We start from the raw sequence: 71,109 nt of genomic DNA, 5'->3' as shown, positions 1-71,109 counted from the left end.
CAGGAGTCTGGCGGCTCAGGCCTCCCTCCCCCACTCCACGTCCAGGCGGCTGGGCTGGAGCCAGCCTTGGCCTAATGTCCAACCTCCTGCCTGAGGTCCAACCGGGCTCCAGCCAGGGGCGCCCTCTCCTCAGCTCAGCAGACGCTCCCCGGGGAATTTTATTGGCGGCAGTGGAGGGAATCAGAGCAGCAGCCTGAACTGTGTAAATGTAACCATCCCATCGTGGTTATCCCCACGTTCCAGGGGAGGAAACTGAGGCTCGGAGAGGCCGCAACACTTTCCCTGGACACACAACAGAACTGGCAGCCTGGGGATGCGGTGCTGGAGGTGGTGGTGCCCAGTTGGCACGTCCAGGGCAGCAGGCTAGGGGTCAGGGGCAGGTCTTCCTCACTGTAGACAGACCACACGCTTCCCCAGGCACCTCCCAGGCAGGAGGGACACCAGGCTGTACACCTGGCCTTGCATCCTAACACCCTCCAGCCCCAGAGCTGGGGTCTCCCTTCTCTCACTGACTCCCAACACCTACATACTCACCAAGTGCTATGGGTCAAATGTGTCCCCCAAGAGTTTATGTATTGAAAACCTAATCCCACTGTAACAGAGCTAAGAGGGTGGGAGATCCGATTATGGTATTTGAAAGTTGGGGATTTTAAGAGGTAATTAGATTGTGAAGACTGTGCCCTTGTAAATGGGTTGATCCATTCATGGAGTAAGGGACATGGTTCTGATGGCTTTATAAGGAGGGCACGTGAGGAGGTTAGCTCTCTTGCTCAGCCCATTCTCACCATGTGACACTCTGGTTGCCATGGGATCCTGTAAGGAGTTCCCACCAAGAAGAAGGCCCTCACCAGATGCGTTCCCTGGATATTGAACCAGTGCCCCAAACTGGAAGAAATAAATTTCATTCCTGTATAAATTACCCAGTTTCAGGTATTCAGAAAACAGACTAATACACCAAGAAAGAACCAGGCTAAGAGTCCAGAAAGGAAATATCCAGCAAAAGGGGACATGGGATGCTTCCCGGGGTACCCGTACCCTCCCTCTCCCTGTTTCCTCCATCAGCAACTCTTTTCCCACAGCTCCACCCACCCAACAGCCAGTGACCTCAGCTGGTCACAGTCACTTAATTCTGCAGAACACTAAACAACGTTTTGCTGATCTTCCTTGAAGAAGGCACACAGCGGTTCCCAGTGTGGGCACCATCTGGATCTTGTCTGGGTTCAAGCCCCAGCTCAGCCACTTAGCTGTTCAACCCTGGGCAAGTGTCTCCACCTCACTGGGGCTTGGTTTCCCCATTTGTGCAGCAGGGCTTATAATAGTGCAGCCTTCCGGGGTTGTTCTGCGTGCTGATTGAGTCAGCGTGCAAATCTCAGCACCCCGCTTGGCACACAACAAGGGCTCAGAAAATGTTCCTGTTCTCCACAAGCCCTGAGTTTGCACCAAGTCCCAGCAAAGAGGCTTGGGAACTGCCACTCCCATGCCCACACTGAAAGTTTGCCTGTGGAACTTCTTGGTCACCATGTCCCTCCCATAAAGGAGGTACATATCCAGGTTAGATTTTCATTCTCTGGTGCCCATTTAACAGGCCACGATTATTATTTCTGGCCTAAAATGTAGTGTAGTTCTGGTGGATGAATGGGCCCAGGCTACTTTCCATTCTGATGAGGTGGTGTCCAAGCACTCCTGGAAGACTATGCACTGTTTTCTGACCCAAAACGTCCAGTTGCCACATGGACACGGGACTTTGGAGGTGGAGGCCACTTTACCCCTGGGCCGCCCACCCTTTCCAACCCTGTGGTCTGTGCTCCCCAAGCCTCTCTGGAGAGGAGATGATTCTGGGGATCCCTGACTCCCTTCAGCCCTCCAGCCCTACCTAAACCAAGAGCCTGGGATCCCAGGGCTGAGCACCTTGTGTCAGGAAAACATAACAACGCTGACCTGATAGCCACAGGGCAGCCTTCTTTTCTATCCTTTTATTTTTTTCATTTTTATTTTTGTGACTGGTAAGGGGATCAGAACCCTTGGCTTGGTGTCGTCCACACCACGCTCAGCCAGTGAGTGCACCGGCCATCCCTATATAGGATCCGAACCTGTGGCTTCAGCGCTCCCAGCGCCACACTCTCCCGAGTGAGCCATGGGTTCGGCCCTTTTTTATCCTTTTAACAACCACTTGAGAGCTTCCTCAGCACCAATTAATGAGAAATGGAGGCCCAGAGAGGTCAACCAGCTTGCCCAGGGTCACGCAGCCAGAAAGGGGCAGAAGAGGGACTGGAAGCCAAACAAGTCTGATACAGAATCACTGGCTCTTACCTCTCCCTCAGCTTCCTCCACAGACGGCAGCTCGAGAGGCCGAGCATGGACTGAAGCCCCCTTGTTCTCTCTCTCCCTTTCCAGCTTGGTTTCTAGGTCGCTTGGAATCCAACAGACCGAGCATCATCATTTCTTCCCAGTGTGACCTTGGCTCATGAATCCTACTTTCTGAGCCTCAGTTGCCTCATCTGCAGAATGGGAGCAATGCAGACCCTCCCTCACTAGCTTGTTGTGAGAATCCCGCAAGATCATGGATGCTGTACAAAGTGCTCAGCCGACGATTCCTCAATAAGTTAAACAGAATTACCATACGATCCACTCCTAGGTATATACCCAAAAGAACTGAAAACAGACGTTCAGACAAATGCTTGTACACGAAAGTTCACAGCACCATTATTGACAATAGCCCAAAAGGAGAAACAACCCAAATGTTCATCAGCTGATGAATGAATAATCAAAATGTGGTACAGCCATACAATGGAATATTACTCACGAATAATAAAGAATTCCAGACACCTGCATACCACATACATACTATGGCATGGATGAACATGTGAATGAAGCCAGACACAAAAGGCCACAGATTACAGGATTCCATTAATATGAAATATCCAGAAAAGGCAAATTCACAGAGACAGAAAGTAGGTTTGTGGTCGCCAGAGGCTGGAGGGAGGGAGCAGTGGGGAGTGACTGCTTAATGGGTAAGGGTTTCCTTCTGCATGATGGAAATGTTCTGGAACTAGATAGTGGTGATGGTTGCGTAACACTGTGAATGTACTAAATGCCACTGAATTGCACACTTTAAGTCAGTTAAAATGGTAAATTTTATGTGTGTTTTACCACAATAGGAAAAAAGTGCTTGCGTAGTGCCTGGCACACAGCAAGCATCCTTGAAAGCTGGCCATAATTATTATCATTATTACAGGGGAATTTGTCATACTCAGGGTCCAGAGTTGGCTTGTGAGGTTTAAGTCGAGTCAAAGCTGCAGTCCACAATATACAGCACCTATCTTCCTTGCCATCCCCCCATGGCACCCATGCTTCAGTCCTTGGGGCTATACTTTCCACGCCACATGAGAGTCAGGAGGTAGCTCTTGGTAGCTCCCCTGGGCTGACATTGCAATTGTGGGGTAAGAAAGACAATATATTCCCACACCCCCAGTGCACAGAGACTCTGATGCCAGGTAGCAGTGAGTGTTAAAAGGTAGAGTAAAGCAGGAGCTGGTTTAGCCAGGGTCATCAGGGATGGCTCGGAGGAGGAGGTGACGCAGAATGGGAAGAGAGGGAGCGAGGAGCCTAGTAGACCTCTAACTGTGACCCATGCAGCCCTGCATGATGCACCCCTGCCCACCTCTGCCCCCTCAGCTCCACCGGGCTGCCCCTTGTCACTACCTTCTAACAACACCTTCTTGCCCAGGCACCAGCTGGCTCTGCCCCAGGGCCTTTGCACTTGCTGTTCACGTTGCCAGGAACACTTTCCCCACATCTCCTCTGGATCAGCTTCTTCCCACCATTTGGGTCTCTGCTCAAACATCACCTCCTCAGGGAGGCCCTCCCAGACTGCCCTGTCTCAAGGGGCCCCCATGTAGTCATACTATGTCACCTCCCCTGGCTTTATTTCCATGTTAGTACTTTTCCCACCCAAAATTATCTTCCTTGTATGTCTATTATCTTTCTCCTCCATTAGGCCATCAGCTCCATGGGAGCAAGACTTTTAGCCTGTCTTGTCTCTGGTGTATCCCCTGTGCCCCATGCCTAGAACAGTACCTGGCAAATAGTAGGTGCTCAAGAAATAATGTAGAAATAAAGCACAAATAAATTGAGTGAATGTATGAGTAAGTGAATGAATGAACACTTCTTTGTAGAGAGGAGGGGGTTCAGGCCCAGAGAGGGGCCAAAATGTCCCCAAGGGCACACAGGTGGGGAGAGGGGAGACTCCAGGGCCCTCCTCTCCATCCAGGCCTCACCCTGGGGTGTCAGCGAGCCCTGCATGTTGATGAGGGGCTATGGGGCAGGCAGGAAGCCACATGGGTAAGACCACCGGCCCACCCATCTCCCTTCCTCTTGATGCTGCTCCATCCGCCCACCTCCCCAGACCGCATCCTGCCTGGGCCTCCAGCCCAGCCTACAGCCCTGGGTGACCCACAGGGACTTTCCCCGACAGGTGAGGGTGAGGGCACGGGGAAAGTGCCAGGTGGCTGCCAGGATGGCCCTGTGTTCCCGAAATTGCCATCCAGGAAGTGAGCAGAGGTGACAGAGCACCCATGTCACCTGGCACTTAAGCCCCGGCCCTCAGTCAGGGCACCTGCCTGAGTGATCCTGGGCAGGTGGACCCACATCTGTGAGCCCCCGTTCCCTCCTGGGCCATCATTCTCGCCTCACGGGGCTGTGTGAGAAGAAGATGGGGCAGCGCGAGCAACACACATCATACAGCGCTGCCATAGGGTCGCACGGGTGTGCTTGCACTCACAGATACGGCATGGGACACACTTATACTAGAAAGGAATGTTATTTGTCTGAAATGAAAATTTTACTGGGCATTCTGGTGTTTTTCATTGTTGATGTTGTTGTTTTTGTTTTTGCTAAATCTGGCAATCGTACTCTGGCGTGAAATAAATGTTCAGTAAAGTCTGCTATATGAATGAATGAAACTAAAAAGCATTAGCTGAAGGAATAAACAAATGAATGAGTGACTGAAAACCCTTTTGTGTAGGCATTATTATTACGGTTATTGTTGTCTTCTCACTTATGGTTCAAAAGTTCCTGCTTCCGAGAACATTCTTTGTCCTATCTCAGGCTCACAACTGCCCGCTGGGGGAAGCCAAGGCTTGCCAAGGGAAGTGACTCACCCAAGGCCCTCCAGGCCTGTCTGCACCTTTCAGGCAGCTCCTGCCCTCTGCACAACAAAACCTGCCCCAGCTTTGCACACATGCCCCCTTTAAATCCCAGAACAGACCCACAAAGCTGGGGCAGCTGCCAATGAAGAAACTGAGGCTCAGAGAGGCGATGTGACTCGTCCAAGCTGATGGAGGCACCTCTGGGACACTGCCCCTTGTCCTGGGGCCCAAGTGCTGCAGCTGGCAGAGCTCCAGGCTCAGCTAACAACTGCTGAGTCCCCCAGCCCCACACCTGCCCACCACAGCCACCGCTAGAGCAGGACCCAGTGAGGAATTACTCAGCTTGGGCTTAACTTCATAAAGGAAATTCCTCCCCTGGCAGCGTCCCCGTGAGTCCGGGCCCCACAGCCGGGAACTACCTCCCCCAAGGCCCCTTCACCTCCTGGCAGTGCCAGTAGATGTGGAAACCCAGGCTTGGCTCTGAGCTGGCAGACGGTGGGTGGTGGGCGGGGCTTCTGCCAGATGCACCCCGTCAACGCAGCCAGCACTGTGTTTCATTCAGTCATTCAACAAACATTTGTGGAGGGTCTGCTGGGCCAGGCACTGGGCCCCTTCCTTGTTGATTGTTGGAAGAAGTAGATCAGATGACATGTGTTTTAAAAGAGCCCAGCACACATCAAGTGCTCCTGTATCCATCCTTCTCCCCTGAGCCTACTCTGTATACTTGGCACCACAGGTGACCCCGTTTGTCTTGTGAGGGAGACAGGATCATGCCAGGAAACCAGAGTGAAGAAGAGACTAGAAAGTTGATCAAACCAGCTAACACTTATGGCACACAACCTGTGGTGCCAGGTGTTGTCTCAGGTTTCTCTCACTTAATGCTCATAGCAACACTAAGTGTAGGACCATTACTCCTGTTACACAGAGCAGGGAGAGAAGGCCAAGGCTCTACCATGAGCATTAGCATTGGCTTTAACATCTCCCATATTTAGAGGAAATGAGCAATTATGTAACACCTACTAATTGAGTCAGCTCCCTTCAATGCACAGTCATTTCATTCATCCATTCATTCATTCATTCCACAAATCTTTATTAAGACCTACACAGGCCAGGCACTGAGGACGCAGCAGTGAATAAAACAAAGCTAAAAGTTTACAGTACTGGTAAGAAGAACACAGGGTCTGGAGCCTGGTGCCTGAGTTAAAGTCCCAGCTCTGCCACCTACCAGCTGTGTGGCCTAGGCAAGTACCTTGATCACTCTGAGCCTCAGATTTACCTTCTTTTTTTTCTCTCAGTTTTATCCGCTGAAAAATTAACAATAATAACAGTACCCACCTTGTGGGGTTGTGAGGATTCAATACATTTCTCCAAGCAAAGTGTTGAGCACAGAGCCTAGTAGACACTAAGAGCTCAACACCTGTAGGGCATTTTTCTTTTTAAGCTCCATTTCTCAGATAAGTAAACCGAGCTTCAGATAAGTTATGGCACCTGCCCAGTGACTTGAATCTAAATGTCTAAGTGACTGAGAGGTCCCCTCCTTCAGGGCTTCCATCCTCAGTCCCTTCCAGCTCAGAGGGGCTCAGGACCCCCAACTCCCTCCACTTGGGCACAACTTCTAACCTTAGTCGAAGCCCTACAAGACCCTAGACACCCTCACGCAGTGTTCCAAGGACCACCTGCATCCAAATTTCCACTGGGTGTTCATCTCCACTAGCTCTGAGTGCATCTGTCGGTGCAGGGCCCTGGGATATGCACTTTAGTAGGTGTCACTGGTGATTGCTCTACTGGGGCCCAGCACAGCCAACTAAGCCTGGAATGGGGGGCTGAGATGCAGGGCACCTGGGCTGGGTAACAGCAGGACGCAGGATGTGAGGTGGACTAGAGTAAGCTCTGTTTTATTTCAGACAGGAAGTGCAGGGGTGTAGGAGGAAGGAAGGAGGGAGGGAGAAGGGAAGAGGAGGAAGGAAAGGAGGGAGAAAGGAAAGAAAGAAGAAAGGGGAGAAGGGAGAAAGAAAAGGAGAGAGAGAAGGGGGGAATGAAAAGAGGGGGAAAGAGAGAGAAAAAGAAAGGAAGGAAGGAAGGAAAAGAAAGTTAATTTAAAGTGTAGTGCTGATAACACCAAGGTCCAGGGTTGGATCCTTATACCGGACAGCAAAAAATATACATATACATACAAATATATATATAAATATACACACATATAAATATATATATATATAGAGAGAGAGAGAGAGAGGAAAAAGGAAAAAATTCTCATCTGTCCCAACATTGCCCAAACAGTTCAGAGCCAGACCACAGAGCTCTCATTTTCTCCCCTGATTTTTCTGCCAGAGGCAGGAAACCTTCTCCCTTGGGAAGCTCAGAAATAGCTGAGCTCAAAAACTAGGCTGGGAGAGGAGGATTCCAGGCTAGAGGGAGGGATTTACACCAAAGGGCTCTGTAGTGTCTAGAGGTTAAGGGCACAGCCACTGGCGCCAGTCGGCCTGGGTTCAAATCCCAATTCTGCCCCTTCCTGGCTCTGTGACCTTGGATTTGGCCTCAATTTCTCACCCACAAAGCTGGAATCAATAACAGTAGCAGGGATGGCTGCATCTAGGTATTCACATTTCTTCATCAGGATTCTCTCTCTCTCCATCTTTGCTGGCTCCACTCAGTCAGACTCCCCCTCATCCAGGCAAGATGAACACCACAGTCCAGGTTTCCAGCAGCCTGCTTAGCAACCCCAATAGAAAGAAAGTGCCTCATTCCCCATTGGTCCAGCTAAAATCCCAGGCCTGGCTCTCATTGGCTGAGAGGATGCAGTGCTCTCTCTGATTGGTCAGTCCTGGGTCATATGCCCCACCCCTAAGATGGAGTTGGCCCCACCCAAAACCTTTGGACCAAGGCCTAGAGAAGTGTGGGGGTATGCTGGGTAGGAGCCAACAAGAGACGTCCCCTGCAGGTGCCCACAAGGGACAAGAATAGGAAGGAGGGTTGACAGCATTTGTTGAGCACCTAGCATGCACCAAACACTTTATTTACATGATCCTGTTAAGCCTCCTGACAACCTTGCCCAGCAATGTTCTTTTGGGAAACAGGAACGGGAGCCTTGGAGGAGGTGAACAGACTAGGCCAAGGCCACCCAGAGCCGGCCTCTGCCCCTGCCCTTGTCTGATCCCAACCTCCAAGAGCAGAGAAACCGCAGGGATGGACACTTGCTGTGGGAAGGACAGTTGCCTCCATTTCCTCATCCCGAGGCCTTGCTGAACCTGTCCCTCTGAGCCCCTGGGAAAAGAGGTCCAGGCACGTGCCCAGGCCCACACAGCAGGGACAGGAGAGCCAGGGTCTGGATCTGGAGCTGCCTGAGTCCAGCCAGAACCTGGAAGGCAGGTCCAGCTCCCACTGACAGGGCCAAGGAAAGGGTGGGGGGAGCTGGATCCCTGGCCAGGCCATCTTCCAGGTGACCTCTGGGACCTTGTCTCAGCGTAACATGGACCCAGGACAAAGCCCCAGCCTCTACTTTCACCCAGATGTGACAAGAAACAGCCCAACAGCTCACCCCAAACAGGGCAGGGGCAAGGTTGTGGGCAGGGTGCTCCAGCTGTGCCCACAAAAGGTGTCAAGGAGAGTGGGCTCTAGGGTCAGGAGGCCTCAGTTGGAACCAAGCTCTGTCCCTTAATCCTGTATGAAGCCAGCGAGGGTGAGTGCCTGGCCTCTCTCTGTGTCATCTGCCAAGTAAGCTCACGAGCTACCTACCGGTTGGGTTGCCGAGAGGCTCCTAGGAGCTAACACTGGTAGCTGACACCTATTGAGCAGACATGCCTCAACTCTGGGGCCTCAAACCTGGCTCTACAACCAGATGGCCACCAGTGAGCATCTTCCCCAGATGAACTCACTTAACCACCTCCTGCAGGCAGGAAGGTGCTGTTCTTATTACCTCCATTTTACCAGAAGAAACTGAGGCAGAGAGAAGTGACTTACCCAACATCACACAGTCAGGAAGTGGCAGAGCAGGGACTAGAACCCAGGCCAGTCTGGTTCCAGAGCCCGCCTCCTGTGCCCTGCAGGCAATCGAGGTTAGCTGCCACCACCGCTATTGATCCCGTTGCCAGCTGCCAGGCTTTCTGGAGGCGGGGTCCTACCCTGAGTCTGGAAACAGGGTGGGCCCCAACTTCCCAGTGTTCCACCTGAAACAGCCATCCCGTTGTGACCCTACTGGGAAACTGAGGCCCAGAGTGGACTGGGCGGTGCCCAAAGTTGCACAACCCTGGGTCAGCTGCGGCTTCTCAGGGCAGCGTCCCGCCCAGCTGGCATCTCCTGGACGCCCCCCTGCCCCCAACACACACACACTCCCGGGTGGGGCAGGGGCTGCCTTCCCGGCGGCTCCACGCTGGCTGCGAGACATTTGTTACTGTGTCAGTTCCAGCTCCCACCCTGACGGGGGGCCGGCAGGCAGGGGGCTTCCTGCCGCTCCGGGAGGGAGGAATGCGCCCCGCCCCCGGCTCCATATGGCCTCCATCCCGGCCCATCTGCTTCCCATTGCCCGCCGCGGCCGCTGCGGGGCCGCCCGGGCCCGCCCGCAGGGGTGTGAAGTTTATGTGGCCGGGCCTGGAGCCTGCGGTGACAGGGCCACACACGCACACACAGACACACACCAGACACCCCCACCAGCCCTGGTGCCTGTGCACACACGCGCACATGCATACACGCAAACACGCACATCACTCCACCCCCCATGGGCCCCAAAATACACCTATATTCTCACATTGTCACCAGACTGAATAACACCAGAGACCTTCAACTTGAGCACAGACATACCTCCAGAGACCCAACTCAGACACACACCGGTAAACACATCAAACCCTCACACACACACACTCGCTGCCCTCCTCACAGATACCCCCCACATTCACACCTGCACACACACACACATCTCTGCCCCAACACACAAATACACACAAGCTCACCCAGATGATACAAACACAAAATGGTGACTTACACACAGGCCCGGGTCTCAGATAGGCCACCAGTTGGAGAAGGGGCCTCCTCCTCCTGGGCCCAGGACAGCCACTCCCCCTCTCTCCCCGCTACTTGCCCTGTTCTGGCCCCTGCATCTCCCAAACCTGGGTGCTGCTATCAGGGGCCCAGACTCCTGTGCCAACAACCCACCACACAGGCCTTCCTGCCTCCTCCTCATCCCGTCCTAGAGGCCAAAAACAGAAGGCCAGGAGACCAGCAGCCACCGCTCAAGGTTGCCTAGGGAGTGCAGGCAGGGTCATATTCGAACCCAGGCCCCCTGGACTCTGCATCCAGTGCTCTCCCTAAACCCGTGAGGGAATCTCCATCTGACTCGCCTCCCCTCCTGGAAACCTGGACCATTCCAGAGAGACCCTGTCACTCACCATCACCTCCAGGGGCCTAGGGTGGACTTCAGAGATCTATGAACTTGGACTAGTACATCTTACATTTCACTAACCTCTGACTGGAATTTGGCATTTCCTTTTCTTACCGTCAGACGTGGAAAACGAACCACGGCGGCAGTCACTGGACTGTGGCTTTGTCACTCAGATCCCAGCCACTTTCATGTCTCTCTACAGTGTTGCAGAAAGAGCGTTTATCCTCTTCCCAACTTCAAAATTACCGTGGTTATCAGACCCCCTGCTAGACGTTGTTATCAAGTGTGTTAAAGGAGCACAGTTGTCACCATTAGGCTACTCAGTAACTCTAGCTCAATATAATTGGTTTTCCTTTAATCCTATAAACTCTCACTTACAAGTTTAAATCTAAATCTATAAACAGAAAAGGGGTCCATGACACAAAAGCAGATAAGAGCCCCTGATCTAGGCCCAAGTGCTATATTCTTAAACACTTTTACTGTTATTATACCTTTGACAGTGAGGACCACAGTGAGGTGGGATAGCTTGCCCAGGGTCGCACAGCTCTAAATGGCTGAGCCAAAACCAGAACCCACGCAGCTGGCTCACCCTTGAGCTCTAGACTACCCTGTCTGTGGGAACCCAGTGCCTGTGCCTGCCTCCAGAAAGAGGATCCCAGGGTCTAGGAGGCCCTACCACATACACCATCCAGCCTGGGGACCTGGGAACCTCCTGGCTGGTGTAGGGCGGATCCTGCCGGCTGCCCCGCCAGAAGGGAGCCAGAGCTGGTTTACAATGTGTGAGAATTCTCACCAGTGGCAACGGCAGGCAGAGCAGGCTCCCACTCCCAGGCCCCCTGCCCCACTGGGGGCTCTGCACAAAGTTGAAAATGAGCTTCCCTCTGTGGGGCCCCAGGAGGCGAGAACAGCTGGTGGGCCCTGGAGTCCTCTGTCCCCTGTCCCTCTATTCACCTGACCCTCTCTGTCTGCTTGTCTGTAGCTCAGGAAACCTGTTCCCTACTAGCCAGAAACCAAGTCACAAGAAAGAAAGTGGAGGCTTTCTTTGTTCTCCACTGCCTGGCTTCGTCCATTCATCCCTTCATTCCTTGATCATTTATTGAGCGCCTACTGTGCGCCGGGTTGAGAGCAGGACTTTAGCTATGAACAAGGTCCCTGACCTCACTGAGTTCACAGGCAGGTGGAGGAGGCAGACGGGAAACAAGCAGACCCAAGGTATATAATATCATAAAGAGAAATGCCAGGGCCAGGGGCAAAGAGAAAGGCCAGCGGCAGGGGGTGTTCAGACAAGTGGTCTGAGAGGGCCTGCCTAAGAAGGGGGCCTCTGGGTAGAGGCCTGGCAGAAGTGAGGGAAACAGCTGCATAAGGAATGGTATTCCAGGTAGAGGGAAGAGCAAATATGAACTCCGCCACGTGGCTGCCTTGAACTCTACTACTTTCTGCCTTCTTTGAAATTGGGCCTGTGGGGGCCTGTCCCCTCCCCAAGTCTCTCATCCTGGGGATCACCTGCCTTCTTTCCTCCAATCATCCTCCCTTTCCTCCCTCCTTCTCCTTCCAACCAGGGGCCCAGGGTGCTAGTTACATGCTATTTTCCTCCCTCAACAGAATCCCTCTGGAATTCCCTCTGGAATCCCCACTGGAATGGAGAGGCCTGGGGAGTCGAGGGGCTGGTGGGTCCTGCTCTCTGTTCTTTCCTCAGCGCCTGGCAGAGTGCCTGGCCCATCCCCATTTGACAGATGAGAAGACTGAGGTTCAGAGAGGCGCCTTGGGTGGCTCGAGCCTCACCGTGGCAGCGCTGGGGCTGGGCACTCAGCTGTGCCCCACTTCAGGTCCTGGCCCATAACTCCGATCTGATGGCCTCCATCTTCTGGTGAACAGCCCTGAAATCCGAATGGGCCCCGTCTCCTGAATTTCTCAGCCTCAACCTGCGGCCGAGTTAATAACATCCACAGCTGCCCAGGCTTCCCGCGTGCCCATCTGAACTCGCTTCATCCCCACCCGCCCCGGGAGCGGAGCGGCGGGCGCATGTGGCGGAGCAGCAGCGGCGTCCGCGGCGTCCCGGGAGGGCCGGGGAATGCGCGGGGGCGGCGGCGCCCCCAGCCGGCTCACGTTTCCGGCCGGGCCCCCGCAGCCGCGCCGCCCCCTGTTAAGGCGCCTCTCCCTCCACCTCCGGATTTTCCACGCAGAGTTAGGTTGGCGACGCGCTGTCTGCGGGCCCCGCGAAGGCGGCCGTGCGCTGCGCTCCTCTCGCCGGGGCGGCGGCTGGGGGGCGTCCGCGCACGCAGGGTCCCCTCCGCGGGCCACACGCGTCCACGTCCCCAAGCAGCCATCGAAAACCAGCGGCAGAAAACGCGCCCATCCTTGACTGGGCCCTCCTGAAAGTGCGTCCCGTGGGACCCTCCTAGCAAACCCGAGGTGGGAAAGGCTTCTCTTACAGGAGAGAGGAGGAGGCTCGGGGGTTGAGAAAAGGTCACACGGGAGCGGGTGGCATCATTATAATGCTTTTGATCCCTGTTCAGGCTTCACTGTGAAGTACCTACTACGTGCCAGGCACTGTTCTAGGGATGGGGATTTTGCAGTGAACAGAACACAAAACTCCCTGCGCTCTCATGGCTGACATTCCAGTGGGGGAGCCAGACATTGGCAAATAAACACCTAAAATAAAGTGTCAGGTGACAGACAGCGAGTGCTGTGGGGAAAATAAAGCAGGGGAGGGGGTTGGGGAGTGAAGGTGGCGGGAGGCACCAGCCGGGTAGGGAGGACATGAAATGGTTCATAGGATGGTCACAAAAAGGTTACTCTGAAGGTTGGAGCCATGTGGACAACTAAAGAACGTGTGTTCCGTGGTGCAGAAACAGCATGCGCAAAGGGCCTGAGGCACAAGCATACGTAGCTACCATTTCTCAATCGTTTACTATAGGTACCTTTCATGCATTCCTTCTTTCCATTCCTTTCAACCACTCTGACACTCCAGGAATCTGTATAATTCCCTTTTTCCAGCTGAGGAAACTGAGGCTCAGGGAGGCCTTTCCCCCAAGGTGGGGAAACTGGGGAAGTCCCTCGCCCAAGGTCACGTGGCCAAGGAATGGCAGAGCTAGAATTTGCACCCAGACACTTGCAGTCCAAACCACATTTAGACAGCTACAGTGATGAAAATGATAGCAATAGAACGGCCAGCTAGTGTTAACAGCATGTTACATGTGAAAACTCTCTGAAGCCTAAGAGGAGGGTACTTTGAGGAAACAGGCTGTGCAGCTGCAGTAAAGGACAGAAGTAGAATCTGCCCCTTAATTAAACAGTATTTCTTTTTCCACACCCCCAGCTCAATCACCTAAACTAAGGCAGGCAGGGTCTGTGGCCCGAAATTGATTAGAAGGAATGCAAAGCCTCCTTAAACATCAATAAGACCACCGAATGGCCCAATAGAAAATCAGACAGAGGATATGATCAGAAAAGAAATCCCCACGGATTAGGGAAAAAAACTATCTGCAAAACACATATCTGGTTAAAAACCTTGTATCCAGAATATATAAAGAACTCTCAAAACTGAATAATAAGTCAATTAAAAAATGGGCAAAAAGGCCAGCCCTTGGCTCACATGAGAGAATGTAGTGCTGCTAACACCAAGGCCACGGGTTTGGATCCCTATATAGGGATGGCCGGTTAGCTCACTTCAGAGAGCGTGGTGCTGACGACACCAAGTCAAGGGTTAAGATACCCTTACCGGTCATCTTTAAAAAAAAAAAAAAAAAAATGGACAAACGATGTGAATATTGTTTATCTTCACTCAGAGATACAGATTGTAAATAAATTCATGGAAAGATGTTCAACATCATTAGTCATTAGGGAAATACAAATTAAAACCATAATGAGATGCCATTACACACCCGATAGGATGGCTGTAGTTTAAGAGATTGGCCATACCAAGTGTTGACGAGAATGCAGAGCAACTGCAGCTCATGTCCTGCTGGTTGGGATGCAAAATGGTGCAGCCACTTTGGAAAACAATTTAAGTTTTTTATAAAGTTAAGCACGCACTTATACAATCCAGCAATTGCTCTCCTCTGTATTTACCTAAGAGAAATAAAAACATATGCCGACCCAAAGACTTGTTCGTGAAACTTTATAGCTGTTTTATTTGTAATGGCCCCAAACTGGAAACTTTAAAATGTCCATTCAAAGGTGAGTGGTATATCCATACAGTGGTACATCCGTGTAGTGGAATACCACTCAGCAACAAAAAAGAAATGAACTATTGATAGACAGTGCAATGTGGATGAATCTCAAAATAATTATGCTGAAAGAAGCCAAACTGAAAAAGAGAACAAACTGTGTGATTCCATTTATATAATTTCTAGAAAATGCACACTGATGAGTGAGGGGGGAAGAGTTACAAAGAAGGGGCATAAGAAAACTTTGGGGGATGATAGATGTTATGTCACTATCATAATTGTGGTGATAGTTTTACAGGTGCTTACATGTGTCAAAACTTACCAAATTTTGGACTTAATATATGGCAGTTTATTGTATGTCCATTACATCTTGAGAAAGCTGTTACACACACACACACACACACACACACACACCCCCACACTGACCTACAGGTATGTGTGATCTACACACACATACTACTCATCTATTAGAGTGACTAAAATAAAAGCTGATGACACCGAGTGCTGCCAGGGATGTGGAGCGCCTGGAACTCCCTCTCTCTGTCTACATTGCTGGTGGGAATGCAGAACCCTCTGGAAAACCATTCGGCAGTTTCTTATCAAGTTAAACACATACTTAATATACAACCCAATAATCCCATTCTTATATATTTACCCAAAAGAAGTGAAAATTTATGTTCACAAAAAATCTCCACGTGAATGATTAGAGTGGCTTTATTCACGATTGCAAATAACTGAAAACAACCCAAGTTGTTGAATGAATAAACAAACTACGGTACATGCGTATGGTGGAATACTACTCAGCACTAAAAAGGAATAAAAATGTTTTTCTTCCTTTTTGGCACCTGGCCGGTACCAGGATCTGAACCTTGACCTTGGTGTTATAGCACTGTGCTGTAACCAACCGAGCTAACTGGCCAGTCAGGAACACATTTTTTGTACACTCAGCAATGCGATGGATCTCACAGACGTGCTGAGTAGAAGGATCTGGCTTCTGTGGGACTGGACTGCTCTGTTTCTTGATCTGGGTGCCAGTCACACAAGTGGGTTCACTTTGAAAAAGACATTGAGATGAACACTTCTGATATGTGTATCTCTCTATACAATTGTTACATTTCATTGAAGATTAAAAAACAATCCAGACAGTCCAAGAAAAAAAAAATGTGACAAATCAGTCTCCCTCCTTCCCTGAACCCAAACCTCAGGTCTCCTCCACAGAGGGCACCAGATGCAGATGCTAACACACATCTGTATTTATGCTTAAAAGTATTCCAGAAGGGCCTCTACCTAGAGGAATTCCTTCCTGCCCCTTCCCTTGCGCCCCTGTGTGTCTATTTTATTTTTCTAACAAGCCTTTCTTAGGACAAAAGGTTAGATAAGGACCTATGCGGTTGGATGGGTCTGGGTTTCAATCCCTGCTCAGCCATTATCACCTGGGGGGGACCTTGGGCAAATCCCTCCTCCCTCTGGAACTCAAATCTCTATAAAATGGGGCTGTGAGAGCCACAGTGCTATGCTTCTCCCAAGGGTTGTTATGATCACCTCCATTCCTGGACCCCACCGTGGCCAAGATCTCAGACAGACCCGTGCCCTTCCACATGCTGGGGTGAAGAGCGAGATAGTCCAGCCAGCTGCACAAAAAAAAAAAACAAAAACGAGATAGTGGGAGAACTTAGCCCACCCTTCCTCCAAGCTCCTCTGTGGCTCCCTAGTACCATATTCTTTACCAAGATCATCTGCAACCTTTTTATTAATTCAACAAATATTTATTGCATGCCTACTATGTGCAAGGCACTGTATCAGTACTGTTCCTGCCTCTCAGAGTGCACTCTCTGGTGGGGGAGGGGGCTCGCTGAGGAGGAGACGACAGGAGCAGATTGGTGGGGCCGGGGAGGGGGTGGTGGGGAGAGTTATGCAGAGTCCAGGGCTCTGTCCATTCAGTTGCTAGTGGGAGGCGTCGGAGGCCAGAGCTGAACATGGAGGAGTGGCTGTGTGTGGTGGGCCCGGTAGAGACAGTTGGAGGAGTCCATCAGGGGCCAGTGAGAAGACAATTATAAAGAAATGTCTTTCACCATTTTCCTCCCTGTCTCCTCTCCCAAGGGCCCAGTTTTGTCAATTGGCACCACTGCCTGCCCCCACCCTTTCATGCTCAAACCCACAGCCAAGAGCTGGAAGGTTCCCTCGGCCTGGTGACCCCAGCCAATCACTCCCCAACCCACCAGCCATCCACAGAGATATCTCCCACCCGTTCTTCCGCTTGCTGACTCGGCGTAGAAGGCATGGGCCGCAGGTGCCTCCTGTCTTGTCTCCCACTTCCTTTTGGTCCCCTCAGTCTATTTCCCACAGGCAGCCAGAGAGAAGTCAGACCTTGTCACCCCTTGGCATAAAATCCCCTGGTGGCTTCCCATAGCCTAGAATAAAATCTAATCACCTGGACTGGCCAGTTAACTCAGTAGAGCCTGGTGCTAATAACACCAGGGTCAAGGGCTCCGATCACTGCACCAGCCAGCCACAAAAAAAAAGAGAGAGAGAAAATCCAATCACCTGGTCCTTGGCTGCGGCCCACTGCCCACCTCTCCCACCCCATCTCCCACCTCTCTCCCCTCCAGGCACACTGACCTCCCGCCATTTCTTAAACACACCAAGGACATCCCCACCTCAGGGTTTTTGCACTCGCTGTTCTCTCAGCTTGTAAGGTCCTCCGTCTACTCAAGTTCTCTTTGCCTGGCTAGCTCGTACTCCTCCCACTTCTGGGAAGGCTCCCCTAATGTACCCACACCCCTGACTAAGCTAGTGCCTCCCTGCGGCTCTGCCACGGCACCCTGAACTCTTCCCAGGCAACATCACTCCCCTCTGTGACAGACAGGCTCAAATCCCTGCTCAACCATTATCACCAGGGGTGAGGGGTGACCTTTGGCAAATCCCTCCTTCTTCTGGGACTCAGGTCTCCTCATCTGTAAAATGGGGGTGTGAGAGCCACAGCGCTATGCTTCCCCTGAGGGCTGTTGTGATAACTTTCATTGCTGTACTCCAGAACCAGCAGCTTTGCTTCGGCCAAGATCCCTGGCAGACTGTGTCCTTCCCAAGCCAAGGTGAACCATCAGCTTCCTGAGAACAGGGACTTATCTGCTCACAGCTGCATCACTCATGCCTGGAACAGCCTGGGCCATACTAGGTGTCAGTCAGTTTTCTGTCGCTTATAACACAATACCTGAAACTGGGTAATTCATAAGGAAAATAAGTTATTTTCTTACAATTTTGGAGACTGTGAAGTCCAAGTTCCAGGAGGCACATCTGGTGAGGCTCTTCTTCCTGGTGAGACTCTCTGCAGAGTCCTGAGGTGGCCAGTGTATCACATGGCTAGAGGTCTGATTGTGCTGACATACTCTCTTCTCCATATGAAGCCACCAGTCTTCTCCCAGGATAACCAATTAATCCATTAACCTATTAATCCTTCCATGAGAGCACAGCCCTTATGATCCAGTTACTTCTTAAAAGGTCCACCTTTCAAATGCCATATTGGGGATTAAGATTCAACATGAGCTCTGGAGGGGACAAACATTCAAACCATATCCATAGGGCTCAGGGAACATGTGCTGAATGCAGGAAGGACAGAGCTACAGTCATGGGAGCTCAGAGCTGGAGCCTCAGACCTTCTGCAGACCTGCCCTCTGCCCAGAGAAGAGACCCGGATGGGAGTCAGGGCTGAGCCCCATCAGGGAACCCCCGCCTCTCTTTCCCAAGGCAGCGGGCCTTACCAGCAGGCCCGGGGTTCAAATCCTGGTGCCTAACCAGAATTACCACATGACCCCGAAATGCCACTTCTTTATGTACCAAGAGAAATAAAAACTTACCAACTTTTATACTTTATATATGGTAGTTAATTGTATGTCAGTTACATCTTGAGAAAGCTGTTACACACAAGCACACACACACTTACCTACTAAAATGACTAAAGTAGAAAATAAAACTTACAATAACAAGTGCTGACAAGGAAGTAGAACAACTTGAACTCTTTCATACATTGCTTGTAGTCCACACAGAAACCTGTACAGGAATGCTCCTAGCAGCATTCTTTTTTTTTTTTTTTTTTTTTTTTTTTGGGTAACTGGCCGGTACGGGGATCTGAACCCTTGACCTTGGTGTTATCAGCACCACGCTCTAACCAGCTGAGCTAACCGGCCAGCCAGCATTCTTCATAAGAGCCAAAACATAGAAACAACCCAAATGTCCATCAACCGATGAATGGATAAATAGAACGTGGTCTATCCACACAATGGAATATTATCCAGCCATAAAAAGAATGAAATTCTGATACACGCTACAGCATGGACGAACCTTGAAAGCATTATGCTGAGTGAAAGAAGCCAGATTCAAAAGGCCATATGGTATATGACTCCATTTATATGAAATGTGTGGAGCAGGCAAATCTGTAGAGACAGAAAGCAGATTAGTGGTTGCCAGGGGCTGAGAAGAGGAGGAAATGGGGACTGACTGCTAATGGGTGATGAAATGTTCTAGAATTAGATACCAGTGATGGTTGCACAACTTTGTGAATATACTAAAACCCACTGAATAATACCTTTTAAATGAATGAATTGTATGGTAGGTGAGTTATATCTCAGTAAAGCCATTTTTTTTTTTTTTTTAAAGATGACCGTTAAGGGGATCTTAACCCTTGACTTGGTGTTGTCAGCACCAGGCTCTCCCAAGTGAGCTAACCAGCCATCCCTATATGGGATCCGAACCCGTGGCCTTGGTGTTATCAGCACCACACTCTCCCAAGTGAGCCATGGGCCAGCCCTCAGTAAAGTCATTTTTAAAAATCCAGGTGCCAGCACTCACCTAATGGCTGTGTGTCTTTGGACAAGTCCTTTGTCCTTTCTGAGCTCAGTCCCTGCCTCTCTCAAACGAGTTGTCACCCTACCCACCTCATTCCCTGGAATGACTGATTCACAGCCAGTAAACAGCCCCACAAGGTGAATTTTCATGGTCTCAGTGACTAATGGGCCCACCCGGGTCGGAGAATGGTCTGCCCATAGACACAAAGGCCAAGGACAAATTCAGTCCACTGGCAGTGCCCAGGGTGGCCACCGAATGGCACCCAGACATCACCCCACAGTCTTTGTGAGTGATAGAGTGGCTGTGACTGCTGAGCCCTGGGCTCCGTACATCCCAGGACATTGCCACGCTTGGAACATGGCTGTTCTGTATGTGTGTGTGTGTGCATGCATGTATGCAGACGTGTTCTTGTTTAGAAAGAAAAATACATGTCAATTATAAAAATTTCAGAGATTGATGAAAAAGAAAACCCCCACACCCCTCCATCCAGTCAAAAACACTGTTGACCCTCAGGGCATGTGCTTCCCTCTCTGTGAGGGCGGAGACGGAGGTAAAATTTGGCAGAAATGGGACCATATCATTTCTTCAGGCTGCTCTGTGAGCTGCTTCTTTCACCTTTTGGCACATGTTGGCACCTTTTCAAGGTAGCACATGAAAATATCATTTATCTGTGAAAATACTGATGGCTTGATTGCAATCAAGTTCACTAAGAGATGCTCCCGGGGGAAGACGAAGTGATAACACAGACATGGAAAAGGTAAAAATTATATAAAATGAAATACCCTCTTCCTCACCAGCGCCTCAACCTACCCTTACAGAAAATCACTGCGAACAGTGGGTACGTATCTTCCAGATCCTTCCTTTTTTCTTTTCTTTCTCTCCCTTGCTGTCAACAAGTATTCATTGAGTACTGACCACTCATTCATTCATTCATTCATTTAATCATTCAAGAAACAGTTTGAAATGCTAATCATGTGCCAGGCTTTTTCTTTCCCTGTTCATATGATATATACACAATATATATTTTAAAGATTGTATCATCATTGATAACAGCTGCAAAGTTCTCAGAACACACAACGATTCCAGTTAAAGCCCCAGTCCCCTTGTGCTGGGCTTAAGGTTGCTGATGGCGTTCTGCTTTTCTGAAAGTGCTGGGTGGAATGTGTTTATGTACTTTTTATTTTGTTATTGGGTCAGAGGTTGAACACGTTTTCTTAACCTGCAAAGTGAAGCCTAGAGACTCATCCAGGGTCACTAGGTGAGGTGTCAGTGGTACTCAGACCTGCAAGGAAAGGATTGAGGGCTTGGAAAGCCCCTTGCCCAGCCCCAGGTCATTTCCCTGGGGTAAAGATGGGTTTCCTTGGGGGATCCCCATCCCAAGCACTCCCATGAGTGACACAGGGGTTTCATTTCTCCTTGTGGCTGCTCTTTCAGCCCCAATACGGCTTTTATTTCAGGCCATAACACCAGCTAAGTAGAATTGTGTTTGGGAGCACTGGGTCCCCTAACCTGAGGGCCTTCTATCTTATACCCTAAGAAAGTTCGTGAAAGACTCCAATGGAGAGTCTTCTGGCTCCTCCAGACCCCAGATGCCCAGGCCTGGCACTGGAGGTTCCAGGGGACAACACAGGATGCCAGACCCCAGGAGTCTGCAGGCCAGCTCAGGCCCCAAGTCTTTGTTAAGAGACACAAAGAGCTTGACACATTAGGATTATCCTCTGTGTCCTCGGGAAAACTCTCTACTCTCTGTATCTGTAAAATGGGCATAATAGCCACTGTTTACTGAAGCTTTACTCTGTGCCAGGCCTGAGGGTAAGCAATTTATAGGTATTTACTCACTTAATCTGTACAATCCCAGGAAGAAGAGGTTGTTCGTCAGAAAAGGAAATGGACACTCAGAGAGGTCGAGCAACTTACTCTAGGTCACACAGCAGGCAAGCAATGGAGCAGAGATGTGAACCCAGGCAGTCTGGCTGCAGAACGCGAGCTCTTAACCATTGCAGGGCTGCCTCTTATGCCCATATTGCCTAGTGCTGTTGTGAGGATTAAATCAGATAATTTGTGCAGAACAGGTAGTAAACTGTCATGAAATGTTTTTTTATTATTATTTTTATTATTATTATTGTTATTTGCCTGACAGGTTGCTCTTTGCCTCACTGAGTCTTTGCTTCTCTCACCTGCTGAAGAATCCAGACCAGGTATCATCCTTGTCCCCACCACCCTTTGTGTCTATGTGTCACCAAACCCCACCCTCGCCTCATTCACCATGAGGGCAGGTGCCTCCTCCTCAACTGTTCTCCCTACTGCCGGGCTTGGTCCCCACACAGCCACCCAAAGGATCTTTCCAAAGGACACATCCACTCAGGTCCCTCCCCTGTTCAGACCATCCCATGGATCCCCATGGATCTGTAGTTTTCCCCCAGGCCTGCATGGCCCTGACCCTAATCCCAGCTGACCTCTCCCATCCGTTCTCTTGTGCCTACTCACGCTGTAACTGCTGAGATCAAGGGTTGGTGGAGCTTTTGCCCGAGGCCCTCTCTCTTGCAGGAGCCACAGAAGGAAAATCTGACTCACTGCCGAAGTCTCTCCCTAAGGGTCCCCTCCTCCAGGCCAGCCTCCTTACCCTCCTGCAGGATTGGGTGGGTGAACAATAAAAAGCTCCTGGATCCATTCCAGGCTCTGAGAAACACTTGCCAAACCTTTGGCTGTAGCCACCTGTAGGAGATTGAATTGTGTCCCCAGAAAAGATATGTTCAAGCCCCAATCCCTGGAACCCGTGAATGTGACCTTATTTGCAAATAGGATCTTCATAGATGTAATCAATTTAAGATGAGATCGTACTGGATTAGGATGGACCCTAAAGCCAATGACCAGTGTCAAAAGAAGAGTGGACCCACACAGAGAAACAGACACAGAAGATGGGAGGAAGGATTCTCCCCCTAGAGCCTTTGGAGAGAGCACAGTCCTGATAACATCTTGATTTCAGACTTCGGGCCTCCAGAACTGTGAGAGAATAAACTTCTGTTGCTTTAAGCCACCCAGTTCATGGTAATCTTTTACAGCAGCTCTAGGAAACTAATTTATCACCCAAGTGTGGGCACCCAGAGTGAGTCTGAGGCCCAGGGACATGGAGAGGGCATCAGAGGGATCTCTAGCCAAACAAACTCTTGCCAGGTGGGTAGTCCTGCCCTCACGGAGCTCCAAGTCTACAAGCCTCCCTCGTCTGCAGGGGCCACTCAAAAATGTCCTAGGGACTGAGCTCTCTCTCTCCTCCTGGTCCGCCCCCACACCCCCACAGCTACCACGGCTTTGGCTGCCTACCTGGGTGGAGAAGGATGTTTGAATTACACCCCCACCTCAAAGTTAGAAAGAACTAAATGACAGTAATAAAAGAACTCAGGGTTTCAGTCCCAGCTCTGCCACTTACTCGCTGCACTTACTCACTGTGTAACTCTTGACAAGTTACTTAATCTCTCTGTGACTAGGTCTCCTCCTTCCTAGGTCAGACGTGAAAGTTTAATGAGTTAACCTATGTGAGATGCTCAGCACAGTGCCGGGCACATAGTTAGTGCTCCAGGCTGGCTAGTTCAGTTGGTTAGAGCATGGTACTGATAACACCGAGGTCCTGGGTTTGATCCCTGTACCAGCCAACAGCAAAAAAAAAAAAAAAAAAGTGTGTACACACACACACACACACACACACACACAGAGGAAGTGCTCTGTAAGAGTGGTGACCAGACTTGTAACACCAAGGTCATGGGTTTGGATCCCCGTACTGGCCAGCTGCCAAAAAAAAAAAAAAAAAGAAGAGTGGTGACCCCCACGATATTTCCCATGGGTATATGTATATTCGTCCATCATTCATTCAATAATGTTTTACTGAGTGTGTGCACGAGGGATTGAACAGGGAACAAAGAGACAAAATATCCACCCATGTGGAGCTGACAATCTGATGGAGGAGACAGTCAACAGAGAAACTGTGACCAGTGAAATGTAGGGTTTGTCAGATGGTGACAAGTGCTATGGAGTGAGAACAACAGGGGACGGGTCTGGAATGTAAAGGGGAGAGGGATGGTGCGGGAAGTCAACCGTGCGACTCTCTGGGGCAGAGTGTTTCTGGCAAAGGGAACCAGCAAGTGCAAAGGCCCTGAGGTAGCAGCAAGCCTGGTGTGGCTGGAGGGAACGAGGGAAGGCAGAGGTGATAGGGGCCAGATCCTAAAGGCCCTTGGGGGATGAGGTGAGTGAGATGGAGCCATGTGTGCATGTACATACAGTTTTGTTTTTTTTTTTAAGATGACCAGTAAGCGGATCTTAACCCTGATTTGGTGTTGTCAGCACCACGCTCTCCCAAGTGAGCTAACCGGCCATTCCTATATAGGGATCTGAACCCGTGGCCTTGGTGTTATCAGCACCACACTCTCCCAAGTGAGCCATGGGCCGGCCTCTCAGTTGTTCGGTTTTTAAATCAAGAAAGATGTAAACCAAGCTCTTCACAGCATCACACTGGGGACAGAAAGGCATCAGGAGAGAATGTGTTGATTACATGTCACTTAAGCCTCAGATCCCATCTTTTCATTTTTTTTAATGAAGGAATAAATTCCCATAACATTTGTGATATGGACAATCTGAAAACAAAGAGCAAGGACACCCTAGATCCCTGCCTGCCAGGATACTTCCCGTCCCAGCTCAGGGGACACCCACGAGTAGCCGCTGGGTCACTAACAGGACCCAGATGTACCCAGAGTTGGCCTTGGCCCCAGATCTCCCTGCCTGGACAGTTGCACAGAGATCAGCTTTACAGCTGATTTATTTCCTGGACTCGTTTTAATGAAAATCCCACAGGGAGGAGCTAATGGCCTGGCCAGATCCCAATGCTGCCCGCCCAATCTCTCCCCACCCCAGAGCTCTGAGCTCCCACCCAGACAGAGGGAAAGTTCTTCAGTAAAAAGCCAACTGGAAAAAGTAGAAGAAATGATGGAGTCAGAAAATCACCATTTGGTAACCACCATGGTTTGATCCAGGCGAAAACAACCAGTGAAGGCTGACACGCACGGGTGGACATTTGAAGAGTAACAGGATATTCATCTCACGTGGTCTCCCAGTAGTTCCCCACCAGATACAGATTAAGTACAAAGGGGAGAAAGAGGAACTGCAGCAAGGAGAGACCTGGTGGACACCACCTTCATCAAGTGGTCAAAGTTGACATCAGGGACAGGACAGGCTGACCTCATGGGCCTCATGACACCTTGCACTATGAAAGACACATGCCGCTTCTGTGGTTCTGCCAAAAGTCCATGACCCAAATTTAACTGTGAGGAAACATCAGGAAAACTCAAACTGGGGAACATTCTACAAAACATCTGGCCTGGACTCTTCAAAACTGTCAAAGTCGGGGAAGACAAAGAAAGGCTGAAGAGCTGCTCTGGAGTAAAAGAGACTGAAGAGACAGGACAAGTAGATGCGTGCGACATGTGATCCTGGATCTCCCCCACCCCACCCTGCAAAGTGCCATGGAGGACATCATCGGGACAGTTGGAGAAATTGGATTATGACTGTGGATTACAGAACAGCATCATTGCACCAATGTGAAATTTCCAGGTTTTGAGCATGGAACCGTGGTTACGTCAGACAACGTTCCTATCCTTAGGAAATGCATGCTTAAATATTTAGCAGTAAAGTGGTGTCATGTCTACAATTTACTCCCAAATGGTTCAGAAATAAATAGTGTGTGTGTGTGTTTACGAAGACAGAGAAGATGCAAACATGATAAAATGATAACATATGGAAGAATCTGGATGAAGGATTCCAGTTCGCTGTACTTTTCTCACAACTTTCGTCAGGTTGAAATGATTTCAAAATAGAAAGTTTTAAAAATCTTTTAAGAGCGTCTCCTCGGGCCGGCCCGTGGCTCACTTGGGAGAGCGTGGTGCTGACAACACCCAATCAAGGGTTAAGATCCCCTTACCAGTCATCTTTTAAAAAATAATAAAATAAAATAAAAATAAACAAATAAATAAATAAATAAAAGCGTCTCCTTGCTCCTCCTGTCTCCATCTACCCTAATCCCACCTCCTGCAACCCCCTAGAGAAACACTTTTATTAGTTTATTGTCCTAAACTTTCAGAGTTTCTGTGTGCAAATACAAACAAGAACGAATACCATGCTTATGAGTTCCACCCCTCCGCTTCCCACAAAAGGGAGCTCGCTCTGCCTGTTATTTCTTTCACTTAGCAATGGCTAAGTGGGGGTTGTTCTGGATCAGAACGTAGGGACTGTCGTTCTTTTCTCAGCTTTGTAGTATCCACCCCCACGGTGTCCGACATCCCCTTTTAATAACCCCAAATAACTGTCACCCACTAGTGCTCATGTATGCCAGGCACTGGGCACACCTGCCACAATGTTTCTTAAATCCACCCTTCATCCCCGAGGCCACCACCACCCTGGGCCAGGCCAGGTCACCTGTGGTCTCTCACCTCCCCTTACTCCATTCTCTCCAGCGGCCAGGAGGATCTTTGGATAAAGACAGAGCTGGCCTCAGCACTCCCCTGCTTAAATGCCCCAGTGGCTGTCCTCTGGGCTCGTCAGCACCCTGTGAGCTCACAGGGCCTGGGGCAGCCCTATCCCTCCTGCCGTATCTCCCCACTCCCTTCCCCACCACCCTGCGTCTTTCTCAGGGAGAAAAGCTCATTCCAGCCTCGCAGCTGTGCTGTCCCTGTCCCCACATCCTCCCAGGCCGGCATCTTTCTCCTCCTTCAGAACTCAGCTGGAATGACCCCTCTTCCTAGGGCTCTGGGGACTGCCTTCCCTCAGAGAGCCCCACCCCACCCCGTCACTCTCTAGCACCCTAGGAAAGCAGCTTGTGTATTTAATCACTTATTTGTTTTCTGTCTCTCCCACTGATTTTTTTTGTGTGTGTGTGTGTCTGGCCAGTACGGGGATCCAAACCCTTGACCTTGGTGTTACAACACCACGCTCTAACCAGCTGAGCTAACCTGCCAGCCCTATCTCCCCCATTAGAACATAAATTCTACAGAGGCAGAAACCGGGGGCCAAGATGGGAACAGCTTCGCCCCAGGCACCCTGAGATGATCAGAGCCAGGATGATCAGAGCTAGGGAGCTCTGACGAAGCTTCATGACCTCAGGGAAGTCCCTCATCTCTGAGCCTCATTTCCCAAAGCCCATCCCTCAGGGATTGTGTGAAGTCATCCATTCACCCATGTTAGCACCTACTGTGGGTGGTAACCTACAGGGACTACTGGGACCTAGGACACAGTAGGCTTTCAGCAAATTGGTACCCACCCCACCCCCATCCTCCCAGCTCCCTAACTTCCCTTCAGGGAGGCCGGCCACAATTTGGTGATTGTTAGAGAACGTTTTTTTCTTTTGGGAGGAAAGCTGCAAGTCATTAAGGGCTGCTCCCGGCCTGCGGGTCACCATTTCCTGTTTAGAAGAAAGAATCATCTCTCCTTTGGAACACGAAGCTCCCCCCACCCCCAGCCTGACTCTGGGGCTCTGAGGCTCCGGGATGCCTGCTCAGCTCCCCGCAGGAAACTGGCACCTTCAGCACCTTTTGTGCTCAAAAAGGATACTCATTTACTCCTGGCCCCAGGAGGCCCCCAGAGGTGAGGTCACCACCGCCAGCCAGCGGGAGTGAATTACCCCAGCCCAGGACGCAGGCTGACCATCCTCCCGTCCTCGGAGCAGGAAGCTGAATGACCCCTACCCTTTGGCCTGGCTTCTCACCCTCCTGGCTCCAGCCAGCCAATTTCCTTGCATCAAAGGCCATTTGGTACCCAGCGGCCAGACGGAGGTGTGGGCCTGACAGGGAGTCCAGAATGGGGCCCCGGCCCTTGGAAACAGGAAGGACATCCTCTGTCTCCTTCACTGCATTCCATGTGCATCTGGGAGAAGCAGCCAATCTGTCCCAAAAGAGCTGCAGTGCTGGGGCAGAGCTGCATAGCCTGCCTAGTTGAGAATATCCTAGAAGCCAACTTTGTGCCTTCTGGGCCTGCTCAGCCTCAAAATGCAAGAGTGAGAGAATAAACAACAGCCACAGTGTAAACAGTACAGGGAGCTTGCACACATACCCCTACTCCTCACCTGGCCACAGAGGTGTCTCCAATCCTCCATCAGAACCCAGGCCCAGGGGGCAACCCATTCACACAAAGTCCCTAACAGTCAAACCCAGAACTCCAAAGGCACGTGATATCTCCAAGGGCAAGATTTAAGGCTGTGTCAGAAATACCTAAGCTCCAGGAATTTCTGCCCCCTTCTCCCTTCCTAAAGAACTTTTAAAATACTCACGCCTCTATAAGAACAAGTAGAGACTTTTTAATATATAAATTAGTCCCTTTATTGAATATCAATAAACTGTACATATAACTATACAAAATGTTTCCTTAATACAAAATGTTGCTTGCAATATAAATACCAGTGTACCTTTAAAAATGTAAACATCTTCCTCCCAGGCCCACCTGTCAGACCCCCAAAATAGTTCTGGGAGACACATAGGTCAGGCCAAAGCGCCCCACTTGGGCTGCTGACAAGTGATGGCCATTACTCACAGTCCCTTTTGAGACACTGTTAAATTGCCCGTCAAACAGGTGCCACCATGACAAACAGGAGGCCGAAATAGCTGCCCAGGGGCATCTCGGGGTCTAGACTTGTCCTCTGTTGGGGTCCACCCCCGCAGGCCGATGTATGCACCTGGGGGCGGATTATTGCATAGTCAGTCACACCTCGTGGAGGGTGGCCTGAGGACTCTTTGGGTGGGGGGTAGGAGAGTGGGGTCCCCTGAGTGGGCTGGGAGCTTCCCAGTCTCTGTTGGCTTTTGTCCTGTAGCTCAAAGCAGCTGTATCCAAACAGCTCTGGATACACAAGCCCACACAGAAAGGCCAACTCAGGAATGCTCCAGAGCAGTGGCTGCCAGGAAGGGTCTCCATGGCAAGCTGCCCTCCCATCAGCCGTCCACAGAAATGGCCACGGAAAGGCCTCTTTCAGAGCTCACTGAATCAGGAAACAATCTTCATCAAAGTCCTGTGGGGCTGACGCAGCCACAAGTGGGGAGCTCAGAAGGGAATTCCGTGGCAGTGAGGACATGGGGTCCTCCCGTGTGGAGTCGGAAGGGGCAGCGGGGGGGAAGGGTAGGTATAGAGAGGCAGAAGGAGCCTCTAGGGTCAGCGAGGACCTCCAGAGCAGCCCGACTCCTGGTGCTTATGGAGCAAAGACATGCGGGAGAAGGTCCGGGAGCAGGTCTGGCACTGGTACTTCTTGACGTCCGAGTGGGTCTGGAGGTGGGCCCGCAGGTTGGAGCGGTCAGCGAAGGCGCGGCTGCAGTGGGGGCAGGAGAAGGGCTTCTCGCCTGGGGAGAGAAAGCCGGAGGGAGTTGATGGAGACATGGGCTGACAGCTGGCATTGACTAAAATCCCTCCAGACACCCCCAGCCCTGAAAGAATCCCAGGACCCCAGAAAAACCAGGCCTCAGTTAAGCACACAGATCCAGTGTCCAGCAGCCTGGATTTGACTGGGAGCTCTGCGGCCTCCCACTGTGCCACCGTGGGCAAGTTGGCTGGCTTCTCTCATCTCTACAATGGGGCTGTTCATCCCCCACTCACAGGGGTTGGTAGCTGAGAGAAGGCAGGATAAAGTACTTATCCACATCATGCAGGGATGTGGGAAGTGCTGGACACGCAATGATGACCGAACACTTTTACTGATTAATCCTACTGTCCTTTGATCCTACTGTGATCCTCATTTTAGAGTTGGTGAAACTAAGGCACAGAAGTAGCACATTCAGGGTCATCCAGCAGGACTCCAAAGCTCTTGATTTTAACAACTATACACACTGCCTCTCAGTCAAGGGAGGCTGTGATTGGTGTTCCTTATTATCAATCCTGGAGTCATTCCTTGATTTATTTTGGGGACAAAACTTAAGAGTCAGCCTTCAGAGGGCTCCCCACCCCCATCCCCGAGCTGGTTAGGCCACTCCTGGGGCCCTGCCAGCAGCCTACTTTCCTCATCACAGCACCTACTGCACGGTAATCCCAAATCCTTGTCTGTCCCTCAGTCGGACTGAGAGTCCCGTTAGGGCAGGGGTCTCCCTTGAGTCCATTCCAAACTCCAGCTCCGAGACTACCTAAAAGGCTACAGAAACCTGTGGTCCTGGCACACCATCTGCCTGGCTAAGGCTGTTAAGGAAAAGTCTTGCACATGGGGCTGGGTACACAGTAAGTGCTTGTAGAATAAGTCTTTAAAAAGAAAAAAAGTCTCAGAGGAGCCTGACCCCTCAATCACCAGATAAGCCCTTTTCATAATCCCTGCCCCAACCAAGAGAATATAGTTCCAAAAACACTGATAATGCCGTGTTTTGCTTTTTCTTGGGGGTGCAGCATTATCCAAATAAAAAGTAATAAAACAAATAGCTATTGAGCTCCTACTGTGTGCCAGGCACTATTCTGCAACACTGAATATATCCTTTTTCAAAAAAAATACAATCTATCCTCTCACTCCCAGCCTGCTATGTCCCCGGGCTATGACCCACCTGTTAAATCCCAGGGCTGGAATTCAAGAAAAACTGGGAATAAATTAATTCCATCACCTACTGGCTGCCTAGGGCACTGTGCTGAGCCACTGGAGTGGGAGGAAGTCCAGAAGATGAGTTCCAGTAGGACCCATTCACTCAAGAGGTACGTATCGATCCCCTGAGCTGGGCTCACTCTCACAGGGCAGTTATACAAGAAAATACCCACATTGCAGGGTGAAGACCTAGTCAGAGGACTGGGGAAGGGATGACTGAGAACTTCACTCTGCCATTATTGAGCACTCTCTGCATGCCAGACCTGAAGGGTTTGATGCCTACAATCTACAAAGTCTGAATCAAGTTCTTCCTCATTCACATACTCCCTTGTGAACTAAGAGCTGATCCCTTAGTTACACAGATCTGGAAAGGGGGACGGAGTCCATCATGCAGTTGGGGGTTATGATTGCAACCCTTCCTAGGGCTGAGCATTGCCTCCACACAGTAAGGGCTCAAAGTATGATTAGACATAAACTTGAACAAAGGGGGAAGGAAACGTGATGGGGGGTGGTCTGTGTGCACACGCAGGAGGCACAGACCCCCAACCCTCATAGATCCCCCACCCCCCAGACGCCTTGATGGTGCTCCTGGCAAGTGTGAAATCGGCACCAGGCCGGCAGAGACAAAGGCTGCCAAGGGGGGCACTGTACATGTGATACCACCGGATTAAAAGGGCCTGCCACGCCGTGGGCCAGCAGCTGCGGCCAGAACAGGTGCTGGGCACCGCTGCCCCATGCACCTGCTCTGTCCCTCCCAGCCCCCTCCCACTGGGCCCACCATTAAGGCACACAATGGGAGTCAATGAGTATGGCGATGGTACATTTCAACGGTTTTTGTGTCTGAGCCATGCCTTTACATCAAAACAATGTCCAGATGGGAGGGGAGAGAGGCTGGGGGCCCGTGAGAGCACCCTGAGGCTTCAGCCCTCCCAAAATAGAGCCCCTATTAGCTGGGCAGTCACCGTGAGGCCAGGCAGTTGGACCTTTATGTTACAATCAAGACTATTTGTGCACAATGTAAGAGAAATGGGTAGCCTTGGTCATTAATAGCGATGCCAACAAAGCCTGCAAAATGCCAGGCCTCCCAAACCACCTCCCTGACCCTCACCACTCGAGGATCAGCCATCGGGCCAGGAAATGACAGCACTCAGTCTCCAACCCAGCCTGCCTGACCCCAAGGCCGAAAGTCATGACTCTGAACCTTCTCCCTCAACAGTCACTCTGCAAAGAGCAGCCCCAAACACGGTGGCCTCCACCATTCAAGTTCTGAAAAGATGGGTGGCTACCCTTTCCCCATTTCCAGAAAGTTTTTTTACAGATCTATTATGTTTTGTACCACCAGGACGAGATTGCATTTTCTGCCAGCAAAGCTAATGTTCCCTGGTCTACATGATAGGATTGAGTAGCGGGTAGGGAGAGCAGATCTAAGAACCATTAAAGGTAATAATAAATTACTATAAAATGATTAACAACCTGCACAGCCACCCTATAAAGCACGTGCTATTATAATCCTTTCTGAGGCTCAGAGAGGTTAAATTGCTTGCCCAAGGTCACACAACATGGAAGCAGAGCAAATATCAACTACCACTTTTGTGAGAGCTTATTATGTAGCAAGCATTTTGCCAGATGCTTTCTGTACATAGTCTTTCATATAACCTGCACAGAAACTCTGCCAGGTGTCCTTATGCCCAGTTTACAGCTGAGGAAACTGAGGCTCAGAGAGGTGAAACATCAGCCTGAGGTTTGAGGAAGTTCTTAAAACAAGATTCAGAGCCAAGTGGGGGGTCTGACAACATCCTGTCTGGCGAGGGTGGAGGTGGGCTGGGGGAGGGTGGAGCAGGGTGGGCCCCTTCACACCTGGCAGTAACAGCAAGGTGTTGGCTGCACCTTTCTGATATCCAGCTCTAACCCATTTGGCTGAGAAAGAGACGGCAGAGGGGCCTGTAAAGGTTTTGACTTTCCCCATCTGCTTAGCTGATGAATGAGTGTTTCTGCCAAACATTTGCAGAGAGCCAGGCCTCTGAACTTGAAACAGAAGTTAGGAGATTTAGGGCCGCAGTTTCCACAACTTTGAAAACTAGAACGGCAAGCCCAGACTCACAAAAGCTGGTAGGGAAAGCAGTGGGGAAGGGGAGAAGGGCGGCCAGACTACAGGGGTACGCACCGGTGTGGGTTCGGACATGTCCCTGCAGCAGCCAGGGCCTGGAGAAGGCCTTCCCACAAGTTCCACAGACGCAAGGCAACGTGTGGCTTCGGATGTGCATCTTGAGGGCGCCCAGGCTGAGGTATTCCTTGTTGCAGTATTTGCAGTTGAAGGCCTTGCGAGACTGGGGGTCCTTGGCCTCGGAGAGCTGGGCCAGCTGCTTGGGCACTTGGCCCAAGCCTGGGAAGGCAGCATAGGCCTCAGCCTCCAGAGAGGAGGCTGAAGTGGAGGAGAAGGAAGAAGGAGCTGGCGAGGCGGGGCTGGGGGGCTGGGAGCCTTTCCCACTGTCCTCATCCGACAGGGAGGTCAGCTCTGCCACCTTGGGGTTTTCCTGGGGCCGAAGGGAGGCCCAGCCAATGGGCTGGGCTTGGGGTGCCAGGAGGGAGTCCCAGATGAGTGTGGGCAGTGAGGCCGTGGGGTTGAGGACCTCAGGAGGTGGGATGGCTGCCAGCAGGTGGGCCTGGTCATAAGGCTGCTGGAAGGTAAACTCTGAGGGGAGACAGAGAAAAGGGCAAGGTCAGGCATTAATTAGATCATTCGTTCAGTCAACAAACAGTAGACCACTGCAGGCCATGGGCTAAGTGGGGCTGGCACTCGATATTTACTAGACGAATAAAAGAATTAGGAACCAGACTAGGTTCCTGCCCCTGCACAGCCCCCTCCTCACCCGGGTCAGCCAACTCGAGTCTCTCATAGGAAGGACCCCCCCTACACTTCCCAGCCCCAGCTCAAGGGGGTCATTCCCAGGTCTCCTTCCCTCTGAGTCCCCCAAGTACCCAGCCTGAGGGAAGATTCCAGCTACACCAGCCCCCAATCTCCCCAGCTCAAGAGCCAGCACCCTGCCCCAATCCCCCTCCTCATACACATCTCTTCTCCCAACCCTTCCCCCAAGTCCTCTGGACTCCGGACTCATCCCAGCCACTGGCCGGCGGGCTCCTCCTCTCGTTTCCATACTTGCGGAGCTTCTCTGCCTCTCGCCGGCTACCAAGTCCCCTCAGCCCGAGACCACTGCCCGCTACACGGCCCTCCCCACAACCGCCCAGATCTGAGACTCTGGATCCACCTGCCCCAGGTCTCCCGAACCCTCTCCCCACCCTTCTCCACGAAACATTTTTTCATTCGACTTTGGTCCAGGCTCCCTTCCCCAGGTGCTCCACCCCCAGCCTTCGCTTGTCTCCCCCAAACCTCTCCCCGGGGTCCGGCACCCCACTACTCACCTAGAGAAGAGTCTTGCAGCTCGCTGTAGTTGGGCTTCCGGCGCGAGCCGGAGGACTTCCTGACGAGGAAAGAGCGCGGCATGGTGGCTGAAGCAGCCAGGGATCGCCGGGTCGCGCAGGGGTCGCAGAACGCTCCACCCGCAAAGCTGTGCCGCGAGGATGTGAGTGTAGACGCGCCGCCAACTCAAAGCTTTAAGTACTCCAGCCGCGGCGGGGGCGGGGCCGCGGAGACCACGCCCCTTTGTCACAGCGCGCCAATCAAGGCGTGCCCCTGCCAGAGGCCACTCCCCGAGCAGGTGCGCCGGGGGCTGGCGGGGCTCGCGCCGCGTGGCGCTGCGGTCCCGGGTTGGGGCTCCTCCCAGGCCTGGCCGCAAGCTCAGCACGGGTCGCCCCCGCGGCGGGCTGCTGAGGGCGGGACGCAGGGCGCAAGGAACCCCCGTAAGCCGGGACCCCAGCGGGACGCCGCACGCCCGCCAGCTCAGCGCCCTGCGGTCTGATCGCCTCTGGCGCCCTCTGGTGCTGCGCGCTGCTGATCCGGACACTTGACCTTCTGAAACTCGCCTTTAGCTTAGGCTTGGGGAGGGGGCGGAAATTTCCTCTTGCCCCGCTGGCGTCTCACAAAGAGCGTGGCATTGACGAGGGACAATACAAACTGGGGACTACGCGAGGAAGTGGACACCCTCACGTGGCTGCTGGACGTGTGAAATGCCACAGCCTTTTTGCAAAGCAATCTGGCCTGATCTAGCAAAATGCATTCGTTCCTTCACTTCGCAAATGTTTACCAAGCGCCCACCAAGTGCCAGGCGCTGTTCCTGGAGTCGGGGATACAGCCCTAAACAAAACACTCAGAGTCTCTCCGAATGGTAGCTCCCCGTCCGGTGGGGGAGGCAGACGGAGTAAACAGACAATTCTAATGCAAAGGGAAGTGTGCTTTGATGCGGGGTGGGAGGAGAGACAGGACGCTGTGACAGTCTGGAGGCGGGTCACCTGACAGGGGGTCGGGGGCGACTTCCCAGAGGAAGTGAAGAAATATCAAGGGGGAAAGCCCAAGGTAAGAATCAGTAACTGCTTCAGAGCCTTTGAGAGCAGCTTCCAGGGAGGGGGTGGGGTGGTCAGGCCTCCAGGGCCTCAGAGGAGTTTGGACTTTGCCTCAGGGCACTGGGGAGCCACGAAAGGATTTTCAGCAGAGGAGAGACCCGTTGGAGTTTCGTTGAGAAAGATTACCCTAGGCAGGCAGGAGAGCGAAACAGAGAAGGGCAAGGAGGCCTGCGGCGAGTCTCCTCACCTCTCTGAGGATCATCTACCCTATGTTTAAAGGCTCTAACTTGGCTCCACAGAGGACACTGACTGATCACATGTGGGATGGGCCCAGGGGAGGGACAGCTGTACACTCACTCCAGCTCCCCTGGGAGGCATGCCAGGCCTGAGGGGTGGGCACAGAAATAAATCCCACAGGTTCCGCTGTACTGGTTTCACCTGTGAAGCAAGGACTATAAAACCTAAGTCCCCCCACTCACCAGCAAGAACGAGGGCAGGGACTACTGTGTGTTTTGGTCACTAGGTGCAGGGGATAACAGGTGTGAACAAAATCATCCTCCCCCTGTGCTAGTTGGTGAGTGGGGGATGAGATGGGGGAGACAGGCAATAGGCAATTAATAGGCTGAACACACCCGCCTCCCACCTCCCACGTAATTTAGTTCCCGTCATGATTTTCCACAAGAAGCCAGAGGGAACAGTCAGACCTCCCTCTGCTCAAAACCCTCTCTGTCTCATTCAGAGTAAAAGCCAAAGTCTTCACCAGGGCCAACTCAGCCCTGCTGATCTGACCCCTGCTGACCTTGTCTTGAGCCCCTCTCCCTACCCAATGCACAATCATCTCCACCCTAATCTCTCACTGTTCCTCTAACATCCCAGCCCTTTCCCACCACAGGACCTAGGCACCTGCCATTCATTCTCCTTTCCCCCAAAATCTCTGTTCTAGATTTTTACCTGTCTGGCTTTTCATTCTTTGTTTCAGTAGCAACTTCACCAACTGCTCAGCCTCATTGGTAATGAGAAAAATGCAAATTAAAACCACAGTGAGATACCATTTCACACCCATCAGGACAAAAAGAAAAAATTTGGTCAATATCAAGTGTTGGTGAGGACGTGAGGACTGGTGAGAGTGTCAATGGGCATAGCCTCTTTGGAACAGTTTGACATCGGCTAGTAACAGGTGACTCCTCTCGCAGCAAGTCTCTTCCAAAGCCAACTGGATCCCAGGGGTTCTCAGCCCTGGCTACACATTAAATTCCCAAAGGTAATGTTTAAAAACATTAAAAACACCTGGGCTCCACTCCCAGCCCCACCCCTGCAGACATCCTGATTTAATTAGTCTGGGGTGGGGCCTCTGACATTAGCATTTTTTAAAACTCCCCTAATGATTCTAAAGAGCAGCCAAAATTAAGAACTGCTTAGCCCCAAACCCAGAAGAAACAAAAGAGAATATTCACTGCACCCTTGTTCCTAATAGCAAAAACAAAAACTGCATATAACCCGAGTGTTTATCAACAGTAGAACTGACTAAGAAACCATGGTGCAATCCTATAATGGAATACTATACAGCAATAAAAATGAACTACAAGAGAAAAACACGCACACGAAATGGAAAAAACAAACACCCAAACAACAACAACAACAACAAAAACCCAACTACAACTCCATGCAACAGTAGGGACAAATCTCTAAAACATAACGTTGAGCAACAGAATTCGCAAACAAATGCATACAGTTAGTTGGATTTATGCAAGGTTCAAAAGCAGGCAAACTAAACCCTATATTGTTTAGGAATGTATACGGAAGTGGGAAAGCTATAAAGAAAAGCAAGGAAATGTTCAGTACAAAATTCTGAAGAGTGGTTAGCCCGGGAAGGAGGAGGTAAGGAGAGGCCAGACACCGAGCTTCCAGAATCCTGGTAATATTGTGTTTAAACTGTACAAAGTACATTATTCATACTTTGAGGTATGAATAATACATTTAACACAAAAAAAATTGAAGTCAAGGGAGCCTTCTCTGATCACCCCAGCCGAAGTAGGGCCCCACCCCACCCACAGGACCCACTTTCTATCCTATCACCCTATTCTGTTTTCTTCAAGGCTCGTAGTGGGGATTCAGTCAGTACTTGTTGAATGACTGGTTCCCGGCTCCACCTCGTCCCAGCTCGGTCACCCTAGGCCAGTTACCTAGCCTCTCTGAGCCTCAGTTTCCTCAACTGTAAAGAGTGGGTGGCTCCTGTCTCCTGGAGATGCCGGGATGGGGAGTCTCCAGGCATCTAAGGCTCCCAGCACCACTGGCTGGGCCTCGGACTTTCCATTTTCCTCCAATCGGTCGGGCACGTGCGCCAGGCAGGGGATAAACAGGTGAAGGGGCCTTTCTCGGATCTGGGCTCAGGTCTGATTGAATTATCCCCCGCCCCCCACCTCGGGGTCCGCCCTCCGGTTCCTCCCTCCCGCCTGGAGGCGATGCGGTGACCACGAGGTGGGAGGAGGCTGCGGACAAGGCCCCAGGGCCGCGGACAAGGCCCCAGGGCCGCGGACCAGCTCCCGGAGGTGCGGCCCCGGGCCCGGGAGAAGGCGCGGGCCGCATTGCAGGGGACAGAGAGGTGACAATTTTGATGTTGTGGTGTCAGGTTCTCCCGGAAATGGGCGACTTCTGCAGTGGACCGGCCTGGACAGGCCCTCCTTCCCTGCCGGAGGGGGTCTTTCCCCACGTCCCGGGGCGCGGTTCTTTGGCGCCCTCTGCTGGCCAAGATGCCCCTGTGCGACCGTCGCGGGATGCTGGGCGCGCACGCCTTCTTCCATAAGGGTGAAAAATGGAACTGCTGTGGAAAGCAATTTGGGAATATCTAATGTGACCAGGGAGGGCTTCTGGAAGTAAGATAAATTTGAACAGATACCTGCATTTTCTTTTTTTTTTTTTTTTTTTTTGCAGCTGGCTGGTACAGGGAACGAAAGACGCCTGCAGTTTCTACAGGTGTCTATCCCTCACTACAAGTAAAACCAATAACTAAAAAATGTGATTTGCAATCAACCAACAGAAGAAGAAAGTCTCCCAGTCTCCCTCAATCCCGGCCCTCCACTTTCCTCCCCAAAGGCAATTCTTTTTGCCAGTGTCTTGTCTGACATACCAGAAATGTCCTTTGTATAGACAAGGAGATATATATGTATGTGTATATTAATATGTACACCCCTTTATGTACCACAAGTGGGAACCTCCACACTAGCCTATTCCTTGCTAAAACAATATTCAGTGTTTTGAAAATCATACACCCAGCTTCCTTAATCTTTTGCAGGGCTGCAGACTTTTTCATTGTATGGATTATCCCATAATCACACGATTTATCCAAAAGGGAACTCACGATGGGCATTTAGATTAGATTACAATTTTTTTTTCTCTTATTCCTCTTTAGATTACAGTTTTTTTGCTACTACAAATAATGTGGCAATTTCAATGAATGCACATCTTTGCACTCCAAGTTAAATGGTCTGATATATAAAATGTTGATACATTTGTCCAAATGTCCTCTAACAAGGTTAAACTAAATTATACTCCCACCAGCAGGGAGTTGAGGGCTACTTTTCAAAATTTGGCCAACACAGGACTTTGTCTAACATTTTTATTTTTGACCAACTGATAAGGCCAAGTGGGATCTTCTCGTTGCAACTCACATTTCACATGAGTGGGGTGGAGTGCTTTTCACATGCTCTAGAGCCACCTCTGTTTCTGTGTTCTGAACTATTCCTTTATGTCCTTTCATCACCAGTTGATGAAACTTTTTTTTTTTTTTTTTTTGGTAGCTGGCCAGTAAGAGGATCTGAACCCTTGACCTTGGTGTTACAACACCATGCTCTAACCAACTGAGAACCAACCAGCCCTGAACTTCTTAATATCTTTTTGGGGGGTGGCTAGCTGGTACAGGTATCTGAACCCATGACCTCGGTGTTATATGGCTTTGCTCTACCCAACTAAACCAACAGCCAGCCCCCTGAACTTCTTAATTTCTTTTTTTTTTTTTCTAAGATGACCGGTAAGGAGATCTTAACCCTTGACTTGGTGTTGTCAGCACCACACTCAGCCAGTGAGCTAACCGGCCATCTCTATATAGGGATCCGAACCTGTGGCCTTGGTGTTATCAGCACCACATTCTCCCAAGTGAGCCATGGGCCAGCCCTAGAACTTCTTTTTCTTTTTTTTTTTTTTCTAAAAAGATGACTGGTAAGGGGATCCTAACCCTTGGCTTGATGTTGTCAGCACCAGGCTCAGCCAGTGAGCTAACCAACCATCCCTATATAGGGATCCAAACCTGTGGCCTTGGTGTTATCAGCACCTCACTCTCCCAAGTGAGCCATGGGGCTGGCCCTGAACTTCTTAATTTCTAAGAGTTCTTTGTTTACTAGGCTAACTGGCCCTTTGTTGATTAGATCATTAATCAGTGAATGGATCAATCGGGAGTTGGAGAGTTAATCTTGACTGGGAGGTAGAGATTGTTCAATGATTGAATCAAGGCTCAACTTCCACCCTCATCCTTGATTCAAAAAACAAAACCTCTTCCAAAGTCTCACACTTGCCTGAAAACAGTGATTCAGTTTTGAGCCTTGCCCAAAAGACCCTCTGTGAAGGAATCAAATTCACCATCCCAGGATACAAATTGCTTACAAGGGAAATTTCTGGGTCAGGGTCTAAGTCTGTTGGGAAGGGCCCAGAGCTGGGGGCTCCAAAATAACATGTACAAGCCTTTTTCATCCACATTCACCGAGTACCTGTGGCATGCCAAGTTCCATGTAGGAGGCTCACCCTTCAGGTGTCTCTAGAGCATCCCAAAGTGGTATTCAGTGTTCCTGCATGAGGGCCAAGGCCCACATGGGGACCAGTCAATACATTACGGTGCAGTCATATTACCCATCTAACAAAAAGGAGAAAGCTCTAGAAGTAATGGATATGGAATCATATCAAGATATTAAGTGCTGGGCCGGCCCGTGGCTCACTCGGGAGAGTGCGGTGCTGATAACACCAAGGCCCCGGATTTGGATCCCATATACGGATGGCCGGTTCGCTCACTGGCTGAGCGTGGTGCTGCCAACACCAAGTCAAGGGTTAAGATCCCCTTACCGGTCATCTTTTGGGAAAAAAAAAAAAAAAAAAGTGCTAGAAAGCAAGGTGCTAAATGGCATGCACAATATGCTATCTTTTGCATATAAAAAAAGAAATATATAGGTATTTCTTAGGGACATATTAACCACCTCTGGAAAGACACACAAGGAACTGGTAATGTGGCTGTCTCTGAGGAGGGAAGCTGGTAGCTACCAGCAGGGATGGGAGGGAGATTCTTTACCATGTTTTGATTATTTTTTTTCAATCGTTTGCAAGTATTAATAGCGTTAATTTTTAATTGGGTAGCAAAAGTTGTCCATCACAGAGGACTTGTTAAGTATATAACTATCCAATCAATGGAATCTTGTAGAGCTGTTAAAATGATGAAGCCCTTCTGTGTGTACACAAACCCTTCCCACTCCCATCTCTCTCATAGGAAAAGCCAAAGACGTCACCACGGCCCACAGGATCTGGCCCTTTGTGGCCCCTCTGAGCTGCCTCCTGCCCCCGACGCTTCCTTTCACCCTCGAAGCTCCAGCCACAACGGACCACATCACGCATTCTCCAGCCTCATATCAGAACTCTGCCTCTGATGCTCCTTTTCTCTGGAATGTTCTTCTCCCAAATGGTCACAAGGCTCACCCCCTCATCTACTCAGTGGAGACTCCCTGGCCACCATCTCGTCCTTCCTCTCCCCTCCCCTCTGGCACTCCTTACCCCCCTCCCTGCTTGATCTTTCTCCACATGCTCACACTCTGACATAGTTTATCTGTAGTGAATTGAATTATGTCCTCCCAAAACTCACTGGAGCTTGAATTATGTCCCCCAAGTTCTATGTATTAGAAACTTAGCCCACACTGTGACTGTTAAGAGGGTGGGAAATCCTATTATGGTAATTGAAAGATGGAGTCTTGAAGAGGTGATTAGATCATAGGAACATGCTATAGTGAATGGATTAAAAATGGTGATCAAGGCGTGGTTCTGAGGGATTTAAAAGAAGAGAATATGTCTCTCTTGCTCTCTCTGCTTCCACCATTTGGCAATGTGAGACCCCTGGGTCACTGTCACCACCACCAGATGGACTTTGGACTTCTCAGCCTCAGAAACTGTAAGCAATAAATGTCATTTTTCTCTATAAATCACCCAGTTTTAGGTATTTTGTTATAAACAACAAAAATGGACTAATACAATATCTTTTAGTTATTTTGTTGATTGCCCTTTAGACCAGAAGTTGGCAAACTATAGCCTTCAGACCAAATCTCACTTGAGGTTTGTTTTTTTGTTTGTTCTTTTTAAAAAATTTTTTTACCTGAGGTTTATTTTCGTATGGCCCTCTAGCTAAGAATGGCTTTTAGGATGAACATTTGCAATTGATTTGATAGGTAACACTAACTTAGAACCCCAATTAAAAGTGAAATATTAACTTAACCCTTGCATGTTAGTCCCATGCTTCTCATTAGTAGACCTGTATTAAAAAGTATATATGTATTGTAACAACATACTGTCCCCCACAAATATGTACAAGTAAATGTTAAAAAAAATTAAGGGCTAGCCAGTTAGCTCAGTTGGTTAGAGCACTGCCTTGTAACAACACCAAGGTCAAGGGCTGGAATCCCCCATAAGGCCAGCCAACAACAAAATAAACAAATTTTTAAAAATTGTACTCAAATATTATTGTTTTGTCAAAAAATTTGTAAAAATTTGTTTTCTCTTGTTATATAAGTATCTCCATAATATCCTTGCTATTTGGGCCCACAAAACCTAAACATTCTCTCTCTGCTCCAGACAGATCCACACAGGCGGGAACTATGTCTATCCTGTCCACTGCTGTGACATTAGCACCTAGAACAGGACCTGGTTTAGAGTAGGGGCTCAATAAACATTAGCTGAATGAAATGAATATATATGAACATAGATGAACTGATATATTTTAAATGAAAAAATCAGGTGAACAGCATAGCTAATAGGCTGCTTTTTGTGCAGAAGTAAATAAATAAGGTAATATCTACGATGTAGGCCTAAGCTTCTCTGAAAGAGACCCAAGAATCGGATTGCTTCTGAGGAGGGGAATGGGACAGGGGTAGAAAGAAGGCTGCTTTTTCTACAAACTTTTTTTGAAGAGTATGAATGTTTTATTTCAGATGTACATGTTACCATTTCAAATAAAGTACTTTTTCATGAAAAAAACCCAATCACAAAAACGAGGCATATCCTGATGGCCCCTGAGACCCTCTTTCTTACTCTGCCCAGTGGAGTAATAAGTAGGGTGACCACCTGTCCTGGTTTACTCAATACTGAGTAGTTTCTGAGACAGTCTGTTGCAAACTGGGATGAGGTGGTAATACTGGAAAAAGGAAGTTGTCCAGGGTCTCGAGGGTGGATGTGTGCTCTGAGTGTGGCCCAGAAGCCAGGCCTCTCTGCACCTGCATGACATTTCTGCCCCAGCCCAGCCTCACACCTGGGAAGGCCACTCCCCTGGAGCTCAAGGCCTGAGACAGGCCATGGGATCTCACTAAGGTGCAGAGTGCACCTTCCCCAGATAATCTCCACACAGTCAGGTGGGTGGAGTCAGGGGCTCATAGGGCACTCTATCTCTCAGAAGATCTCACATGCTATCTCAGCCTTTGCAGCCTCACCCTTCAGACTGGATCAAGGAGCCCTGTTATCTCCGTCTTCCTGGCAGAAGGCTGTATCTGCCTCCAGGAAAAGTCCCCCAGGGTCTTCCTCTCCCCCACTGCACCAACTTCTCACACCTCCAGACCTTTGCACCTTTCAGCAAGGAGGGGAAAGTGAGAGTGAGCTATTTTCTTAAGTCAAAGTTAGCTTTTAATTTCGGACTCAAAATGCAAACCCTGCTCATGGCCTAGAAGACGCCCATACCCTGGAGCTCACCTCCTTCCACTCTCCGCTCCAGTCTCACTGGCCCTCTTTCTACTCCTCGTTCACACAGGTTCTTTCTCATCGCAGAGCCTTTCCCGTTGCTGTTCTGTCTGTCTGGAACAGCCTTCCGCAGAGCTGGCCTCAGTTCAAACATCATCTCAGAGATGCTATTGTCATTTCCCTTTCCCATCTCTGTCACACTGGCCCATTTGATCCCCACAAGAAGCCCTGAGTGGTAGGGCAAGATTATCAGCCCCGTCTTCGTTTTTTATTTGTTTTTTGGAGGCTGGTCAGTACGGGGATCTGAACCCTTGACCATGCTCTAACCAACTGAGCTAACCAGCCAGCCTTATTAACCCCATTTTACAGATGAGGAAACTTAAGGCTCAGAAAGGTAGGTGATGAACTAACATACCCAAGGTTACAGCCAGCAAGCAATGGAGTGTACTCGACCAAATGGGCTAGGATACTGTGATAAACCAGCCAGGCACAGACAAGGTCCCTGCAGCCATGTAGCTCACAGTCAAGGGAAGAAGACAGGTAACAAGAAATTCAGCAGCCATGCTGTTTGGAGCAGTCCAGTGGCACTCAAGGCATGTCTGATGCAGTTCACTCAGCGAGTGGGATGCAGAGTGATTCCAGGTTGAGGTCACAAGCAGATGACAGAAAAGCAGATGATAGAAGGAGGATGAGAAGTCATTTCAGGTGGCAGTGACTGGTGATCGTGATAATGATTAAAAAGCCCAGGGGCAGCTGAGTGTTCCAGGAAGTGAAAGTGTTGAGAGCCCCAGGCCCCTTAGAGTTTGTGAGTCTGCCAGTATTTTTTAAAAACCGGAAGTGTTCAAATGGAGTTTAGAAAATTTTGGTCTGCTTTTCCTATTTTTATTGAATACATTAACACTTTTACCACATATACACAAATTACGGCAGAGCACAAAGCCTGGGGTGGAGCCTAGCCCTGCCATTGCTGGTTGTGTTACCCTGGATAAGTCCCTTCATATCCACTGTAACCACACCCAGGTCAGGAGCTAGAATCTTGACAGTCACCTCAGAAGCCTCCATGCAGGTACATACCACACCCTCACAAAGAGTAACCCTTATCCTGACCTCAGATGAGGTCACTTATCTCGGAGATAAGGTTGCCAGATAAAATGCAGGTGCCCAATTAAATTTGAATTTCAGATGAACAACAAATAAGTTTTTAGTATAAGACTGCATAAGACATACTTATTATACTTTATCTAAAATTCAAATTTAACTGGGCCTCCTGTGGTTTTATTTGGTAAATCTGGCAGCTCTACTTGGAGATTGGGTCCTATAAGCATTTACAGCACAATCTATAACCAGTCCCCTATTGATGGGCAATTAGGTTGTTTCTCATCTTTTGCTTTCCAGAGACAATAGCCCCATGAAAATCCTTGCACAAAAGACTCTGACCTCCTCTGCAATTTTATCTGTAGGGTGTGTTCCTAAAGGTCGCTTAGTCACTTTCCTGCCTGGATCCTGTGGCCAAGCTGTTGGGGACCCCATGACTCAGACAAGTTTCTTCTCAGTCTCCATGCAGAGGAGCTCCCCTTCTCTCTCCCAGTCTCAGTCTCTCCTGACCTTGCTCTTTCTCCTTGTCTCTCTCCATCTCTCTTTCCCACCTTTTGTCTCTCTGGGTGTCTCACTGTCTTTCCTTGGGACTCTCTGCCTGCCTCTGTCTCTCTCAGCCTTTCTTTTGACCTAGCAGCTCTGCATATAAAACAATCAGAAAAGTTGGCAAAGATGTACCTGTAAGGATGCTCACTCTAGCACTGTCTATAATAGTCAAACTGGAAATAACCTAAACACCCACTGATAAATAAAGTATGATCCATCTTTTCCAGAAAGCATCATGCAGCCATTAAAAATAACACCACATTAACATGGACAGATGTTGATGGATGTTACAGAGGGAGTGAAAAACTCAGATTATAGACAGGAAGTAAAGCATTCACCCATTTAAAGTTTCAACCAAAAATATGGTGATGCAAGATCATGTGAGAATTCCACTATTGACTGAAATGGTCCTCTTGGTTGTCTGCAGAGGGTGGGAGAAGAGGCTTCCACTTTTTGTTTTATATTTTTCTTCTCTGTCATTTTTTAAAAAAACCAAGGAGCATCATCTGGTTGGTTAGCTCAGTTGGTTAGAGTGTAGTGCTGATAACACCAAGGTCTAAGGTTCTTTGATCCCTGTACCAGCCAGCCGTCAAAATTTTTTTTAAAAAAGCATTATAATTTTTAACACTGTGCATATTTGCTTTATCATATTCTATCTGTGTGTTTGTGTGTATTTATTTATTTATATATACATACACTATTTTTTTCTGATCCATCTGAGAATAAATTGGAGTTTGTCAGGCCTCTTTACCCCTATACTATTCTCTGTATATCTGCAAGGGACAAGGACATTCTGTTATGTAACCATGACATAATTATCAAAATCGGGAAATCTAACATTGATAAAATACTGTTACTTATTCCACAATCCATATTCAATTGGCCCAATAACATCCTTTACAGCAACCCCCGCCCCATCAAGGATCCCATTCAGGACATTGCAGCACTGCAGTTAGTTGTCATGCCTCTTCAGTCTCCTTTAATCTATTCTTGACATTTTGGAAGAATTTGGGCTGTTTTGTAGAATTCCCTTCAATTTGATTTGCCTGATGTTTCCTTATGACTAGACTCAGGTTGTGTTTTTTGGCACAGAAACCACAGACACAGTGCTGTCTTTATTGTGTCCCATCAAGTCATGCATACTTTGTCTCATTATGTGTGATACTAACTTTGATCATTAGGTTAAAATGGTGTCTGCTAGATTTCTACACTGCAATGTTACTAATTTTTCCTTTGTAAATAATTTGTTGGGAGAACATCTGAGACCATGTAAATAGGCTAGATTGTTTTCATGATCAGAAAAGGTAATCACTACTTTTTTTTTTTTTTAAAGATGACCGGTAAGGGGATCTTAACCCTTGGCTTGGTGTTGTCAGAACCACGCTCAGCCAGTGAGCTAACCGGCCATCCCTATATAGGATCCGAACCCGTGGCCTTGGTGTTATCAGCACCACACTCTCCCAAGTGAGCCACAGGCCGGCCCCAGTACTTTAAATTCTTGCAACCAATAAGGACTGAGCTTGTCTACCTGATTCTAACAGTCAATAGAGTCATTGCCCCACCCCAGCTACAATACATTTGTTGTAACACTAGCCCGTCTTATATTACGCAAGGACTCCCTAAATTAGCCTAAGGATGCGTTTTACCTGAAACTCTTTTAAAAAGACACAGATTCCCAGTTACCATCAATCAGAATCTCCAAGGGAGGGGACTGAGAATTGATTCTGTAGCAAGTGCCTCCCAGGTGATTCATCTCCTTGGGCCAAGTTTGGGAAACACCTCACTTAACAGTAGCATTTAGTCATCAAACATTCACAGCTAGCCTACTTGGGTGGTGCCAGGCACTGAGAGGTCTCAGGAATGGATGAGACAACAGTAGTGACATTGGTATCTTACATTTATTAAGCACTTATTTTGTGCCAAGCTCTGTTCTAATGCTTTGCATGAATTATCTCACTAGGTTCCCACAACTCTATGAGGAAGACACTTTTTATTAGCCCGATTTTACTAAGGAAGAAACCAAGGCACAAAGAGATTAGAATAACTTGCCCAAGGTCAAGCAGCTAGTGAATGAGGATGCTAGGAATAGGAGACTCCACGCAGTCTGTGCTGGACACTATGTGTCTAAATCACGCCTCTGCATTGTAAGACCAAGTCGTTCACTTTGGGGCCTCCAGTCCCTTATCTGAAAAATGGAATGCTATTAGTACATCCTCTTGCAGGGCTAAGAGGATTCAATGAGATTGACTTTTCTAGAATAATTTGCCTGGTTTTGATCATCTTTCAGGGGCTAAAGGAGGGAGGATTAAACCAAAATTATTGTCAGGAACCAAGGATAAAAATAATTATCATCATTGTCATCATTCCTGTATTCATGGTACCCAGGAGACACTGAGGGACGCCAGGGGATAACAAGAGAGGGATAAAGGCAAAAAGATGTCAAGGGCCATCAAAGCCCTGGACAGGTAGGTGCCCACCTGGCAGCAACCATCTTGGCCTGCCCATCTGAGTCTTGACCCTTCTGCCTTCTAAGATCCGGCTTCCGGTGCTTCTGGTTTGATGACCCAACTCCCTACGGTGATGGACAGTGGGACACCAGAACCTCGGGGAGACACTGCCCCCTTCAGGCTCTACTTACTGCTGCACTGGACTCTCATTCGGGATGGAGTGGCCTTAGAAAGGAAGAAATCATTGGAAAAGGCTCCCCTTTTAGTTCTATTTCAGTTTCAGGAATATTTACTGAGACTACTCCAGGGCCAAGTATGGAGGCCAGTGGTGCACAAGACAGACACAGTCATTGCCCTCAAGAGTGTAACTCTTTATTTGTGAAACAGCCATTAAAACAAATAATCGCACAAATAACTTGTTTTGCTTTTGATGGCTGGCCGGTCTGGGGGATCCGAACCCTTTGACCTTGGTGTTGTAACACTGCACTCTAACCAACTGATACACAAATAATTTAAGAAGGTGTGAGTTGCCTGGCACATAGTTCAGAACATTTATTCTGCTAACGTACATTGAGTAGGATTGCCAGACCTAACTAATAAAATACAGGAGGCTCAGTTAACTGTGAATTTCAAATAAACACGTTCTTATAATGAACATTCCTGGCATTCACTTCCTGGCTTCGGCAAATTACACTTCCATGCAATATTTAGGACATATTTATACTAAAAAATAATCCATTGTTTGAAATTCACATTTAAATAGGAGTCCTCTTGTTTTATTTGGCAACCCCAATGCTGAACGATGGGGTTACAAGAGGTAAACAGCCATGAATCCTGACTTCGAGGAACTTACACCTGATTTATAAATCAGGGTTTAACAAATGCCATATGTCCTGATTAATATTATGTTTCTTCACTTTTATTTTTCTTGTTTTGTTTTTAGTACTAGAGGTTTCTACAGAGACACATACATGAAATTCTGAGCTAGACATCCAAACTGCAATTGGGAGGCAAAGGCAGGGGTGGGGGCACCAAATATTCCAGAGGGAAGGGCATAAGTGTAGACCCCGAAGTGGGGAACATGACCCCTCTGAGGTGCAGAAAGGCCTGTATGGTTAGAGCACAGAGTGCAGACATGGTGTCAGGAGCTGGGGCTGGAGGTAGGCAATGGGCAGAGCACACAGGGGCTCGAGAGCCATGTGAGGTGTTGAGACTTTGAGGGTAATTGAAGCTGCTGAAGGGTTTTAAAGGATATGATCACGTTGGGATCTCTGGCTGCTTGCTGGAGGACAGATGGGGTATCAGCCAGACAGCAATGGAGAGAAGCCAAATGGAAAGTTGTAGCAATAATTCAGATGAGATCGTGGTGGCTTTTAAGATGCTGGAGGCAGTGGGATGGTGAGAAAACACAAATGTGTTATTCAGGAGATAAAATCACATGGGGTCTTGGGGTGGACAAATGAGCTAACGATGGTGTTTGGGTTAATTCTTGAGCAACTGGAAGGATGAGGGTCATCTGCAGGGAAAGAGAACCCTAGCATGTGGCATGGGGTAGTAAGAGGTAGAGAATGAGTTTAGTTTGAGCCATGCAGAAATTAAGATGCCTTTAAGTCATACAGCTGGACAGGTCTATGAGGAAGACGGTTCTAGGAGCCTGGAGCTCCAGAGTTCCCTCGCTAGAACTGTTGGTCTAGGTACACTGATGTATGGATAGTAATGAAAACGAAGTGCAGAGTGGTGACTGGTTGAGTCTACCCAGGGTGAGGGTGTAGGGTAAGTGGAAAGTGCAGAGCCCTGAGGAATTCCAACAGCTAAGAGAAGGGAACCAGGAGGAGCAGGCTGCAAGGAAATGGGAAAGGAACATGGCAGAGAAGTAGGAAGAGAAACCAGAATGGGTTCACAGCAGAAGCAATTGTTGCTAAAAGGAGGGAAGGGATTAAGAGCAGTAAAAGCATCGAAGATGAAGCTAGACAAGGACTGATACCTACTGGGTTTAGGGACATGTCTTTGGTGACAAGTTCAGTTTCAGTGCTGGGGGTGGGGTGCAAACGACAGGTCAGAGTTGTTTGAAGAGTGAAATTGGGAAATAAGGGAAATTGAGGCAGTGAGTGAGGCCAACCAGCTCAAGATGTTTGGCTGTGAATGAGGAGAAATACAGGCCAGTGGTTAGAGGGTAGAGGAAACCTAATCATGTTCCGATGTTGTTTGGGAAGAGTAATAGCAAGAGACACTGAGGTCACAGGAGAGAGAAGGAGAAGGCACAAGTGGAGAAAGGAGAAAAGGTCCAGATGCTACTGTAAGCCTTTGAACTACTGGTTTCCAATTTTTTTATGGAGGAAGAGATAATTTACTGTTTATTAAATAGCTACCATTTATTAACCCCTTACCATGAATACTTTCCAGTTCATAATTATATTTTGATTAATGTGTGAATCCCCAGTGTCTAGCACAGTGCCAGTGCATAATAACTGCTTAGTAAATACCATATATACCTAAATATAAGAAAATCAGCCATTTTTCCAATAAAGTAATTAAAAAAGAAGTTTTCTGGCCAAATTGTAAGCACTTTTACCAGTGCAGATGAAATAGTCAAATGTGTACTTAAATTGTATATTTAAAACAGATTTAGGGGCTGGCCCGTGGCTCACTCGGGAAAGTGTGGTGCTGAGAACACCAAGGCCCCGGGTTCGGATCCCATATACGGATGGCCGGTTCACTCACTGGCTGAGCGTGGTGCTCACAACACCAAGTCAGGGGTTGAGATCCCCTTACCGGTCATCTTAAAAAAAATAAAAATAAAAAAAATAATAAAACAGATTTAGAAATATTGCTTTTGTCTACTCACACATTTCAACAGAGCTTGATTTACATTCGTTGTTGACAGAGTAACTGATGTTATCAGTTACTTGTAGTTATTTAACTCTAGGCATTAAGCATTCTAGGCATATCCTATTCAATTTCCCTAAGTAGCTTGAGTTGACACTTTCTGTATCTGTGCATGATGCTAGAACTTGAAGCCTTATCCTAAGTACAAAGTACCAATTCATAAACATGATTCCCCAAACTCTTCTTGGAGTCTTTCCCAACTCAGAAAGACACCTCCATTCACCCAGTCTTTCAGGCCCCAAACCTTGCAGTCACTCTTGCTTTCACACCTCACCTTCGAAACATACCTGACCAGATTGGACCACTTCAACAACCCCACTACTGCCACACAGTTCCAACCCACCATCATCCGTTGCCTGATTCCTGCAGCAGCCACCCCCAGTCTTTGCTCCCACTTTTTCCCTGCTGTAGCCCCTTCTACACAGGCAGCCAGGGTACTATTGAAACTAAGCAGGATCATGTTACATAGAACCCTCCAATGGTCCCAACTCAACCAAAGAAAAACCCAAGCTCTGCCACTCACTGCCCTACAAGACCCTCTCCGACCTGCCTTCCACGCACACCCGCACTGACTCATCCTCTCCACCACAGCCTTCCCAGCCTGCCCCTCACTGCAGTGCCTAGAGTGTAACACACATGCTCCTTAGAGCCTTTGAACTTGGTTCCCTCTGTGGGGAATGCTCTCCTCTTCATGGTCACTGGGCTTGTCCTTGTTTCATTTAAGTCTCAGTTCAAATGTCACTTGACCTGCTTTGGTATGACAAGGGATCTCATTTCCAATGGATAATGTTAGACCTCAAAGGGACAGGAGCACAAATTGCAACTGACTTTTAACTAGTGTCAGGGACTCAACTAATACTTTGGTCAAAGGAACCCCCATGGATGTAGGGGAATAAGAGGACTCCCAGATTTCTGGTTTGGGTAGTTACTGCCACAGTCCACTGCAAGATGAAATAATATGAGGGTATTTCAAAAAGTTAATGGAAAAATAGAATTGGAAGAATCTTTTCATGAACTTTTTGAAGTGCTCTTGTACAGAAGAGGGAGGGGCATGGGTGAAGAGTAGAGATGCTGAGCTCAGTTTTGGCCTTAAGTTTTAAGGTTCCTGTGGGATTGGGATCAGAATGAAACAGCCCAGGAGACAAGCACAGCAGCCAGATCCCACAGGGAGTACCCACAATGCAGCACCCTGCCAGGGTTCTGCATGCATTGCTCCTTGAATCCTAACATCCTTAAGAGGCAGATACTATTATCCCCACTTAATAGTAGGGAGACAGTTTCAGAAAGAAGTATTCGTCAGATGTCCCAGAGCTAGTGGCAGAGTGCAGGACTGAAATTTTAACTTGCAGACCCCCTTCATTACAACGTCTTGGCACTGCTACTCAGTCATCTGAATGTAGCTAAAGCTCCGTGTCTAAAGCCTTGTTCTGTGGAGCACTGTTAACTCCTCGCCTCCCCAGAGCCTTCCAACTGTGAGAAGTGGGGGTTGTGTTCATTTTCTAGAAAAGACAGGCCCAGAGAGGCCCAGCTGGTGAAGTATCAGAGCTGTGATTAGAAGCCAGATTGGACTCAGTGACAGACAAGAACTTCCCTGTTAGAGTAACAATCTTCTGGAAGCTCCCCAGGATCAGACTTCAGCAAATTGTGTTTAATGAAAACAGGCATTACAGCTTACCAGTTGGATAAATTATGAAATTTATTTATATTTCACCTTTTAAAAGCCAGAACATAACAAATTTCACTTTCTGGAAAGTCATATTATTAGAAATACATGAAGTGCACTTAATACAAGGAAAGAAGTTTCTTGGTACCACCAGTGAAATGGACATGCTCTCATCAGTCCCCTCAAAAGGTTTTGTCAAACTTCCCTCCAAACTTCTACTGAGATGACCTCAATTCAGGGAGGGTGGAGTGAACTTCTTCCAGAAATTACAGTGAAGCAGCTGACCTTAACATTTGGGTCCTCCCAAGTAATAGCACATTAGGAAAAATTATTTTGCCCCAAATGGGCCCATCTTCACTGGTTACTAGGTATCTGCAGCTCTTTACTGGCAGGCAAAGAGAGGCCCACAGCAGCAACATAAAGGCAGAAAGCCCAGTGTCACTTGCAACCTCAGCCACTGACCAGAAAACAATTTCCATATTCAGACTAAGGATGTGTAACATGAAAGGGCAAACCTAAATCCATATACCTTTTGGTCAATCAGAAGTTTTGCTCCTACAGATCAGGCTGACAGCTCTTAGCCTTATATTTATTAACCTTTGTGAAATGTTGAACTTCAAGCTTCTTGAGCTAAAGCAAGTCTCCAGTAGACAGCTTTTATTAACTACTACTCATCAGATCTACTGTGCCTTATGAACAGTGTGTCTTGTCAGAAGAGACAACAGGGTGTGATCCTGGATTTCCTATAGCCTTCCTTACTCTGCATTTTAGAATGCAGGTTTTCAAACACAGACTTACATGTTGAAACCAGTGTCATAAGGAAACCATGTGGGACATAAAAACAATGTTCAGTTTAATCTAAGTTACCATCTAGAAGATAAAAGTACTAGTATCCATTGCAGCATCCAAACCCTTCCTTCTTATTTGAGACTCTTTTTCGTGCTTCCAGGACAAAAATGTAAGCAGGCTTCCAAACAGAGGTAAACATGACCCACTCATCTGAAACTCATAACCAAAAATCTATGGCCCTCCTACCTCTCTTGGCTGACCCTCCTCCCCACCTGTGGATAAATGGATTTTAACTTTCCTAACCTAGAAATATTTCCACTAAAAATAGATGGTTATACCTTATTCTAAAAAGGCACCATGCAGGCATTTAAGACTGAACCAGTTAACTCTAAGGGTGTGCAGGAGTAAAAGGAAAATATCACTAATCTAAACTTACGGCATCAAATCATGCTAAACCCAGAACATTCACCCAAGAGGACTTTTGAAATGTTTCCTGGGATGGCAACTCCAGCTTCTGGCAGCTGCTGCCAATGAACCACTGACAAGCAGCGCTGCAGCACCGCAGGAGCTTCAGCACTGGTCAGATGCACTGCTGCCAGAGTTCACATACCTCAAGGACAAGGAAAGGAGATGCTTGTTTGATTGTGCTATTCATGACCCAGAAAAGGTCCTGACTGGCTCAGAGGACCTGAGAGATGAACACTGAATGGGAGGAACGAGTGTGAAACAAGAACAGGTGGAGGTGGAGAAGCTGAGTTCTCTTCCAGAAGAGGAGGCAGAAGCTCCAGGAAGAAGCTGGGGCCAATAAAGACTAGACCATGTAACAAACAAGGTTAACAGTATAGGAAGACAGCTTTGGCAAGAACCAAAAGGAAAGGAGAGCTCTGACCTAGGGACCTGTTTCCGTTTCCCCTGTCAGAAGTGACCCTGTCCCAAAGCCATGGCTCATTTCCAGGTCTGTTGTACAGTTAAGGTGTAGGAGTCAAAGGTTTCACGTTTAACACATACTGGAAGCTCTGGAAAATGAGATGGATGGCACAGACTCTGCTCACTGATCAATGATGGAGCGCTGCAACACCTGATTCATCATGTCCTCTTCATCGACATCATAATCCTAAGGGCAAAACAGACACGTAGCCTCAGCAACTGTTCACAGCTGCAAAGAAGCACTTTCAGTAGGAGAAGCAAGACAGCCTAGCAGTGGGACCTGCGGAGGGCTGCCAGGAACCAGATCCCAGTTCCATCATTTGCAACGCTAGCTATGTAACTCTGGGTAAATTACTTAGTATCTCTGCCTCTGCTGCCTCATCCTTAAATTAAAATAATGATGCCTCCCTCAAATGGGGATTGTGAGGCCGAGATAGCATATGAATGGGGCCTGGCACAGGCCAACTGCTCAACACATTTCCTTTAGTTTGTTAGGACAGTGGGCAAACAAATGCACAAATGTATTCAGCTGAAGTGTCGTTCCCAAGAGACTGGTGCAGTGCCCAGGGCAGGTGTTTTTAGGGCCATAAGGTACAGCAGAAACTGTAGTGAAACAAGTCTAATTTAATGAGGCCAAATGATCTCCTTGGGCATTTTTAGGTATAGCATTCATCTTTATAGCATTAACAAAAAGGATAGTTATCATGAAGTCTGAGTTTCAGAAACTGTCAGACTGAGAATACTCTTTTTGACAACTTAGGAACAAGCTTTCCTTCTCAGATCCTGAAACACAGCCATTAAATACTTAATGCTACTCTAAAATAACTTAACACATATATGTAAATAAAAGGTTTACTTCAAGGAGTTGGCCAAATTTATCTATCACTATGATGCCGGGATGACATGTGCCCCTTCCTTCAAAACCATCCAGCTCTAGGGAAAGAATACATACTCAATGGCTATATTTGGCTGGTGGATGTGTTCTGTTTGACCTGAAGTATTTTTATTTTTTATTTATGATTATCATTATTTTTGCAGAACTAGAAGGCTTCACACCTGAATTATTTTTTAAAATAATTAATATGCATGATACTTCATATGAAATTCTGCATTTCCTGCTTTGGGAGCCAGGGGAGGCAGCAGAGATTGGCAATACTGTACCTGTATTTCCATACGATGACAGTCAGCTGGAGTTGATGGCACCATGACACAGGTCAGGCCCTGTCCAGCCTATAAATCCTTATAAGGACCATTTCTGTTATTTGCCTGGTCCCCATAGGCATCTGAGGTTGAAACTAAGTTCTATAATACTCTGGCCACCAGCCTGGCCCACAAATAGAAACTGCCCAACTGCTATTCTAGAGACTGGGAGCCCATCACATCAGTGACAAAGCTCAACAATGGGGCCCCCTGTTCCCCTTTTGAGAAAAGGGAGGGAGTTGTGCTAATCCCACGGGGAGCGATCGGAGCCTGGGCTCCAAACTCACCACAAAAGTGTCATAAGAAAACTGGTGCCGGCGCTGGATGTGCTCTATAAAGTTGGCGCTGCGGTAGCTGGGGTCTCCCCAGGGCATTGAGGCACATATTGGACAAACCTTTCAACAAAGAAGCAAAGTCTTAGACGCCTGATGTCCGAGATGACATCAGCTCTCTGTGGCCTGCGTCTGGCCTCCTTTCTTTCAGGACAGCTTTCTGGACACACCAGTCCAGGGCTTGGTCACTCCTTCCTGTGCACATCAGCATCCCAGGAAACACTGCAAGTCTACTCAAGTCCAATGACACATGGGAGTGGGTAAAGGCTCAAGCCATGATACTACCTTTTCCGATTCCCTATTGTAGTTAGGGAAGTGGGTCAGCCCAGTGGGGGACCTAGAATATGGCCTTCCAACCCAGCACATCAGATGACCCAAAAGCACAAGGAAAATCAATAATCAGATGAGCAATGTTCCAAGGAAATAAAACAGCCTTATATACATACCAACAAAGGAAATGCTCAGAGGAGAGGGAATCAAGAAAAAAGTCCTCGTATGAGGGTACTTCAAAAAGCTCATGGAAAGGGCCCGCCCGTGGCTCACTCGGGAGATTGCAGTGTTGAGAACACCAAGGCCCCGGGTTCGGATCCCATATAGGGATGGCCGGTTAGCTCGCTGGCTGAGCGTGGTGCTGACAACACCAAGTCAAGGGTTAAGATCCCCTTACTGGTCATCTTTTTGAGGGAAAAAAAAAAAAGCTCCTGGAAAAATGAAAAGATAATATAAATCTTTCCGCAAACTTTATGAAGTACCCTCGTACAAAAGGTTGATTTGGACTTTGAAGACAGAGAGGTATTTGGAAAGGCAAAGAGAACATGAAGGGTGCTCCAGAAGATGGGGCAGTAGCGTGGAGAAAAGGCCAGGAGGCAGCAGTATTATAGGCAAATGGTCAGACTAGCCAGAATGGAAAATTCGTGTGGGGGGTGGTGGGATGTGCATAAGTGCTCTGGCTCAGAGATGGAAGTCTACCCAACTGCAAAGAGGACAGTGACAAAGGGGTATGGCAAGAGATAAATCTGGAATGGTAGAAAACTCTGAGTGGAAGAGGTAGGCAGGCAGCTGTAGCTGTGGAGCTAGAACACAGGTCAGAACCAGAGACTGAGAAGGTGACGGCTTCCAAAGGGAAGGGCTGCAACATCAAAAGCCAAGGAGCTGTAGAGGGAGAGGTGACAAAACAGAGGGTCAAGAGCTAAAGGAAGAGAAGACTTTTACAGAGACAAAATAATCAGAAGGATTTCAGGCAGCCAAAGGAAGGGAAAAGAGAAAAAAATTAGTCCGCAGTACCAGAAACTGCAGGGTAGTTTAGCAATATCTATCAAAGTTATGAGTGCAGGTAACCTTTGATCAAATTAATCCATATCTAAAACTTAATCTTATAAACATACATAAATATAGGCAAAGATATGTCTCAAACAGGCTAGTTATATCTTAAGATTTATGGTAGAGAAATAAAGAATGCTATCAGGCCTAAGAAGATTAGCACTGATAGCTGCTCTAGTACCCTTACAAAACCCCACGCAAATTCTGAAGTCTGTGTACCATCTTTTACAGCAATGGCGCTTAAGACTGCCCATACAACTGGGTATATAGTTCAAGAGTAGCAGTATGCGATAAATGCAAAACTAAAACAAAACTATAGAGGAAGTATACACACTTAACTACATAGGAAGACCTAGTCTGTCAATCACATTAAGAAGGAAAAAGGTAACGCACTGCTGAGATGGACAAAATTCAAGCTTTTTAAAGAAAATATATGCCAGTCTGTGATATTTAAATAAAATGGTAAAGGACTGGTAAGCCCTTTGCAAGTAATTTCAAGAGGATTTATCTTTTCCCACAACTATGAAGAAGCTACTCACAAAAGGAAAATGGCAGCTTTACGGAGGAGAAACTTGGTGGACACCAAAGGATCCAAGTTAATGTTACCAACAACAGGACCACCAGACATCACATAACCCTTAATGTGGCACCCAGAGGAAACAGCACTTACCTACCATCCCTGCCTTCTACTTGTAGGGAAGAGGAAATCGCTATGAAGTACAATACAACTGTTAAAATTTAAACATGGATTTCACATTAGATATTAGATTGTAACAATGTTAAATCTCCTAAATTAACTAACTATACACACAAAAAATGTGATTTTGTAAGAAAACGTTCTTGTTCTTGGGAGATATATGCTGAAGTATTTAGGGGGCAAAAGGTTATGGTATCTGTAACTTATTCCCAAATGCTCAGCAAAAAATATGTATATGTACAGAATGGTTAAGCAAATATGGTGAAGTGTTAATAATCTGTGAATCTAGGTGGAAGGTACACAGTTCATTATACTACTCCTGTAATTTTTCTGTAAGTTTGACTTTTCTCCCATAATAAAGTTAAAAAAAAAAAAAGTAACTCTTACCACAGGTTTGGTATCCATGCTATGGGATAATTTGCAGTGTTCCACAAGTCCTTCCTGGTCAAAGTTCTTCTCAGGACAGTAAGGACAAGGAAAGGTATAACGGTTTGGGACATTCCTGGAAGATGAAAAGCAAGGGGGAAAAAAACTTCTTAGAGTACCTTTCCACGCAACTTCAATCACTGTACGCTACAAAAAATAGCAAAGTTCACAAAATGTATTATGACAAGGATTCTGATCATTTCAGAATCAGGTCAAGTGTTGTGAAAATAATTTAATAGCACAGCTAACATATAAAATGAACAGAGTCAGGGCCGGCCCGTGGCTCACTCGGGAGAGTGCGGTGCTGATAACACCAAGGCCCCGGGTTCGGATCCCATATACGGATGGCCGGTTCGCTCACTGGCTGAGCGTGGTGCTGACAACACCAAGTCAAGGGTTAAGATCCCCTTACCGGTCATCTTTAAAAAAAAATAAATAAATAAAAATAAAATGAACAGAGTCCTCCCCTGCATACCCCACCCCCCCAAAAAAATGCGTGTATCAGCTTTAGCCAGCATAACAACTATACATTTACTTTCCCAAACTTGAGCATGCAAAGTGTCCAATGTCTCTGTAGCAAAGGATGATCTCCACTTAAGGGGGTGATTGAGTCATTTACCTTGGCTGAAGGGACGCATCCTTAGTGGTGGCCTTCACACCTTCCATGATGTAATTCTGGTATTTGGAACAGGTAGCCACATGGGCCCGGATCTTGGACAGGAAGAACTTGAACAGGAAGAATCAGAGCCCACTAGTTAGTGAGGACCTTGTACCAGGCCAAACATTAGTCCCTAAGCACGGGCAAGATGAAAACTAGACCTACATCACCCTGGCAAACAATCTCACCAGACTCCTGACTATGCAGATGGGACTAAAATCCTGTCTATTAAAGATTTTCCATTAATACCAAGGCTGATGTTTTACTCAACCAAATCAGGACAACTGCTTCCACTCTAAAATAACTCTCCTAGAGGTTTGCTTTATTCATGATATGCTCTCTGCACACAGACACATGCCAAATCCAGTGACATTTTAAAAGTTTTCTACAGTAGCATTTAAACTAGTCTCCTGACAGCAAGCCAAGAACCACATTCTATTATACGCAGCTGAGAAAAATGATCGTTTAAGTAAAAGGGATAAAGTCTAGTAACCCTGGTCAAAGTATTAATCACTAGATTGTGATAAATGATCTTAAAAAAACTGAAATTCAAATTCTACCTTTCATATAAAGTCTACGGTGTACAATAGTAAGATGGAAAGAGAGAAGAAAACCCAGAGAAGAGTATCTCATGACAAGTGTTCTAAAAAGAAAGAAAAAGTGTAAAGAATGAAGAAAGAGGGGAGGTAAAGTGAAGAAAAACATTCTTAGAGGTATGCCCACAGTACAATCACTAATCTTTAAAATGGAGAAAAATCTAAAGCATATAGAAAAACAAAAAAATTCCACCAAGCATGCATAAAAAAAGATGAAGGTAATGGGAAATTTTATTTCAGTATCTTGAGGGTCTAAACTGAAGCTGCCAACTGAGGAGCCCCCAATTAAAAGGACTGGGAAATAGCCCCACTGTGCATCCTTAACACCAAATCACTCTGAAAGGAAGGAGATAATAAAATATAACCATACTATGGTTATCCATACTGAGGTGTTAAAAATAATGAAACTGACATGCAAGGCTATCCAGTAAGTCATTAACCGAAAAAGAATTTTCGAAAGTGAGAAAAAGTTGAAGGAATATATATTATGGTATCCCATTTTTGTAAAAACTCCTACATCTGTGTTGGTAAAAACTCTACATCAGGGCCGGCCAGTGGCTCACTCGGGAGAGTGCGGTGCTGATAACACCAAGGCCACGGGTTCGGATCCCTATATAGGTTAGCTCACTTGGGAGAGCATGGTGCTGACAACACCAAGTCAAGGGTTAAGATCCCCTTACCGGTCATCTTTAAAAAACAAAACAAAACAAAACAAAAACAAAAAAAACCCCAATTCTACATCTGTATTTTTCAAAGGGTAGAAAACGTTAGGCAGCCTTCTAAATTGAACCACTTTTGGGCTGGCCCGTGGCTCACTTGGGAGAGTGTGGTGCTGATAACACCAAGGCCACGGGTTCAGATCCCTATATAGGGATGGCCAGTTAGCTCACTTGGGAGAGCGTGGGGCTAAAACCACCAAGTCAAGGGTTAAGATCCCCTTACCAGTCATCTTTTAAATAAAAATAAAATAAACTGAACGACTTTTGAAGCGGTAATCTCTGGAGTGAAGAACAACCTATGTTATTTTACATTTTTGTACTGTCTGGAATTAACAAAATTGTAATGATTTTACAACTAATAAGGCTATGTTCTTCTCTTAGAAAATAAGACAACAGTATTTATCTTTTCCAGTAGCAGTTATAACAAATGTGAAAATATACTTGAATGTAATATGATTATACAAAAGAGCATTGATGCATTTCTAATGTTAGATATTGCTATTATAATGATACGATTTCGTATTGACTTTTACACCATGATTCCTCCCTGTGAAGTGATAAAAAGTTGAAACATTAAATTTTATATCTCTAATGACAAAAACTATGAAATTTCCCCTCAAACTCACTGCAACAGATAACTGTTTTGAGTACTGACTTCATTTTATATTTTAAAAAATTATGAAATATCATTGCCATTATATTCTAATTAAAATTACATATAATACTTTTTTAAAAATGGGTCTTTTATAGGAAAAAACTAGGATTACTGCTTTCTATGGCTTTCAAAACTAAAATATATGACATTCTAAACCAACTCTCAAAAAAAGAAACAACTCAGTAAGGTTATGAAAATGAAACAGCCCAGCCATCACCACAGATACCTAGCATGCACACATGACATCAGTCACCTAGTCATGCTCTAACTTCACAAATGATGAGGCAACCGCTCTACCTTTACCCATCTCATCACAGAAAGACAGTGACTCTATGTTACTTCCACATACATTCTTATGGCAGCCATGGCAAGAAGTCTCTGTGCTCTCGATCTGCCGCTCGAGCTCCACGGCTCGGACGCCAGGTGCCAGAGGGCTGCGACACACCCCACAGACAGGTTTCTTCGGCTTCAGACATTCCTGCAGGCATGCAGAGCAAAAGCTAGAACAAGACATACAGAGAACCTCCGTCATGCATCGTGGAGACAAGACGACAAATATGGATCAACTTTTAAAAAGACATCAATGGATAATGCATTAAAAACAACTGGCTCCCAACTCCCAAGTCAAATACCAAGTCCTTCTAGGCCAGAAAAACTGGGGCAGGGGGTGGGGGATGGAGGCTGTGAAGTACACACAGGTCCAGCAACAGAAACAAATGCAAACTACCATGATACATGGCGAAAGGTGTTATGGCAGAGGCTTCCAACCTTAGCGGCAGGCGGCACTGAGGGATCTTGGTGGGGTTTTCTGAACCTCAGTTTTCTCCTCTGTGAAATGAAGGTATAATACCTACCTTTAGAATTGCTGAGAGGATGCAATATGTATAGCAGACCTTTAGTACAGTGCCTAGCACATATGAAATACACAACTAACAGGAACTGCTATCATTAGAGGTGAAGGCAAAGCACTATGTGATCACAAAGGAAGAACAACTAGCTGTGACCTGAGCAGGACAAGACTGGTAAGACTTCGAGGTAGCATCCATGATCAGCTGTAAGAGTTCAGCTGGCTTCAAAAAAGGGGAGAAAGTGGGCAGGGAAGTTCAGCTGGCAGGCCCTTAAGGCTTAAAATTCATGATACAGCTGAGGAAATAATCTAACAGACTATTCCTCATAAGCAGCAGGGAAAAGAGTTTAAATCAAGTTATCAACAAGACCAAATCCAAGTTTCAGAAAAATAACTCCGGTGCTATCATGGACAACAGGGTTTTGTTGTTGTCTTAAGGTAAGGAGAGATAAGAGACAAAGTAGAAACCAAACAGATGGCAAAGGACTGTGAGGGCATGACTTAGGCAATAGAGAATGAATTCAGGAAATGATTCATAGGCAGAATCAATACGACTTGGTAACCTCCTGAATGAAGAAAAAAAAGGAAAATCAAAGATGACTGAGTTTCTACCCTGAAGCCTAGGCAGGTGGTGATGCTGAAATCAGGTACACAGAAAGAATGGATAATAAGGCAAGCAAGTAGCCCAGTGTGCTTGCACCCTGACAGATTTAAGGCAGGATAACAAAATCTACTAGGAAGAACTCAGGGTATATAATCAAAAGCAATCTTCTTGACAATTTTTTACTGTCTCAAAGAATTTCCCTCCTCTTTGTGATTAAGCTAGATATGTTAATGCTGCTAGGCAAAATTCCAGACTAGGTTGGGAGGTGGGGAGCCTATTCATTCACCATTAAGGGCAGAGTGGAAACTAGACAAAGTGTAGCCCTATCCTCATGAAGCTTATATTCTAGAGTGGAGGAAAAGACAAATGTTAATTTCAGATAGAGATTAAGTATACCAAGGAAATAAAACGAGGCAAGGAGATCAGCTGAGGTGGTCAAAGAAAGCTTCTCATACACCAAGGTCAAGGGTTCAGATCCCCATATCAGCCAGCCACACACAAACATACATACATACACAAAACAAACAAAACAAAAAAACAACCTTCTTTGAGGAAGTGACATTTGAGCTGAGATCCAATTGTAAGGACAGCCACACACCTGGACACAAAGAAGTCCACACAGAGATGACACTAAAAGCAAAGGAGTGTTCAGAAGGCAGAAGGGACATTGAGGCTGTGATGTGGTAGACAAGAGCAGAAGGGCAAGCCAGGAGGTAGGAGAGGACGGCAGGGCTCGTGGCCATTACTTGCTGTATTGCCTCTTCACAAAGACAGACCACAAGATTAACCCATTAACCCAAGAGAACACAGAGGGTCCCAGAGAGTTTAATGAAACCAAACCCAGCATGTATATAAAAGGAGCTCAAAGTATTCCCCTCAAGCACATACTAAGGGTCAGCTCCATCTATCAAATGTTCCTGAGCTATTTTGTGCCCGAGTCATGCCCAAACAACAAGCATGCTCTCAAATGGTTCATATATCTTGGGCTGGCTTTTAGTTTCTATTTAATACTTCTGGGTCTTTTTCTAGTTCAGCCTTCTGGATGCTCCACCCTTTTTGTTACAGTGCTATGTTGAAACTCCCTTCTCTCTGCCCGTCTACAGCTGTATTCCACTAGCTGGAGAAGGGTGTACTTAGGGCCTGAAACAATAATTTTATAAAAATCTAATGCCCAGCCAAAGCTACAGTGATGCTCAAGTACAAAAGTTAAAAATCAACTAGGCACAGCAGAAAGCACTCAGATGGAGCTAAGGAAGACTTTTGCTGCCCACAGAGGTATTTCCATTGGGTCTTCAATCAGCACTGAACTGCTGAACACATGGAGCTAGTATGGTAAGTATAGGAAAGAGCCAAGTTTTGAATCCCCAAATGCTTCTTGTCCATTGACTTAGGAAATGTTCACTTGGCTCAAGGATACCTTAAATTTTGCTGTTCTTCAATTGGTAAACCATGCTGGGGCAAGACTTTTCACAAACGTTAATGGTAAATGAAATGCACTGAATTAATCCAAAATTAAACCTGATCCAAGGATAACCGGATTGAGTGAAAAAGCCACGCAGACCCCACTTCAACTCTCAAAAAGCTTGCTTCCATCATTAATTTCTTAGTTTATTCATCCATTACCTGATCATCCCCCTGACCCACATACAGGTGTGATCCCTGTAATATCCGCCCATTGCACAATGAATTTTCACAACAGTTTGAACATTCACTAGTACTTATCAATTCACTGGACTGTAAACTCTGTGGGCAGAATCACCTCATTATTATACCCCAAGAATGTGGCACATACAAATATTCCAGTCAGTTGACCGTAAGATTGAAATATGGATGCTCAGACACTGCACTGGGGACACAGTGAGAAGCAAAAAAAGGTATGGTCACTGCCCTCAAGATCCCTAAGTTTTGCTTTGTTCAAGGAAGAAGAAGTGAGGAAGCACCAAGAGAGAAGTGGGGGAGGTAATTTAAATGGGGATAGTGATCACGGAGGTAACTTAAACTAAGATTTGAAGCCTCAGAAGGATTTGGGGGTAGTGGTGGGGGAGGTATGGCTGGGGCAAGAAAAGTTCCAGGCTAACTGAACTGCAAAGAGGAACTGGCCAAAGCCGCAAAGAGCTTGAAGAAGCAAAAAGCACCCAGTGTTGCTGGGGAAACCCTGCCAGGTGCCAAGCACTGTTCTCTGGGCTAGCAAAACAGACACTTGCAGTACACTTGGGAAGAGTTAAGCAATGTGTACCGGACATTTTCACACACAGCTGCTTTAAACACTGTAACCAGTCTGTTAACAGTATTCAGGCCGTGAAGGCTTAGTTAAAAATGGAAGAAAACCTCATAACCAAGTAAGCAGGAATCCTAACAATTCCTATATGCCAACCCCTACCCCCTGTCACACTTAAGGGCATACTGGCCAGATCTACATAAAGACTTCCCTTTTATTCTTTTATAGTCTAGTTCAGTGTTTCTCCAACTTTAGTGCACGTGAGACTTACTTGGCAGAGCTGGACACATGACGCCAAACATACTATACTTTAGGAGCAACATACAGACTACTCAAGGCAAATTCTGGCTCTCCAAGGATGAACTTTAGACCCTAGCTAACCCCCAGCCAGGTGCGCCTTCACTATCACGTGTGGGGAAGTGCCTGACAGGCCGCCCACAACACGCAGGCGCTCAACGGACTGTAGCAGAGCGGCGAGAGAGAAGGGAGCCCCACCAACTTCCACAGGCCTTCAGCACCCCAGGAGGAGCCCTCCAGGCCGGTCCTCTCGCTCCCGCCCCAAGATCCTCCTCGTCGGGGCCTTGCTCCTAGGCTCCATTCCCATCCCAGTCAGGCGTCCCCGACCAGGCCCGGGCTCGTCGCTTACATGTGTCCGCAAGGCACCCGCACCGGCTTCTCGTACACCTCTAAGCACACGGGACACGTGAAGCGACCTAGCGGGTCGGCCTCCGCCGCGGGCCCTGCCAGCTGCACACCACCCTCACGGCCCCGCTGTTGCGCCGCCATCTTGCTGCCGCTGAGGGCCGCGCGACCGCGGCCGAGAAGGAGCCTGAAGGGGCGGGGCTTGTGGGCCGTACGGGCGGGTGGGGGCGGGGCTCGTGGGTGAGCCACGCCTCCTGGCCTCTCTGACGCGCGGGAGAGACCGAGGGAAATCTGGAAAATGTGGAAGAGAAATCCAGAGGCTGGCTTTGTGGCGTGGGCCACTGTTTCCCAAATTTAAATGGTTATTTCAGTACCACCTGCTCTGTTACTCAATCCTTCTCTTCGAATCGATTTGCTTTTTCTTTAAACTTCAACGAATTTTAAAGGGAGATTTGATATCAATCCTGAGCTGCAAATAGAAAATCAATCACACTTATTTATGCAAGGGAACTATACAAATAAATACGATGGAAACAAAACTATTATTAATTCACGCTGGATACTGTTGATGATGTAAAGGGAGACTAGCCATCATTGGGAAAGCGTTAAAGACAGGCTAACACCACACTGAGACTTCCTAGTAAAAGAAGTAACAGGAAGCTAGTCAACAATATTTAATATTGGGTTCTCATTCCTCTTTGTGATCAGGTCCAACTCCCACTCTGTGTAGATGGGGAAGCTCAGGCCTGAAGAGACAGAATAAATCTCAATCTCGCAAGAAAAGAGCAGGCCTAGAACCTAGGTGTTTTGAATCAGAGCTTTCTCTCCCGTTTCCACGGCTCCACGTGGCTCTTGTTTACATCCCATTTAACAAAAGATGCATCTTTTTATTTTGGGGGGAGTTGGCCTGCACGGGTATCCGAACCTTTAGACCTTGGTGTTGGAACACCATGCTCTAACCAACTGAGCTAACTGGACAGCCAAATACATCTTTTTTAAAAGGCAGTTTCTGCTAACAGTGCTTCCTGGCTTCCTGCTTCTCTTAACCAGGAAAGTCAGTGATGAATTAAACCTCCACCTGGAAAGGCCACAAAGCCCACACAGCAATGCGTCCACACAGGACAGTGTTTGTTAAGCCAGGTTAATTGAATCAAACTGGCCCCCTCCATTCTCCCATTCCCAGTCCTCTGGGTTGATTTTGCTTGACCTGGTGGCAGCAGGATAATTTTTAGGTATTGATGTGGGCATCTTTTAGCTAATGAACAACTTGGCTGTGCAGGCAGCAGCCCAAGAGGACCAACACTTACTTTACCATTTCTTTTCCTATGCCAGTGCCAAGCACCATGCATCTGATCTCTTCCCAGACAAATGTGCCTTCTCTGCTCTCCAGGGATGGGGTTGCCTTGAAGGGAGCGGAGCTGCGCTGTGTGTGTTTACAAGGCCCTGCATTGGCCTTGTAGCTGCTGTAGCTGTGGCTACTGCTAGACCCTGGAGCCAGAGTAGGAGGCAGGGGGAGTCATGGGGCAGGAGACCTTCAGACCTGAGTTTCATATCTACTCAGTACCTCCAGATTGGGCCGTTGAAATGACCTTTCCATGAGGTATTACACTCAGTCACAGAGACAAGAGGAAAGGATTGAAATGATACTAATAGTGAACTTTTTTGTGCTTACTATTCTTTTTGTTGTGGTTGTTGTTTGGCGGCTGGCCAGTAAGGGGATCCAAACCTTTGATCTTGGTGTGCTTACTATTCTAAGCACTTTATGTGAATAAATCCTCACAGCAACCTATGTCTTAGGTTCTATTATCTCCATTTTACAGCTATGCAAACTGAAGCACAGAGAGGTTAATATACCTTTTTTCAATTTTTTAAATTGTGGCATAATACACAACATAAAATTTACCTTAACCATTTTGAAGTATACAGTTCAGTGGTATTAAGTACGTTTATATTGTTGTGCAACCATCACCATTAGCCATCTCCAGAACTCTTGTCATCTTGTAAAATTAAAACTCTATATCCATGAAACATTAACTTCTTATTTTCCCGTCCCTAGCCCCTGGCAACCACCATTCTATTTTCTGTATCTATAATCCTGAACATTTGTAGCTATAAAATTTCCCCTGAGCACTGCTTTTACTGTGTCCCATAAGTTTCATCATATGTGTTTTTGTTTTCATTTGCTTGTAAGTATTTTCTAACTTCCCTTTTGATTTCTTCTTTGATCCACTGGTTGTTCAGGAGTGTGTTGTTTAATTTCCACAAATTTGTTAATTTTCCAGTTTTCTCTCTTTGTTTTTCTTTTTTTGGCAGCTGGCCAGTGAGGGGATCTGAACTTTTGACCTTGGTGTTATCAGTACTGCACTCTAAGAGGTATGCTAATCAACCAGCCCCCAGTTTTCATTCTTTCTTTCATTCATTCTTTTTTTCCAATTTTCTTTCTGATATTTATTTTTTTTTTTAACGATGACCAGTAAGGGCATCTTAACCCTTGACTTGGTGTTGTCAGCACCACGCTCTCCCAAGTCAGCTAACTGGCCATCCCTATATAGAGAACCAAACCTGTGGCCTTGGTGTTATCAGCACCATCCTCTCCCAAGCGAGCCACGGGCTGGCCCTTCTGATATTGATTTCTAACTTTATCCCATTGTGGTTGGAGAAGATACTTTGTATAATCTCTACTGTTGGGAAAATATAGGAAAATGGTCAGGGCCCTTCAGATGTTCAGAATCTTGCCAAGCATTTGATGTAAATATACACGTGCGCAGGTGTCCTGGGTTATGGACTTAGGTGTAAAGGATTAGTGGCTCTGATCCATGGGGCCCCCCACTCCTGGGATACTCCTGGGGGGGCCATGGGGAGGTCACTACTGCTGCTGTAGGCTGTTGCTGCCAGTGTCGCCGGGATCCTCTGTGAGGCAGCCGCCACTGCCGGACCTGTAAGCTGCTAGACCTGTAAGCTGCTAGACCTGTAAGCTGCTGCTGCCATTGCTGAGGACTGAGCTCATGTCATCTGCCAACGGCTCTCAGGATCTTTCACAATTACCCGGCGTGGACCTGCATGTGAAGGGTCTGGTGACCCAGTCTATACAATGGGTTTGAAGGGTCTGAGCCCTAGCTTGGACAATATAGATGGAAACTCAGAATAACTGAAATAATGAAACATTTTGGCTTTGGTTATGATTTGCCTTACTCAACAACTGGCATAGTCGTGTAGCCTTGCATCTACCTTTTAAAATCTATTGATACTTAATTTATGATCTACCCCATGTGCACTTGAGAAGAATATGTATTCTGTTGTCAGGTAGAGTGTTCTGTATATGTCTGTTAGAGCTAGTTTTATTGTGTTGCTCAAGTCCTTTATTTCCTTATAGTTTGGGGTTGGTTTTTTTTGTTTGTTTGTTTTTGTTTTGGCAGCTGGCCAGTATGGGGATCAAGTTCTTACTTATCTTCTGTCTGTTGTTCTATCCATTATTGAAAGCAGAGTATTGACGTCTCCAACCATTATTGTGGAAATGTCTGCTTCTCCCTTCAATTCTGTCAATTTTTGCTTTATATATTTTGATGCTGTATTAGTAGGTGCATAGGTGTTTATAATTGTTATGTCTTCTTGCTGTATTGAAACTTTTATTAATATATAATTTTTTTATCTCTTGTAACTCTTTTGACTTAAAGTCTGTTATTCTGATATTAATATAGCCATCCCTGCTCTCTTTTGGTTACTATTCACGTGGAATATCTTTTTCCATCCTTTCACTTCCAACTTATTGTTTGTTTTGTTTGTCTGTTTTGGTGGCTAGCTGGTACAGGGATCCAAACTCTTGACTTTTATATTACCTATATCAAGCTGTAACCACCTCAGCTAACCAGACAGCCCCCACCTTCAACATATTGTATCTTTAGATCTAAACTGAGTCTCTTATAGGTAGCATATAGCTGGGTTCTTTCATCCATCTTCCAATCTCTGTCTTTTGATTGGAGAGTTTCATCCATTTACATTTAAAGTAATTAGTGATAAGGAAGGACTTCTGTCATTTTGCTGTTTGTTTTCTATACACCTTATACCTTTTTGTCCCTTATTTCCTGCATTACTGTCTTCTCTTGTGTTTGGCTAATTTTTTTTGTAGTGAAATATTTTCATTCCTTTCTCATTTCCTTTTGTATATATTTTATAACACTTTTCTTTGTGGATACCAAGGGTATTACATTTAACATCCTAAAGTTATAACACTTTAATTCAAGTTTATACCAGCTGAACTTCAATAACATACAAATATTCTAAGGGCCAGCCTGTGGCTCACTTGGGAGAGTGAGGTGCTGATAACACCAAGGCCACAGGTTCGGATCCCTATATAGGGATGGCCAGTTATCTCACTTGGGAGAGCGTGGTGCTGACAACACCAAGTCAAGGGTTAAGCTCCCCTTACTGGTCATCTTTAAAAAAAAAAAAATTCAACACCTTTACAGCTTCATCTCTATCCCTCTCAGTTATTGATGTCACAAAATTACATCTTTATACATTGTATGTCCAAAAACATAAACTAGTAATTGTTCGTTATAATACATTAGTCTTTTCAATTATGTAGAAAATAAAATGTGGAGTTATAAACCAAAGTTATAATACCAACTTTTAGACTAACTGTTTTCTGATGTATTAGTCTCTTTTTTTATTAGGCTCTTAAATGACATGAAAAACAAAAAGTAGAATTAAAAACTAGTTTTACAATAATACTAGCTTTTATAATTGCTCTTATATTTACCTTTACTGAAATATTTACCTCTTCATATGGCTTTAAGTTACTGCCTAGAGTCCCTTCATTTCAACCTGCTGTATTCCCTTTAGCATTTGTTGCAGAGCAGGTCTAGTGGTAACAAATTCCCTCAGCTTTTGTCTATCTATCTAATTAAAAATTAATGTCTTAATTTTTCCTGCACTTTTGAAGGGCAGTTTTGCTGGATATAAGATTCTTGGTTGAAGATTTTTTTCTTTTAGCACTTTTAATATATCCGCTTACTGCCTTCTCCAAAGCTTCTCATAATAAATCTGCTAATCTTGTCAAGAATCCCTTGTCTGTGATGAGCTGCTTCTCTCTTGCTGCTTTCAAGATTCTCTCTTTGTTTTTAATCTTTCAATAGCTTAATTATAATGTGTCTCAGTGTGGGTCTCTTTGAATCCATCCTACCTGGAGTTCATTGAGCTTCTTGGGTGTTTATATATTCACATCTTCCATCAAACTTGGGAAGTTTTTGGCCATGATTTCTTCAAATAATTCTCTCTCTTTCTTTTCTCTTTCTGGGACTCCCACAATGCATATGTTGGTTTGTCTGATGGTGTCCCGTGGGTCCCTTAGGCTCTGTTCAGTTTTCTTCAATCTTTTTTCTTTCTGTTCCTCAAACTTGATCATTTCAATGTCCTATTTCCAAGTTCACTGCTTCTTCTGCCTGCTCAAATATGAATCCCTCTTGTGAATTTTTCATTTTAGTTATTATACTTTTTAGTTCCAAAATTTCATTTTGCTTTCCTCTTAGGTTTTCTCTTTATTAATGTAGCCATTGTGTTCATACATCATTTTCTTGACTTTCTTCATGCTTTCTTTTAGTTCTTTGTGCCTCTTTAAGACAGTTATTTTAAAGTCTTTTTCTAGTAGAGTAGGTCTGCTATCTGCTCTTTCTGTGCGGCAATTACTCTTGGTTTATTTTTTCCTTTGAATGGGATATATGTTCCTGTTTGTTTGTATGCCTTGTGATTTTTTTGTTGAAAACTAGACATTTGAGTCTAATGATGTGGTAACTCTGGGAATAAGTTTATCCTTCTTCCCCAGGGTTTTATGTTTTTTGTTTTTGTCTTGCTTTGTTTTGTTTCTATTGTTTTAGGCTGTCTCAATGCTGAGGAGCAGCCTGAGGTATAAACTTAAGGTCTTCTCAGGTCTTATCTGAGCATGTGCCTTTAGTTGGGCATACATGGTGACTTTCTAATTTCCTCCATACATGTGGTTTCTTTTGAATGTCCTAGTCCTTAGTGTCTGGTCCAGAAAAGGGAGAAAAGAAAAAAATGAAAGGTGGGGGAGGTTCCAGTCCTTTAAATCCTCTAGAAGTCAGTCACTTCATTCAAGAGGGAAGATCTTACAACAATAGGGAAGGGGTTGAAAGAATAGCTGTCCACCTTTGTGTCTGCATCTCCATGATCAGAAGCAGCAATTAGAGATAAGAATACAGACTCAGGATATTTGGAGGGCAGGGTCAGCTGCTCCAGGAACCCATACATGGCTAAGCTGAGACCTACCAAAGTTAACTGCAATTTACTGTCCAAGCCTTCCCCTGGAAGTTGCAAGCCTTCAGTAGACTCCAGAATTCCAAAGTAGTTATATCAGGGCCGGCCTGTGGCTCACTCGGGAGAGTGTGGTGCTGACAACACCAAGTCAAGGGTTAAGATCCCCTTACCGGTCATCTTTAAAACAAACAAACAACAACAACAAAAAAAAAACCGAAGTAGTTATATCAGATTTGGCCAGTGAAATTCTTGTTTAGGTAGGGAGTCAGGTTCCCGGTATTTCCTTCTCTCCCACCTTCCCAGAATCCCAAGGTTAATTTACCTTTTAACATAAATAGAGAGTCTGGATTTGAACACACACAGTCAGATTTCAGCACTTGAGCACTTAAGGGCTCCAGTAGTTCTCAAACTCTAATGTGCATCAGAATCACCTGGAGAGCTTCTTAAAACACCAATTGCTGGGTCCCACTCCCTGAGCTTCTGATCAGCAGGCCTGGGGTGTGGCTGAGGATTTGCAATTCTAACACTTTCCCAGGTGAGGCTGATGCTGCTAGATTAGGGGCTGAACTTTGAGAACCATCAGCCTACACTATCCCTTCCCATCAATGCTGAAACTAGACTGAATGTGTTCCACACCCTTCCTGTGTTTCCTAGGCAGTTTCAGTGAAAATGCCCCTGCTATCCCTTCCTTAGCTTGCAAATATATTGCCAGACCTCCCAATCCCTACATTCATACTTGCAGTTTTCCAACAACAATCAACCTAATCATATGTATCAATAGAATAAATATTTTCTTTCTTTTCCCTTAATGTTCTCGAGAAAAATATTTCCCACCTGAGTCTCTCCTCTCAGTTTTTGGCAGCCTCTCTCAGGTTGTTCACATTATCTCAGATCCTCTTAGGGTGCTGATGTGAGCCTGGAGTGGGAATAGGTCCTGCTCAAAGGCTTCGCAAACTTGATTTCTACTGTCGAGGAAGACATTCATTCAGGCAACAGAGAGTCCCTGTGGGTCTTCTCTGTGCCAGGCCCTCTGAG

General features: G+C 47.2%; 2 protein-coding genes and 1 non-coding gene across 4 annotated transcripts; all 3 read right to left on the bottom strand.

Annotated features, from left to right (window-relative positions):
• Positions 1-18,799: 18,799 nt before the first annotated feature.
• TRNAI-GAU (transfer RNA isoleucine (anticodon GAU)) lies at positions 18,800-18,874 on the bottom strand. Its single transcript has one exon. It is a non-coding gene; the product is annotated as a tRNA-Ile (tRNA).
• Positions 18,875-27,888: 9,014 nt separating this feature from the next.
• Positions 27,889-33,670, bottom strand: SNAI1 (snail family transcriptional repressor 1). Its single transcript, XM_063113212.1, has 3 exons — positions 33,529-33,670; positions 32,273-32,800; positions 27,889-28,894 (listed from the first exon to the last, which is right to left on the bottom strand). The coding sequence occupies exons 1-3, from the start codon at positions 33,608-33,610 to the stop codon at positions 28,710-28,712; spliced, it is 795 nt and encodes a 264-aa protein (XP_062969282.1). The 5' UTR covers positions 33,611-33,670; the 3' UTR covers positions 27,889-28,709.
• Positions 33,671-36,406: 2,736 nt separating this feature from the next.
• RNF114 (ring finger protein 114) lies at positions 36,407-63,964 on the bottom strand. 2 transcript variants are annotated; one of them, XM_063098368.1, is made up of 6 exons: positions 63,809-63,964; positions 59,843-59,993; positions 57,485-57,591; positions 56,827-56,941; positions 54,378-54,485; positions 51,190-53,077 (listed from the first exon to the last, which is right to left on the bottom strand). In XM_063098368.1, the coding sequence occupies exons 1-6, from the start codon at positions 63,946-63,948 to the stop codon at positions 53,012-53,014; spliced, it is 687 nt and encodes a 228-aa protein (XP_062954438.1). In that variant the 5' UTR covers positions 63,949-63,964; the 3' UTR covers positions 51,190-53,011. The 2 variants fall into 2 exon arrangements, with proteins under 2 accessions (XP_062954433.1, XP_062954438.1); XM_063098363.1 differs by lacking the exons at positions 51,190-53,077; positions 54,378-54,485 and adding an exon at positions 36,407-37,387.
• Positions 63,965-71,109: the final 7,145 nt, after the last annotated feature.

Source organism: Cynocephalus volans, chromosome 1 (assembly GCF_027409185.1).
Source record: "Cynocephalus volans isolate mCynVol1 chromosome 1, mCynVol1.pri, whole genome shotgun sequence".
NCBI classification, from domain to species: Eukaryota; Metazoa; Chordata; class Mammalia; order Dermoptera; family Cynocephalidae; genus Cynocephalus; species Cynocephalus volans.
This window is presented reverse-complemented; position numbering and strand designations above follow the sequence as displayed.

Bases quoted from the DNA above. Each gene is read 5' to 3' on its own strand.
- SNAI1 (XM_063113212.1), bottom strand. From the start codon at position 33,610: ATGCCGCGCTCTTTCCTCGTCAGGAAGTCCTCCGGCTCGCGCCGGAAG. The intron at 32,801-33,528 runs GTGAGTAGTGGG...GTCTCCCCTCAG, and splicing joins GCTGCAAGACTCTTCTCTAG to AGTTTACCTTCCAGCAGCCT. The intron at 28,895-32,272 runs GTGCGTACCCCT...TTCTCTCCCCAG, and splicing joins ACATGTCCGAACCCACACCG to GCGAGAAGCCCTTCTCCTGC.
- RNF114 (XM_063098363.1), bottom strand. From the start codon at position 63,948: ATGGCGGCGCAACAGCGGGGCCGTGAGGGTGGTGTGCAGCTGGCAGGG. The intron at 59,994-63,808 runs GTAAGCGACGAG...GTCTTGTTCTAG, and splicing joins CGGGTGCCTTGCGGACACAT to CTTTTGCTCTGCATGCCTGC. The intron at 57,592-59,842 runs GTATGTGGAAGT...TTCCTGTTCAAG, and splicing joins GCCATGGCTGCCATAAGAAT to TTCTTCCTGTCCAAGATCCG.